Source organism: Ixodes scapularis, unplaced genomic scaffold (genome assembly GCF_016920785.2).
Source record: "Ixodes scapularis isolate PalLabHiFi unplaced genomic scaffold, ASM1692078v2 PGA_scaffold10__122_contigs__length_95168666, whole genome shotgun sequence".
NCBI classification, from domain to species: domain Eukaryota; kingdom Metazoa; phylum Arthropoda; class Arachnida; order Ixodida; family Ixodidae; genus Ixodes; species Ixodes scapularis.
This window is the reverse complement of record NW_024609836.1, coordinates 35,040,395-35,110,936: the sequence shown is the minus strand read 5'-3', so window position 1 is coordinate 35,110,936 and position 70,542 is coordinate 35,040,395. Positions and strand designations below refer to the sequence as shown.

At 46.7% G+C, this 70,542-nt stretch overlaps 1 protein-coding gene across 1 annotated transcript; it reads left to right on the top strand.

Moving 5' to 3' along the window:
- Window positions 1-16,353: 16,353 nt before the first annotated feature.
- LOC120843154 lies at window positions 16,354-66,854 on the top strand. Its single transcript, XM_042288528.1, has 6 exons — window positions 16,354-16,490; window positions 31,558-31,777; window positions 37,819-37,834; window positions 45,163-45,304; window positions 62,613-62,997; window positions 66,561-66,854. Exons 1-6 carry the CDS (start codon window positions 16,354-16,356, stop codon window positions 66,852-66,854), a joined length of 1,194 nt encoding a protein of 397 aa, XP_042144462.1.
- Window positions 66,855-70,542: the final 3,688 nt, after the last annotated feature.

The window sequence follows — 70,542 nt, the reverse complement described above, 5'->3', positions numbered from 1 at the left end:
TTGGGGGGCGATCCTTTGGCAGGGGGAGAAGGCCGCCGATGGTCGAGACTGGCTTGTGTGATACCGCTATGCCGTACTGTCGCAGTACTCGGGCGAGAACCTCGCTTGTGCCCTTGATGTAGGGTACACACACGCGGGTGGAGGGGGGGGGGGGATGGGGGGGGGGGGGGGGCGTCTTGGGTTGAAGGGGTGCGTCGAATTTTTTTGATCGTGCTTTTCACAAATCCAGCTTGGTAGCCTATCTTCCGCAGGTCTTGTTTGATCGTTTCGATCTCTTTTCGAAGGGTCTCCTCTGATGTGCAGACCGTGATCGCCCGTCTGACGAGTGCCGAAGCTACGGAAGACTTATGTGTCCTAGGGTGGCTTGAGGAAAAGTCCAGGTATCGGCCTGTGTGTGTCGGCTTCCTATACACACGGAAGTCCAGGCGGCCGGACTTTCTCACTGCACAGACGTCTAGGAAAGGGAGACAGCCATCTGATTCGTGCTCAATCGTGAATTGAATCGCTGGCTCGATGGAGTTTAGATGTGTGTGGAGACGGTCGATCTCACTGGTCTTTACAACACAAAAGCAGTCATCGACATACCGCAGGAAACACACGGGTCCTGGGGAGAAAGTGTCCAGGGCTTTTCTCTCGATCGCCTCCATTACGAGGTTTGCCACAGTGACGGAGACCGCAGCACCCATAGCCGTACCACTGGTTTGTCTGTAGAAGCGGCCAGCAAAAGAAAAGTAAGTGCTGGATAGGCAGAATTCCAGCAGACGGCAAATCTCGTCCACCTCAAGGCACGTTCTTTCGGAGAGTCTCGTGTCAGACGAGAGGGCCTCCCGCGTCACAGACACTGCGAGAGGCACAGGCACACTTGTGAAAAGCGACACGACGTCGAAGGAGACAAGGCTCTCGTCGTCCCGCAGTTCGAGGCCCGATGTGAGCTCGATGAAGTGTCCAGAATTTTGGACGTACGTGTCGGTCTTCCCGGTTAAAGGCGACAGCAGTCGGTGGAGATGGTTGGACAACGCACGTAACGGAGACGTGGTGAAATCCACTATGGGTCGGAGGGGGCCATCTGGCTTGTGCACCTTCGGCAGGCCATAAAAGGCCGGCGCTGAACCGTTCCGGCAAATGAGACCCAAGTAAAGGCCTCGGGACTCGGGATACCCATCAAAAATCGTAGAGAGCATTTTGTTTAGACTTGCCTGAATCTTGGCAGTCGGGTCCTTTGGCAGAATCATGTATGCGTCGGTGTTGAGAAGCTGAAGCGCCTTCTCATCGTAGTCCGCGCGGTCGAGTAGCACGGTTGCGTTCCCCTTGTCGGCAGGGAGGACGACGATGCTCTTGTCTTCTCTCAAGTTCTGAATGGCTGCTTTCTCTTCCGGCGTGTAATTTAACTGCTCCCGTCGGTGCGCCTTGGACAGCACGCCGATGGCCTTGAGGCGTGCTTTTGTAAAATCTAGGAACACTCCTAAAACTAATTGTTTACTTTCAAAATTTTCTAAAATAAATTATTTTTGATTAAGTAGAGCTGTCTCGGTTGAACAGTTTTTTCTGAAACCAAATTGCGAGGAAGTTATGAGGTCACATTTATTCGAGAAGTCTACTAAACGGTGATAGAGTAGCTTTTCCGAAACTTTCGAAAATACGGGCAATATAGATATAGGTCTATAGTTGCCTAAGTCATTTTTATCTCCTTTTTTATGCAATACAGACACCTTCGCTACTTGCATTCTTCTGGGAAACACACGAGACTCCAAAGAAAGATTAAAAATGCAAGTTAACACGGGAGCAATTAGGTCGGCAACATACTTAGTTGGGCGAATTTGCATTCCATCAGCGTCGCAGCTACAGCTATTTTTAAGTGCATAATCATATTAGTTATTTCTGAACTAGCAATTGGCTCTAAAAATATAGATCTGCAGTTTCTTTGACAAATATATTTACACGAGTCATTAGTGTCGGAAATACTAGATATATTTACAAAATATTCATTAAACACATTTGCCAAATCCTGGCCGGTTAAACTTACACCCTTGTACTGCAATGTTTCAATAAAGTTTGATACAGAAAACCCCTTAAAGGGGCCCTGCAAGGACTTTTTACTGTTTTTTAATTTGCACCGAACCTGAGCGCACTGACTGTAGTAACTTAGTGAAACTTTTCTTTTCGCGAAATTCGCTTTATTTCAAAAGTTATAGGCAACTTAGAATTACAAAAACAAGCAAAAAATAGCCTCCTTCATGACGTCGTAGGTCCTGGCTTGAGTGGCCGCGAACTAGAGGAGGAATAGTGAGCTCATCGAGCGCTCACGGCCGCCGCACTCCGTGTCGACGGCGCGGGAGGGCGCCACTAAAGCATGTTCTGGATAGGCTGTATGCAGCGGGCAGCCAAAGCGGCTTTAATTGCATTTGCTGCGTGATTAATCACTAATTCGGCATGACACTTCATGGGCCACGAACAACAGCAAACACGGGGTAAAGATCAGTTCAGAATGGGAGCCACTTCGCGCTGCCATACCGCGAAACGGCCAAACCGCAAGACAAAGCCTCTCGCCGAAGGCCTTCGGAACGCTCGGAGCCGGTCGGATCCTCCTGTCCATACGTCTGCAGCGCCACCGCGTACATCCGGGATTTTTCCGTGTCGGCGCCTTATCCCACTACTCCTTTCTAGTATCCGCCGCCTTTTCCACCGCTTGGCGGCGGGTATGTCGACGGGTCACTTCTTGTTTCCGTACTTTATAAACTGCATTTCTTTCTTTTATTCATCTATAATAGTGAACAAAAACTACTTTTATAAATAATTGAAACGGTTCGCGCCACTTATATTTTGTATTTCGACCAAAAAGAAGTTTTTAGAGGCTCTGACCAGTAGTAAGCCCAGGACCAGAGACGTCACAGTTTGCGCGCTTTCGGTACCGCGGGTCGCCCTCGTCGGTGGAGGAGGTTTCCATGTCGTCCGGTTAAAATATGGCACACTGATATTTAGCTACTCTTTCCGTGCCCGCTGGCTTGCCCGAACCCCAAGAGACGTGGAAACCGCATAAAAGGTAGACGCTTAAATATGATTGCAGGGCCCCTTTAAAGGGGTTATGACACGAAAATTAAACGGATAGATTATTCTTGAAATGGAATGCTCATAGGCTACTTAGTATATACACCAAGTTACGCAATTTTTAGAGCTCTGATAATTGCAATATTCAATTTACGAATTTTTATAATTTTCATCTGGCGACCAGGCAACACTGCTCAAGTTTGTCACACCATGGTGTCCATAAACCACGTGACCATGAACACTCTCTCATTCTAGGCGCCCCCATGATCGCCCAAGCTCTTCTCGTCGCGGTACGAACAAAACCGCTCAAACAGCTCGGTAAACTGTAAGCTATTCTCGCTCTCGCCCCCCGGCCGGTTGACCTTCCACCCTGCATGCGCCTGCGAGACATTCCCGGACGACGGTGACCACGGCGAACTCGTCGTCGCTGGAGCTCGTCGCCAGCGGGTCGCAGTCAAAATGAACAGCTTCCAACATCTCTTGATAGCAATCACTCTCATCGCTGCTGCGATCAATGTCGAACACTTCGACAAGGCGATCGATGCCACAGACGTAATCGTCACAGACCGGATGCTGGAAACGTGGAAGGTAAACGAGGAAGCTGAGGCTCGATACGCCAAGAGAGCCAAGTCTGTGAGTGCGTGCAAGTAGACACCACGCTGGAGGCTGGCTACGTCATCAGCCTCCAGGTCCGCCCGGATCTGCCCCTCCGAGGGGCCCGCATATAAATCGATTTATCCACGAAATTATCGCGCCTTTTTCAATACAAATTTAGCAGGATTATAGGAACATACAATGGATCCTAGCAGTATAGTTATGTAATATTTTATTTTTGGCGTGTTAAAGGAGTCATGAAACGCTTTTTCAACTTTTTTCTGTTTAGCTTTCCTCCTCAACTCATAAATCGCGCATTGTACCAAACAGTTCAAGCAGTCGGGAAGGGGGGCGTCCCCTCTTGCTCGGAATCTCGCTTGTGTAGCCGGACACAGCCATTGTCCCCCTAGAAGATTAGCCCGTCGCTCAAAATTCCGACTAGTTGCTTTCCCCACCCCGTTCACCCCGAAGCTGACAGTGCTGTAGAAGCTACGCGCTCGTTGGGCCAGCCACACATTTTCCACGTGATCAGGCTCTCTCGCGCATACCGACCCGCAGAGAACGAGGTCAGGTGATGAAAGGGAGGCGGCTGATTAGTCCGGCAAGCGCGTAGCTTCCACCGCAACGTCAGCTTAGGGGTAAAGGGATTAAGTGAGGTCCGGAGTCGTGTGACGTGCGCTTGGGCCCTGGTGACGCGCTGCGGGGGCCCGGTTATGGTGGCTAGTAGCCCGGTGACGCGCTGCGGGGTCCGCGGATGTATCACAGTGAAAAGGCGGAGAGTTTACGAAGGGAAGGAGGTACGAAATAGTCCGCTATGTTTTGTAGCGAATTTTTGTAGCGAAAGTCAGGCTTCTGACTTTCTACCTTTGTTCTTTTGGCCCACTGAACGTTGTGCTATTAGTAAAATCCCAATATAAATTGATTTACTCCAGCCGAAAATTCGTTTCATGGGTCCTTTAACCATTGAACCAAGATGCTTCCATATTACGTCAGTGCGACCATTTGCCGACGAGAAAAGGGAAGAATAATAACAATTTTTGGCATTCCTTAGCTCCTTAATTAAGCTGTTTCGATAAGACTTAAATTCCTTAAGAGCATCTGGGTTGCGTGTCTTAACGAACCGTTTGTATAGTATATCTTTCTTACGACTTTTTTTTATCAAAGTGGACGTTACCCACGGTTTACGAATCTTTTTTGATAGTTTTACGGATTTATATGGAAAGTGAAGTTTATACAGCTTTAGAAATTGTTCTAAAAATAAGTTATAGGCATAATCAACCGTTTCTTGCGTAAGCACCGTATTCCAATCTACAGCTGCGATGTCTCGTCTAAAAGCATCGAGGCTATTTTTATCAATATTTTGGAAAATTGCAGGTTCGCATTTCGTTAGCTTTAGAGATATATTAAGCTCAACTCACAGGAAAATGGGAAGATGGTCACTCAAGTCACAACTTATAACTCCACTGTTCAGTCGATCTGTATGAAAATTGGTTATAAACAAATCTAAAATGGTGTTGGGCTGTAAGGTAACTCTTGTATGGTCGACTATCGTGTTGACACATCCATACATGCTAACTACGTTCTCCATTTCTCTTTTAGAAATACTGTCAGAAGACATATCAATATTAAGATCACCCCCACAAATGACGTTATGTTGACTTTCATTTGTGAATATCAAAAAAGACTCAAGAAATGCAAAAAAAGATGACATGCGACCGTCCGGTGGGCGATAAAAAACCGCAAAAATATTTTGATTATTACGTAAGCACAATGCTTCCACATCTTTTGTGATAAGAGAATAATCACTTAGTAGTTCACATTCAATACCTTTTCTAATCAAGATGGCCAATCCTCCGCCTCGCTTTAAAGTGCGATTTAAAACATGCGTATCATGGGATGGTAAACTAAAAATATCTGAGTCATCTTTATACCAGGTCTCGGTAAGCATGGCGATATCAAAAAGAACACCGAACTGATCAAAAAGCAATTCAAGGTCTGCTTTTTTTGTTAACTGCGGACTGCGCGCTTAAATGAAAACACTTTAAATGTGAACTACATTTTTTCTCGAGGAGAGCCGTTACTTCATCAGGAAGTAGTGGCTGAAAAGAAGTACTCTCTGTCATTGGAAAAGCCATTTTGAGTTTATTTGGGAAAAACTAATCTAAGCATCATAAATATACAACTACGACGTAATGTTTTGCAAATCTTCATCACTCCTGACCACAAAGGCATCGTCACCATCTCTGCGCCTAACAAAGATTTTACCATTTTTGTGCCACACATACAAGAAACCTTTTCCTTTTGCCTAGTCCTTAGCCTTGACAAGCAGTTCTCAATTTTGTTTTGTCAGGTTCTCGTTGATGTACACTTCCTTTCCACTGGCTCTTAGCCTTTTTTTACGGTCCAACCACGCGTCCCTTGTTGTCTGAGAGGCAAACCTGACAATAATACCTGGGATCTTGTCGGGCTTTTACGGCAGTCGGTGGATTGCTGTGATGTCAGTTCCAGTCAGCTTAGGCATTTCTAGCGCTGGCGCGACCTCATTCACTTTGCTCATTAGATCTTCGTCTTCAGTTTTCGGAATACCGTGGAATTCCAAATTAAGCTTCCGACTTCTCCATTCAAGGTCATGGAGCTCTAACTTTAACTGGCTGAGTTCCCTCGTTTCGTCTCGCTTCTCGATTTCTTCAACTCTAGATTTGAGAATTTTAATTTCCTTCTCATGTTCCGTGACGGTTTTCAGTATCTCATCGTATTGTGCCGACATCACGTTGACCGACGCTTCAATGTTTCCAACCGTTTCCTTCAGATCTAGTAGGTTATCTAGTTTTGAGTTCATGGACGCCAACATTGTCCATATGCCATCATCTGCTGTTTGCTTATTGGACGCGCCGCCTTTCAGTTTTGAAGCTCGGCAGGTGGGGCACCTCCAAGCTTTGCGATATGACTCGCCTTTTGTTCTCAGTGTCGCTTCAGAGATTCCCGAACAACTTCCGGGTTGATACGAATATCCGCAATCACTACATGAAATCGATTGCTCATCGGAGATCTCTTCTTGACATTTAAAACATATCAGCTCAGCCATTTAAAAAAGTAACAATTGCCTAAAACCGGCACGACACCACAGGCAGCAGCAGCGACAGAGCGAAATAATGTCGTAAGCAAAGTAAGCAACGACAACCAACCAGTAAGGGCATACAGGAACATAATTAATCCGTGTACTGTCGCCCGCCGCCGCTGCTGCGAGAATGGCCCGGTCCGTGCTCGTGACGGCTTTATGACGGGATTGTTCGGCGTAGATGTTGCTTGGCTCCGGCGTCCTGGTGGGGCCGCAGGCTTCAACTCGACGATATCGGTCATAGAAATCACAGCCGTGAGTGGCAGCGACGCAGCGGTTCCTTCGTCGCAGACTGTGTGCAGACGGTACCGGGCACCTCGTTGATAACTGTAAGGGCATACAGGAACAGAATTAATCCGTGTACTGTCGCCCGCCGCCGCTGCTGCCAGAACCGTTCACCCTTTGCCAAGTTACAGCGAGACAGGCTATAACCGTGGGCTCTCACTCTGCCGGCCCCGCCTGGCCGTTGCCGGTTAGCTATACCGCGTAGCAAACCTAAACCTCCTCCTCGGCTCCGCCGTAACTTCAGCTCTCCGTACCATGTACCCGAGGCGTCGTTCTTTTATTCTCTACAGTTTTAATATACGAGACATGCGAAGTCCAAGCGCGACGACCGCTTAGAACTTTTTTACCAAGCAAATGGTGAAATATGTATACATGAAATGTCATCCTCTTTAGGATTACTCCGGTTACCATAAGGGTCTCCTCGCAATCAAAGTAGAGCCCTAATAGGGAGTTTTCGTAGACCGCGTTTCCCCCACGCCTAAGCCCTTCGAAACGAAGAAGCCGCTACTGCGCCTGCGCGCCGATGGCTTTGACTGTAGAGTTCCGGGTATCGTAGCGGGTTGCGGAGAGCGTTTCGTGACGGCGAAAACGGTCTACGAAAACTCCCTAATATCTCGAGACGCTACACGCACCCTAGCTGAGTAGCAGCAGAGCCCCGGGAACCTAACTTCTTAAGCCGCTATCAGACTGTTTAGACATCAGGACAGTCTGCATACAGATTCGAGCGCGAGTCATCGCGACATCCGTGCTTCGAATGCCACACGGCAATGAGATCAAAAAGAAAACTTGGCACGCGGCATTCGAGCCACGGATATTGAGGTGACTCGTTTTTGTATAAAGTCGTTTGTGTAAAGAACGAATGCAGTCCCCCGCGGCCTGCATTAGTTGCCGACTTTGCGGTCCTGTGGAAGGCAGGCAAAGATTAGCACGCCAAAAATGTTTCCTGTTTCATGTAACACACCAAAGTTTAAGTCAACTGCATGCAATTACTAAGTAATTTATGAATTAAAAATTATATACAAATTTTATAACTTTAGACTAGGTGAAACAAATACACTAACTTGCAAGCCCTCTACCTCAATATCTATGGCATTAACGAGTTCGAAAACTACTCATCATATAGGCCAAGGCATCAAAATCAATCCTGCAAAATATTAACTTCTGATAAAAATATCAACATAAAAGCATATTTTGAAAAACAAATTTTCAAAAAAATACCCATTTTGAAAAACAAAACAGTTTTGATTTTATTAAAACTTTGGGATAACTCACCCTTAGGCCATTCGAAAAGAACGTACAAAAACATGTTTCACCATTTGCTTGGTAAAAAAGTTCTAAGCGGTCAGCTCCTTTATCGCGATTGGACTTCGCATGTCTCGTATATTAAAACTGTATAGAATAAAATAACGACGCCTCGGGTACAAGGGTACGGAGAGCTGAAGTTACGGCGGAGCCAAGGAGAAGGTTTAGGTTTGCCACGCGGTATATCTAGCCGGCAACGGCCAGGCGGCGCCAGCAGAGTGAGAGCCGACGGTTATAGTCTGTCTCGCTGTAACTTGGCAAAGGGTGAACGATAAGCCCCACATTGCGTGCCGACGGCTTCGATATGCGGTACGCATACGAGCGCTACACACATACCAGGGCCGGTTTTCTCGAAGCTATGGTAAACCCATTTTGGTAAACCACGGCGCCTAGAAAGGAAAAAGTACCTAGGTACTGTAATAAATGACTGGATATAGAACAACAATAGTTATTTTTGATAGGGCAGTAAGATGCGCCATCTATCGGTGAAACAAGCCAATCATTTTGTTTATCCTCTTCTTCCGATGATTGTTATCGATCTAGTATGGTATTTTAAGTCAAAATATAATAATATTGTACTTGAAGACCAATTTATTTGCTTCAGATGGTACGAAGAAATTTTAGGTACTATGGTAGGGTTTGCCGACGAATATTCGAAAATGGAAGAAACATTTCCTTCAATATGTTTCGCCACAAACAACGCATAACTTTCCCGTGTACCTTCCAGTCTGGCAACGCCGGTGCTGTAGTCTCGTTTTTGTTCCTTGCGACGCACGTTTCTTCGATTCCTGGTGATCTCAACTCTTTGCCCCCTTTTTCTTTTGCCCAACCGATCCACCGGTGACGAGGAGCTAAGCTTCTCGTCACCGTTAAATTGCTGGCCACCGGGGATATGTAGAAACCTCAATGCTGTCGGCATACTGTCGGCGCACTGCGAACAAAAAAGCAGTACTATGTCCCAGCTGTTCACCCGGAACGAAGACTTTATCGAGGATAACCCCCTTTCTTCGCAAAGTAATCGCTGCTCACGAGTTGGCGTGCATAGTGTAACAAATTAAACGTGTTAGTATAAATATATACCAACACTCGTTTGCAAAACATTTTTTTAGTCACCATAAAAACACTTGCTAGGCTTATGTACCGTCATATGTCTTGGACCCGGACTGCTGAAGAGTGATGCGTTCGCGGAATGCTGCCGTCGGTTAGTTTAGTAGTCCCTCTGAACTACCGCTTTGCTTGACGTGCTAATGGGTTGATGGTGCGTCATTAATATAACAGCTGGATCGAAATGGATGTTCAGCAGAACTAAGAAGAACTATTAGCCCTCATTAAGCGACGTCGCGGCCATTTTGCTTGTAGGTACTGCTCCTCCCTCGGCGCCCCTGCTCTTCCAGTCACGTGACCTAGAATTCCCTCTTCTAGGGACAATATTTAACTTTAAACAACGGTTCGCGTTCGAGAAAACGGGCCCAGGTGTTTTTACGAAGACTTTCAAAAATTCTAAACATTAGGGCGTTTGAAAAAAGTGTTTAAAGCTGGGAAACTTGATCGAAGAAAAAAGACAGGGAGAAAAAACGGCAGCCTTATTTGCCTTTTTCTATGGATCCACAAGCTACCCGAACCGACTATGTTACTTCTTCAAGCCTTCACAGTGCTGGACAACCTGGGACGCCGTCTAGCTGCGCTGGAAGCAGAAGTCGCCTTGTTCGGCATTTGCGCCATCATTACTTGCAAAGGGAAATGAAAATAAAGCTTACAAACGCTACGTCGATCCGGTCCGGTTCAAGCATCTTTCAACATCGGGGTTTGGTTGGAGCGGGAAAAAGAAGATAATCAAGGTCTACAGAGAAGGTACAAGCACAAGAATAGAAGAGCTCCGCAGAACCTGTGATCGCATCTGGACACTCCTCAGAGGCAAGGAATACAAGCACCACCAGGACTATCTTCGCTGGAAATCGGGAAAAAAGGAACTCTTCGAGCGGCTTTGGTATGTGAAGTGACGAATTGTATTAAGGCAGTTTTAAGAGTACGGAGCCCAGAGAGAGGAGGAATGTAAGTACACCAAGTCCGGGGCACATGGCGAACGAATACGCAAGTAGCATTGTTAAATCCTTGCAATGTAGGCATCTCAAACAAAGCAGAACAGATGTTAAGCAAAGGACCAAAGTTTTGTTTGAATGTTAATCCTTCGAGGTTGGATGTTTTTTCCTCGATTCAGGACATTTCGAAGGTGATAAAGTTTGACGAGAGGGTAGCGTTTGTAGATCAGGCAGTTGATAGAATGGAATGTCTTATAGATACGTCTTATCCAGCAGAACGGAGGAATTTCCGAGACGTGGTTTCAGTTAAGAAAGAGTTGGAAAGAGATTCGCTTAAAGTGCTGCAGACAGACAAATCCGGCAAGTTCGCTATCCTTCCGTCGACGATATTCGAAAGAAAATCGTCTGACGCTTTGAATTCTCTTTTTGTTGAATGGAGGCAAAATATTGGCAAATCGAAAAAATGTGTTGTCAAGGTTTTAAAGGAAGACGGGCTAGACGCTATAGCAAAAAAGGTTATGAGTCAAGCAGGAATGACGTTAAGTTTAAAGTTTTTCCTAAAAGATCACAAAGTAGACTTGCCCTTTCGTGTAGTGGTGAACGAGAACGGAACGTGGTTGAGACGTTCTTTTCCTGAGTTTTTTTTCTTCGACCAAGTTACCCAGCTTTTACCACATTCTCGGCTATTCTACATCACGATATTTCTTCGCAGTAAAACCCACTCCGGCGATACTTAGTCACGCTCCAATTGGCCCGCGAGGGCCGTAGCTTCCGCCGCGCTGGCATGCTACGCGATCACGGCTTCCAGGGATACCCAGTATTTCTTGCTGCAGACACTACGCTAGGCAGCGCCACCAGAGTAAGAGCTCACGTTTGAACAACGCAGCCGACACTCCCAGGCATATTCAATGTTCCTTGCTTCAGTCGCTATAGATGGCGCTAAACCAAACAGCATTGCAGATTGCCTATACGCGGTTCGCGGTCGCGATCGCTGTCAGGAGCTGGTAAGATATTTGAGCTCACGCTTACCGCGGGGCAAACTTACACGCAAATCCCCCTTCGCTCCGCCGTAACATAAGCGTCCCGTACCCTTGTATCCGAGGCGTCGTGCCTTTGTTCTCTACAGTTCTAACAAACGAGACTCGAGAAGCCTTCAGCCTAACTCCGGCACGATCAGTTGCTCATGCGCTTGTTTCCTTTGAGTGATAACAAACGAGAGTCCAGCAGTCTTTAGCCTAACTCCGGCACGATCAGATGTCCATGCGCTTCTCTCTCTCCCCCCCCCCCCCCCCCCCCCCCCTTGGTTACATGCCTGCTTATGTGTATTCTCATTGCAGGAGGACCGGTGGCATTAACACTCTCAGCGGCGACGGGCATGGGCTATTGCAGAAGGGTTTGGATTTGGGCTAGTTGGTTGAACATGTTCAGGGGTTAAAAGCGCTAAAAACGACGGACGAGTAGGAGAGACACACACCACAGAGCGCTACTTGCAACTGGTTTATTATTGGAAAAACTACACGTACCGTGAAACCAACAAGGAGGAACAGGGTGGGAGGGTGCAACGGGGTGACACACGGTTGGATATTTGTCAGAAAAAGCACGCAACAAAATACGTAGGATGCAGAGTGGGGGTAGTGTACAGAATTCCTCTGTCTTGTGGGAGGGTATACGTGGGGCAGTCGGGGCGATGCGTGAACGAAAGACTGAGGGAACATGCCCTGTCATTGAGGTCAGCCCCCTCTGGCGATCTCGCAGTACATTGCAGTAGGTGTGAGTGTTTACCCTATTTCGACAACACCGTCATCTTGGCACGAAACAAAAATAGAAAGACAAGGGAGATAACGGAAGCGTTTTTTATTTCCGAGTGTGACGAGGGTACGTGTGTAAGTGCCCCATCGATAACCCTGTTTGAATCGGAGTTATCGTTTTTACGATCATGCATGGTGTAAGAGTAAGAAATGTGATTAGCGACGGTTGGAACTGAATCGGATGTGTGTCTTGTTGGTTTCACGGTACGTGTGGTTTTTCCAATAATAAACCAGTTGCAAGTAGCGCTCTGTGGTGTGTGTCTCTCCTACTCGTCCGTCGTTTTTAGCGCTTTTAACCCCTAAGCATGGGCTACCCTTCGCGTTGTCCTTAACCTTTCCCTCTCTGCGAAGCCCACTGACACGTGCCTTCACCTTAGGAAACAGCCGATTGTATGGTATTAGCTTTTTCCTGGTTAGATATACTTTTTAGTATCCCCTATACCCTTACTCACAAACGAACCAAGCCCACAACGTTTTTCTTGAACTTTAATGATTCTTCTGGCGTTTGCTAGACGCAAGGTTTAGGGTAGCAAGGCAAAGGGAACGTTTGCCCTGCCTGACGAGGCCCTGCTACCGTTTAGGGAGTCTCCATACCAAAGAAACGGAAGCCGGAAGCGTGCACTTTTAGCGGGAAGTTTTCCCGACTCGTTCCGCTTTTTCCCGCTTTTTGACGGGGGTGTGGGACTTTGGAATGCGTGCGTGACAAAACCGCTGAGCGCAACCAATTTCACAGGGACGAAGGAAGTGGAGAAGAGCAGACAAAGCAGGCGGGAAGCAACAAACAGGAACTTCGAACCGGAATAAAGGAAGAAAGAGGCCAAGGGAGGCGATGCACGCGAAAGAGCAGGTGGACAGAGACATTCTCATTGGTCGGTCACGAAGGAGATCTTTCTTACCACTGACTCGACGTCACGCGCACCCTCTCTCCCCGATGTCTCCGTCTTGCTCCAACAGCTCCTAGAAGTTAAGCCCGTAGTGCTCTTCTCATGACGTCACAAAGGCAGGCCATCGGGAGCGCGCGACGAAGCGCCCAACCGAAGGCAACACGTGTGGATCGACCGTCGTGACAACGCGCTTTTAGTCACATGAACGTGTCTTATTAGCTGAAATGAAACCTGCACATAGAAACTGGGCTTTAAAACATTTTATTACATGGGTTAACTATTACGCCGCTAAATAATTGGCGTAAAATGGCACAAGGTAAGCTATAAGACGTCTACAGGAAAATGAGATATTTTAAGTCGAAAGCATTGAGTCCCGCAATTATCATAATAGCTTTATTTTCAACAATGAGATACAGTGTTGGTGGGGGCTTGCAAAAAAAGCTGTTAAAACAGCTTGACTGGTCCCGAGCCCCCAGAAGTGTAACAGCAGCGAAAAGAAAAAGTGCAAAAAGATCATACATCAACAAGATGTTCAAAAAAATAAAAGTCACAGTAGCGATTGTATAGATATAACGAACAATGAACATATAAACATGCCACTTACATTTGATTGGTTTGGCTAAGAATTTTTATGTTCCTTAGGTTATCTGAGGGGGGGGGGGGGGCAAATATATTTTCAAGTTCGATGTGCTGCGCACAAGAACTGTTAAGGGTGGATGGGAGAGTAAACGCCGCGGTTTGAAGGTGGTAATTAGTTCTAAAAATGAGACTTCCCAAGGTTCTTTGACTCTCGTTGGATAGGCATATATACTTTTCGTTTTAAGTCAGCTAAGCTTACAAGATTTCGTACATTCATACTCATTTCAGCTTTATATTTAATGCACAGGCGATATCAATACAAGTTTAAAATGTTTACTACATCTAGCTGGCTAAATAAGTTTTCCGTTGAAAATTCCGGTGAAACATTGCAAATGATTTGTAGTATCTTTTTTGTAATAAAAATATATTTTCTACAGTTGTATGAGTGGTTGTTTCCGAATTAAATGGCCGTAATTAATTTGTGACCAAAATAGCGAGTTTATATTAGTAGCATTAGTCTAAAAGGCAAAACATGTTTTTGACGATAAACCAGGCCAACAATGCTAGACAGTTCTGATGTAACATTATTTACATGAGCATTCCGTGACATTTTCTCTGAAAAAAAGACACCTAAATTTTTAAATACTGCTACCACTTCAATTTTAGAAGAATTGAACATAATATCCTCGTCTATGTTAACAAGTTTACCCTTCCGTAAGAAACAAAACAGCCTTGGTCATATTTACGATTATTTTTAACCCATTATACCTACTCCATGTATTTACCTTTTCTAGCGTGACGTATGCGTTTTCAGTGAGTTCTTTGGGGCTATTTTCATTAAACAGCATGATCGGGTCGTCTGCGTAGATAATAAATAACTTTGAATTGCTTATATTTACGATACCATTTATATAAAGATTAAATAAAAAAAGACCCAGAATGCTTGCTTGAGAAACGCCTGATTTAATTGGTTTTACATCGGACAATTGACCAGTGACGTGGACATACTGCTGACGAAAAGACAAGTAGGATTGCATAAGACCTTATCCCGATAACCATATATTTTGAGTTCTTTAATCAGAAGGTTGTGATTGGAGGAAATCAAAAGCCTTCGTGAAGTCAATGAATAAGCCAAGAATTAGTTTCTTATTTTCAAAACCTTTAAGAACGTATTCTTTTTGAGTGAGAGGAGCGAGTTAAGTAGATCGTTGCTTGCGGAAACCGAACTGAGATGGGGTGATTAAGTTATGACTATCTGCAAATATTGACTTTCGAAGGAGAGGCATTTTTTAGACCTTTACAGAACACTGGCAAAATTGAAATCGGTCTATAATTACCAAGATCGTTTTTATCGACCTTTTTGTATATGACTGACACTCTTGGGAACTAGGTTCCTTTTGGGAATATGCCGTTTTGGAAGCAAAGTTTGAAGATATGCGCAAAACAAGTGGAGATAAGATCAATGCCGTGTTTGACGGGCTTTATCCGTATACCATTTGGGGTCATAGATTTTACTGTTATTTAAGGATTGAAATGTAGATATTACCTCTGTGTCAGTAACCGGGCTAAGAACGACAAACAATTTCAAAACAGTATATACTTGCAGGCATCACCCTCAAGGATTTTATTACTTAACTTGACAAAATATTTATTGAACTTGTTCGCCAGTTCCTTTCCGGCTAGCTGCTGACCACTGTAGGTTCTATTTTCGAAGTGCTTTGGACCATCCATACATTTCAACACAGAATTAAGCTTTTTCCATATCATATCGGTTCTATTTCCACATGCTAGGAAGAAATCACAAAAATATTTTGATCTAGCATTACAGAGGTCTTTGTTTAATTGGTTTCGATAACGTTTAAAGGTGTAGGAATCATATTTTATTCTCGGTGAGAAGTTTGGTGTATCGCCGTTTGCTGAAATCGTTTTCACAACCCTGAGTGTGGACACTAAAACTTCCTCAGCTGGTGCAAGCGCGTGCAATGCCAAGCTTCTATGCACTAGGAAAATTAAAACATTACCGCGTGGGCAGCATGTGCACTGCCGATATTGAGGAAAACAAAAGTGCTCCCGGGCTTCTCACAGCGAATACAGAATTACTTCGACCAAATGGCGAGACACGCAGTGATTACACACAACAAAAGGGATCACAGTAAAAATGAGTACACGTAGTCAACATGGACACGGCTAAACAAGTGCCACTTACAATCATGTAAGCGATGTTGACGCGTGCAGACACCGTTCTCTTGCATTATATCTTGGCTATACATGGAAAAATTAATGTAATTTCCAGCGAATGATATTATGGGGTCGGCCAATCCGCTCGTGATGCTCGTCACTCAGGATCGCGAGCTGATTCAAACCTGCAATATCATTTAATGAAAATGATATTGCAGGATATTGCAGTATAAACGCGGAAAAGGTGATAAAATAATATTGTTGTCTTGGAGTTTTCTTTGCGTGTAATCAGACATTTCTAAAGGTCTGATCATTCAGTAAACGAGTTAGATTGCTCATGTTTGAATTATTTGAAGTTCATTTAATGCATTTCTTCCATCCTGCGTCAACGTTTTAGGGCCGTGGGGTGACGAGCGTTTCATCTGTGAGATGAGTCGTGCGCGTCGTGTTCGTGTGGCCTACTCCAATGGCGCTTCAGTACGATTTCCTTGGGAACATAAACTTGAACGACGCAAGTGAGGATGAGGACACCCGACACCATATTAATTTCGAAACGGGGACTCGGCCTGCGACCCTACCAGTACGACCCCTTGGCTTCGTCTTCCTCCGAAGCCGAGGAAGAAATGCCGTACCTGCGGCGTGTCGGTACCGCGAATTGGTAAGCTTTCTATTTAGTTCTCAATCAACAAATCATACTTTTCTTCGTGTATAATGGTGCACGATTAGGGGGCGCGGCGTATCTTGCAACAGTAAGACGCTGCCGTTATACGAGGTTTTTCTTTGGCATGGTAGCCAAAGCTAGGGCGAGGTCAAATTGGCCGCCCTCACTTACTTTGAGTGCCGATCAGAGCTGTGCATGCGCATACAGGCACCCGTGCGCTCACACATTTTTTAGCTGCAATCGTCTTGGCACCGATCAAATCTGTGAAAGAAACTTCTATCACGGCGAGACATTCAGTGTTACTGAAGTAAGAGCTAATGCGCAGGCGAACGCAACATCGGTCCAAATTTGTGTCGTTATGTTTGTTTCCCTTTGGTTCCGCGTCTCCGAATTTTATTTAATATGACCGTCTAGTGTTTCGCGTGAATTCGGTGCTTCCTTATTTTCGATGTTCGCACATGCCACCAACGTTCTCTAAACAAGATTTATCCTAATAGGTGCTCCTGCAACGACGGCTGCAGGCCAATGCCGACGGATGGAGTCCGTTGGCTTTTTTGAGATTGAAGAAATGGGGCAGCTCTGCTGCGACCAGGGGGTACCCTGCGTCACAAAACATCCGTTGTTTGAGCTATACTGCTTAAACACGGATGTTCCCGACTTCACCTACACTCTAAGAAAAAAGGGAGCGCGACTTAGTCCCTCGGGGGACTAAATGCGCTGCCACCACCATTAGTCCCCTAGGGGAGCAACTGTAACGGGAGCAACTGTTGCGCCCCGTCAGTTAGTCCCTCGCACTAGCACCGTTGGGACTAACTGTTGCACCCTTTCAGTTACACCTCGAGGACCAACTGTTAGGCCCTTGCACTTGGTCCTTTGGGACCAACTGTTACACCGTTTCAATTGAACCTCGAAGACGAACTGTTAGACCCTTGCGCTTGGACCCCTGGGACTAACTGCTACACCGGTTCAAATGAACCCCGAGGACTAACTGTTAGGCCCTTGCACTTGGACCCCTGGGTCTAAACGTTGCGCCCTTGGATTTAGGCTTCTGGGACTAAAGGTTTATTTTTTTCATTTGGTCCCGTGCCACAAATCTCCCGAAACGAAATTGTGGAGTTCAGGTTAAAAGTAGCTTTATTGCCTCGTAGATACACATCGCATTCAAGGATGACTGAAGTCAAAGTTCCAGGGCGGTAGAATCCACGATAAGGCCAGATTCCGAAGAGCGCACTTGCGTCGACGATGGCTTGGACACTGGGACGTCTGCCCAAGGCGGTCGTGGTCCCAGCACCGCTTATTGGGGCTCCGGCAGCTTCTTTCCTGTTTGCGAGGAATTTGGATTATTAGTAACAGGGCAGCATTAATACCGAATCGCTTGACAAATATATGAGATATAAGTTATAACACACGCATAATAAATTAACAAATAGGCTGCATAAGTGATACAATGGTTCACATCCAACACGCAGTCTGTTGACAGCAGACCAGCGCAATATTAGATTTTAGTAGACCGTTCGCTGCGAATTACAGACCCAGCGCGTTCGTGCTCAAACTATGCTTCAAAGTGACGGCATGATCTCCCGCCATCAACGCGAAAGTCTAGTGTACAATCGAATAAATGTCTCCATTAATGCCGGTTCTCACACGCAGCGAAGCGCTGATGTAGCGCTGCTCACGTGTCATGAGCTACTTTTCGTCTGCCGTGAGCATGAGTTTTGTCGGTGCGATACAAAGCTTTTGACCGATCCCGTCAGCACGCGCTTAGCGCAAGGTCAGCGTTATGCCTGTAGCGCTCCGCTGCATGTGGACAGGCGTTTATGGTCAAGCGATCCTGCCAGGGTCTGCGAAACACACACACACACAAAAATAAGCCATCGGTAGAACTGGCGTTTCGCTCGATACGATAGAATATGAGGTCTCTGTGCCGCATAACAAAATCAGCAACCGGGGTGCCAAAAAGAATAGAGCATGGCGCGCGCTTTGCAAGCTAGAGAACGCGCTCAAAAGAAAACACTTTCTGAAGCCACAGTTAATAAATACACCATAAACAGAAGCACTTCGACATACCTTAATCGAGTTCCCTTGGCTTGCGACGTCAGAACAGATCAAGTGCAGTGCTTCAGTACCGCGAATCCAAACCCGATCCCGGCATGATCGGAGACGACACAAGCCGACCAGCCTCCGACGAAGGCTGTATTTCGACTTTCAACTTACTAAAAACAGGTTCTTTTCAAACAAAGACACTTCCCGTTTTCCCGACGGACCCCATCTGACCAACGCCCAACCCTCCGCGTGTACAAGGAGCAAAGAATGCGGGGTAGGGGATTGGGGGGAGGGGGCAGTGCGCGCAGAAGATAATCTCTTTTCCCACTCCCACTGCACACGACACAAGGACACCGAAGAGCTCCAAGGACGGGAGACGGTCGCCACTTTCAACACGCCGGTCGAGTGACCTCAAGCAGACACTTTTTTTTTTCTTTCTTTTCTCTTTCTCTCTTAAGCATTTTCAACTTTCTCAAGTGGCTTTTTTTTTTTTTTAGTTTGCATTTGTTTTGTATTAGTAGGGTGCTGCCAGGTGTGACGTTCCGGGCGTGGTTCGTTCTTCGTAGTTCATCTGGATTGTTTTGGAAACAGCGACGACGATGGCATGAAGGCGTCTGGATACTGCCCCTGAATGTGCTCTTTAAGTGGAACGTGCCGTGCATCAAGTGTGTCGTTGCGGATTTTAGTTCGACATTGGACTACCCAGAAAGGTTTGTCACACAGAGACGGAGGCGCGTTCCCACCGGCGATGCGATCTAGCCGCGCGATAACTTCCATCGCAAAAGCGACCATCGCGGGCAAAAAGCGACGCGATTGGAGAAGTCGCTTCTCGACTCAACTTTTTTGCGATGCGATCTAGTCGCGGAGCGGCTGAGCAAATCAACGGCGTTCGGAGCGAGAGTTTTCGACAAACGACTCGCCAACGAAGGCGTTGGACTCGCTTATCGCACACGCCGGTGTGACCATCTAATTTTTTTTGCGATGCGATCTAGTGGCATCGCGCGACTGCTTATATCGCCGGTGGGAATGCTCAGTTTTAGGGATTGAAATGACCATTTATTCTGACTGCGAGACTCCGGTGTTAAAAGCGTGGCTTCTACAAACTGTTAAGTTTCATTTTTAAAAGAAAAAAAGTGTTAGTATTTGGAGGTGTTGCGTTTGGATGAATGCACATTTTTTGCGCGAAGGCAAATTACGTAAATGGGACTTCTGGAATGTCAACAGATCGTTTTTGAGGAGATAGTTGGAAGAAGTCGAGTCAACACATTCGTTCACTCGCTTTCACACAACGCGTGAAGCTCTACCATGCAATGTCTTAACGTTCCTGGCACATTAAACAAATTCGCCAGTTTCGTCCGAGTTTCGTCAACACTTTCAGCCGTGCTGGGCTGAGTCTCGCCGATCCCCAAGACAAGCGAAATAGCATCCGTCCTCCTGGCGAACATTCCGTTTGCATTCGGGGACTAAATCATACAGATGCACCCTGTCTGAGGGGGACTAATGGATGCTTTTGCTCGCGCACGCCTATCGGTTGGTCCCAGTCGAGCGCAGTTAGTCCCCAGCTTTTGCGCACGGTACCTAGCTTGAGCCAGATGGTCCTTTCGAGGAGCAACTGGGAGTTCAGAGGACCAAATGCTGCCGTTAGTCCCTTGAGGTCAACTTTTTTCTTAGAGTGTACTTCAAGCTATCGTACTTCTGCCCTCGGGACGCAGGACGCAGAACTGCAGAAGAGATGTTTTTCACGTTTCCTTAATCGTTTTAGAACAAAAATGTTAGTACTTCATACGACAGTTTGCACAAACACAGAATATTGATTCTAGCGACACAGTTCGCACAATCACAGCATCCGTGCCGTACATTCTATAACATGAATAGCCGTATCCAAAATCAGATCTCAGTCACTTATAACCTTGATAGCAGCCACTCTGCTGAACAAAAAAAAGAAGAAAAAAAAAAAAAACAGCAGTGTGCATTCATACAAACTGTGCCTTACTTTTTTGTGTGTCAACTATTTTTTTTAGTTGTGAACTCGTTCCTCAGATTATTAAAGACAACACCCTTTATTTCACAGCTCCACCGAAAAAATGTATTTCTCAATTTCTTGTGATGACAATCACCTCTGTTAACATTCATAACATAACGCAATATCAATAGCATGATGAAATGACCGGAAAACAAATACATTGGTGAAGAAAAACAATCTATCAAACAAGCATCGAAGATAAGCTTGTTCAAGCAAACATTATTTAATACAATAGAATTTCTTTTTTTTTTTTTAACAAATTGTCAAGAGAAGTCAGGTTCCCCAAGCTACACAATAATGACGTAAACTTCGAGAGGTGAGATGCAATCTGCGAGAGGATTGCTCACAATGCACAAACAAGGTGTGCATGGTACGATATCTTACAAGCTCTGAAGCAAATACAGTGCAACCCACTTATAGTTGATAAGGAAAAAACCCCAAATTTCAATCGTTATAACCGATTATCGTTGAATCTGGACTAGAAACTGATTATTTCCAGTCTAGATTTTAACTGATCGTTATAAGCGGTACATCGTTAAATGTGGTATCTCTATCAGTGAACTGCACTAGTAGGTAAAGACCATGTTAGATAAACATCTTGGTTTTGGGAACATGTGTGTTTTTTTGTGTGTCCTTTCTTTCCATTCGCACTCGCAGAACCAAGAAAATAGTCTGGATTTTACCTTGAGGCTGTTCATTCAGCACAGCTGCATGCAATCTCAATTTATTAGAGAAAGTACCGGTACACCGCCTACCACCAGATCACGTGATGGGCGCACGGAGTACTGCGTCGTTGCAACAGTTTGGTGGTGCCCAGCTGCGCGGTAACAAGAATTTGTCAAGAATTCCCGTCCATTGATGGGAATCATGTAGGATTCCTGCCATAATGAAAAATATGGGCCCCTGAACTCTTGTACACACGCACATGAAGTTATCATGTGACTTAGAGAGGAGAGATTGTAACTACATCTACATGTGGCTGCAAATAAATAAATAAATAAATGACTACTGTAAACGGCTTAATTTTTGCGAATCCTCTTTAACTTAAAAAAAAAAATTGGTCCTGCGAACAATCTTGCAATTTCACCGCACCTTGGTAACAAGAACTTCAGTCGATATGTCCAATAAGCGATGTTACATCTAAAGAAAGCAGAATCCGGAGGGTAGCAATTGAAGGGAAGCTATAAGGTACCATTACTGATACACAATTTAATTTTTCTTTTGCTGCAGATAGAGAGATACGTTTTTATTCAATTTAAAGGATATGAGCAGGGGGCTTCAGTTTCGGCTCTCTCTGCACATATTGGGCGCAAGGACGACGCTTCGCGGTCATTGATATGCTGAAAGAAGGTACCCTGGCGCAGGTACGACAAATTTCCAGAAAGTGATTCGGGCAAGCATGAAAAAGATTTTGCTGTGCTGATGCAAGTGCAGTTGGCTAAAGAGGGAATTTGTCTAGAAGGTGGACATAGTCATTGACCTTTAGGTGGGCGGTATCTATACCAAAAAGAACATTTGTAAATCAATATGGTCTGCCCCTCGTTAAACTGGCACTACGGATAGGGCAATGACTGCTTCATGCAATACAACTAAGCAAGTGTGAGTGGTACTCGCGATACACTGCAATGCGAACGGAGCGCATGCACTTTGTTAGATGCTTAGCTACCTGTGTTAGATGGGGGATGCGAGAGTGCGGACCCTGGTTCGGAGTGTTAGACCCTCGTTCGGTACATACCAAACCTGGATGATGCTCTACAAGGTGAGCAGCACAGGTAAAAAACCACACACTCCACACTTCGCATTTCAATGTATCGCGATAGTAAGTACCATGATACCCAAGAATCTAGCTATTTTTGTTCAAACAACTGAAATGGTTGAATTCTGCTGAAAGGACAGGAAAGGTAGGAAAAGGCTGCAGTTATTTGCCAAGCCATGTTGAAATCCTACTATTTCTGTTCTTCAACAGTTGGATTGTAATCACTTTAGAGACTGTTCTCTTAACCAAAACCATGGCACATATGGCAAGCAACATTTTCATTTTCTCATTTAAAATGTAAAACATTTCAACTTGAAAACCTTCGGTGGAATTACGAGAGAACTGGCTACACGGTCCTTATAACAAAGCTGAAAGGATTATAGATACAATAGGGCCTAGCAGCATTGCAAAAGTAAGGGTCAATGGCTAATTAAGGTTGCCCTAAACAACTTAATTATACAAGGATCTCGCTGCTCAGTCGTGCAACCTTGCACAAGCACAGTGGTCTCACTTTACAGCGCAAGAAATAAAAGCGTAATGAAAGGTTGCAAGACTCGGGGGAATTTCAAACCAGCACTCCTAAAATAGACTCCGTTTCTGCCCTCATTCAGTGACATAGCAACATAGCGAATAGACGACGAAGGATTCCCTCAAGAAATCGCTGCAAGGATGTTATTTAATGTCTTTACAATAGCCATGCTAACGCTATAAACCATCTAGGCCTTTGACGAAGCGACTGGAGAACACATACCAAAAAAATGAACCAATCCTTTACCGCCAATGATATGAAGGAGTCGATATGGTTCTCAGTATTCGTGAGAATCATTGTCGGAAATACCTACGGACTACTCAAGGGCCACATAGTGCTGAAAACCCTATTCAGCGAGAGATAGTATCAGGCACTGTTGGAATTACTGCCACCGAACCCACTTGGAATTGCTCATTGCATTCACTTTCAGAAAAAAGGCCTGAAAGACTGAGGCCAACCCTCCAGTTTGTCGGTGCACTGTAAAATTTCGCCAATCTGCGAATTACGAATGACCCTGAATGACGCTTTGTGCTACCATTTCGTATGTGGGTTATGCAATGTCAGTAATACAAAAGTGATGCTTTCAAAAAAAAAATGTTCCAAAAACTACTGGAAAAAGCAGTAGCCATGCAAACTGCATTCTTAAGTGCCTAAGTTATCAATGGTTCAGACTTGTGAAGTGCTAAACTTCTCAAAGTAGGAAGTACAAACTCTGAGTAGCTGGTTGGCTCCAGTGTGACAAGGCGAACAAGCAAAAATCTTCAGCAAGTGCAACCAACAGAAAAAAACGAAGGTCTTGGCGAGGGTTGACTTCAACCAAAACATTGTCCACCTCTTTTGGGGGTAAATGTTGATTTATAAAAATATACCGCGAAATCACCGCCCCCCCCCCTCCCCAACCGTAGATATTATTATACAAGAACATGCACCCTCCCCCCTACGTCGCCACTGCGAACTGCAAGGCAAATTGAAAATTTAAAATTATGGAGCTCAACGAAAGCTTTTCTTCATTCAAACACCTTCCTTGAATTTTGTGACACTAAAATCAAGAGAGGTTTCAGAAGAAAAAATACCCAGAAAGATAACAAAATAAAACCCTTTTCTTAACAAAAAATATTAGGAGTGCCGCATGCATTGAAGGAACTGTCTGTTAAGAAACAAGGCATCTTGACTTTCCTAAAAGCAATTGAATTCGCTTCTCTAATTGTTTAGCAGTCAAAAAGAAGACCGAGCTCCATCTTTCTGAGGATTTCTGAGGACCTTGATTCCAGCGATTGTTTTCATTTGCCTTAGAACAGCTTTTTGTGACATTGGCAGGAGGTAGATGCTCACTAAACTTGACTTAGCTAAAGCAGTCGAAGTAGTTGAACTTGCTCATGTATATGGGATTTCTTCAAGCAAAAACGCTATCCTTTTGTCATACCTTCAGCTCTTGGACTCTTTCGTCCTACATAAACATAACATATGCTTAAACCAAGAAATCTCCAATCAATCTGATGTTGTGCAGAAAGTTACTGACCACACAGATTTTCTCAAGCCCGCTATATCCGACACAGTGCCGAGGCCAAAGGAGAGGCCTCCGCTGACATTGGAGGTTTCCTCGATTCCAAAGTCACGGAAAGCGGCTACAAAAAGAGGAGTATGGATACGTTCATGGCAAACGAAGCTCGACACCAGTTTGGCATTCGGCACACGCTCTCACACGTAGATTCTGGAGATATCTTGTCCATCGGGTTTTCAACTGATACTACCGCCGAGTTAAGGCCCGTTCACACTCTTGCGACCGTGTAAGACCGAGAGAGACCAGACCGGTTTTTAAGCCTCTTGCGATGCCTTAGGACCAGCTCCGCTGCAGCACATCCGGTCCTAAGACGTCACAAAAGGCTTAAAAACCGGTCTGGTCTCTTTCGGTCTTACTCGGTCGCATATATGTGAACGGTGCTTTAGCCTTCGGGCCAGCAAAGTCAAAGTTGCCCAACCTGGAGCAGTTCCAGCGGGCTTGAAAGAGCACACGAGAATGTTGATGGGATACAAAACCGAAATCTGAATTTTGGAAAAAAAAAAAGGCAGTGGGATCGTTCAACTGGAAGCTACAAACCCCAAGGCATCAACTCTATAAAAATACGTCAAACGAATTGCTGTATGTTTGGAGGGAAAAGGACGCAATTGAGCGAAGCTGACGTCACGTTGCCGCTCCCAGTAAACAAAACCGAGGCAGCCATCAAAATGTTCCCAACGGGCTTTCGCTTGATGAGAGGCTGGCTGCAACACTTCCCCACATGTCCATTCAGACAAATGGTGGCAACTTGTAGGCTCCAGCTTAAAACACCCTTGCCCCCATGCTTCATGGAAGCAGCACATTTCTGTCACTTTTCGAGTAGGACATCGAGGCATGACTCAAACACGATGAACTTCCGTTCCAGCACCAAAGATGGCTTTTCTGTCTCAGGCCTGTGACACAAAAACGAGCATCCTCTAAACAATTGACCTAGCCATGACGGTTTATCCAATAAATTCTTGAACAAGTGTATATACAGACCTAACAAAGCTGCTCTCCGGTGGATAGTAGCCGAGATCGGCTTCTTTCCTTGGCTGCTTGAGCGGGGACTTGAGGTCTTGTTGATCAACCCTGCAGGACGGGGAGTTAGTCCGCAGGATTCTCCCAGAAGACTCAGTCTCAACATTCACGGGTCTTTAACAGCAGCTTGAAACACAGCTGGGTACCTGGCAAACAGTGTGTGGCTTTCTTATCAAATGAACTCGTCTTGGAATGAGATGCCAAGTGTTGACTAAAACGAGTCAACACTTTAACAGATATCACGCGTCTGCAAGCTTCGAGTTTCGGATATTATCACACCACCTCATTTTCTGTACGGCTCCCCTAGTAGACTTTTGATAGCATTGCGCTCATACTGATGTCAGTATATTCAGTTTCAGTGTATGACTACACCTGCATTTCTTTTGATGCCTGTCGTCTATGTCGTAGCACAGCGTGTCTTCACACATGACGATGTTGAAAGCACCGGAGGCCTAACAGCAGTCGCCGTTTATTGGGTTGCTGTGGATAGTCAGGGAAAATCATAAAAGGTTTATGATCAAGTAACATGGAAGCTCTTGGAGAAACGAAAGCACAGCACAGATTCCAAACGTGACAACCGATCTCGCAATCTGGAGATGTGTCTGATGCTTGCCGTGCCTAGACGTAGAAAAGCACAGAAAGTTTATGATCGAAGCACATAGCACATAGCACATGATCGAAGCACATCGAAGCCGTGCTTTTGGAGCAAAAAAAGTACGGCGTGGATGACGAAGCTGGCGACAGGCAATCTGGGGATGCGTGCGAGGCATGAAGCTTGAGGGACCACTGCGGTGCATACCTGTGGGTGTTCGAGGGCTGGTTATCAACGTCAGAGGAGCGGAGATGCCGCGGCACAAAGAGTTGCGCTATCCAACACAGCTTTGATAAAGGTGGAAAAGCATAGAAGGTTTATGATCAAGGCACATGGGAGCTGCACGGCGCAGCACTGCACGACGCAGTACGAAGGATTCTGCCACCCAACTGAAAAATCTTATTTTACAGCTATGTCTCCCGACAAAAAACTTGTTAGGAACCAGATGGAACTAGTTAGATTTTAGGACTTCTAATGCACCAATTTCACCGCCAGTTTTGGTATGCCACGCCTGGCGAGATGCAATTGTCACGAGTTCCAGCGTATTTTAGAGCGCAGCTCTTAGGCGCGCGTTTCCGTTAAATTTTACGTTACGGCAAATCGAGTGAATTTGACGTCTCATGAATGAATGTGACGTCGTGTGAATGAACGTGACGTCACCTAACGTCACACGTAACGCCACTCAACCCGAAAAAAGTTTTCCGCTAAATTTAGCGAAACAATTTTACCCTCCTAACGTCACACTGGATGTCACGTGTGACGTCACATGAATGAATGTGACATCACGTAAAATTTAGCCGAAAATCTTTTTCCCTAAATTTAACGGAAACGTTTTCCCGCTAAATTTAGCGGGGAATTTGACCTAACGTGACCTCAACACCAATTCAGTTTCCCCGCTAAATTTAGCGGGAAAATGTTGTTAAATTTTCTGTTTATTTAGCTGGAAATTTAGCGGAAATTTCTCGCTAAATGGTAGGAAAGCATGAGAGGAGGACGGAAGGGTACGGAGGGGGAGCAGGGGCATACCCTCCCCTCCGTACCCTCCCCTCCCCCTCCTCCTCAAGAGCTGCGCTCAAATTTGGCATTACAGGAAGTTGTAAACGTCTTTCATTCTTTTGTTTCGTTTGTCTTTTCTTGTGTTGGTTATTGCTGGTCGCCGCAACCGCGCTTATCTGTTCGGAAGATCGCGAAGGGTCAATTGCTCACTCTTTTCGGATTATTTTTTTTTTCTGCTTATTCCGTCAATCCTTCTTGCGTTCGGAAGAGATGCGTATTGTGCATGTTTGTTTATACTTCCAGGAGCGAAGTGAGGTCTTTTTGTTAGAAATTATGTTTGGTAATTGTTCAGTGACCCTCGGAGTCTGTTGACTTATCGACTTTAGTTTGACTCGTACAGGCTTTTTGACGTGTTTCATATTTCTTGTAAAGGTTTGTATGCGAGGTGATCCCTCGTTGACCCCGGCCATGCGTCAAGGACCTCCGCTAACCGGTTCAATCCAAACGGCCAAGCTAAACTGAAGTTTTTTTTTTTTTTTTTTTTTTTTTTTTTTTTTTTTTTTTTTTGTAGCGAAAGGTTATATAGGGGTTCATCGAACAAAGGGAAGGCAGTGCGCGGCCAGTGGCCGTTACTCAGATCTGCTTCTTCTTGCTGCCTCCTGAGTCATTATTTTTGTCTGTTGGTGGGCTGCGGCTCCAGTTTACGCATTCATTGCGAGTATACCGTAGTGGCTTGTTTTTGCCTTTTTCTGGTATGTGTTTGCCGTGCGCGGCGTGTGCGTGGGAGCCTTCAAGATCATCTCACCGATCGACGTGGCCGGTCGTCATCTGGACGCCAACAACCCGACAAGCTTCGGTGGCTTCTCTGCGTCAGACAGATGAGACTAATTTTTTCTGGTTTTTCTTCGCGCCGCTGAACTCTGTTTCCCGGGTGCGGTTTTCTCGAGTTTTCGGACGTTGTACTAATTGCCATTTATAGTCGGTGACAGGTCCAGAACGAAGTGGAAGCTCCTCCCACTACTTTCCACTTCAGCAGAGCGAACGTTGAAGAGAGGAGGTCACCTCCTCTCCAGCGTTCGCTCTGCTAAAGGGGAATGAGGGGGGGGGGGGAGCTTCCGCTTCGTTCTTGACCTGTCACCGACTATAGTATTGCTTTTTTTTATTCTAGTTTGTTTCTTCACGGCGTTGACGCCTGAAGTTTGGTTTTTGAGAGTGTTGTGTCCGCACGCGTCTTGTAGCATCACGTTTCGGGTATGTTTCGAGGTGTGTTTCGTTCTTGGTGTGCGCGGCTACAATTTTCCGTTTCAATTAAACTTTTGCTTTTGTTAACCTTTACGTGTCACCCCTTCTCTGTTTCTCTCCGCCGGGCGTGGACCTGTCGCTTCCTAACGGTGCGAACCTAAATGTTCTATTCTTGTAACGTAATATTTAGTTAAGATCGGAGATGTGGGTCGTTCTATTTATTTATTTTTTCTACCCCCCCCCCCTTCTCCCCTTCTTCCTGACAGCACTGCTGGAGCTTTAGTCTTTCTGCACGAGGGTTAACGCCGTTGTGAGCTTGCGCGTGTCGATCACCAGCCGTCTCGTTCACTACGGCTACTTGTGAACTACACCTGTGGCGGCGTCACACATGTCCCAACCGATTGGTCAGATCAGTTTATCGGAACCTGATGGGTGTACAATTAGAATTCATTGATATTCATTAGGAACCGGTTGAGTTTCAAACTGGAAAAAATGCTACCACTTAGAACAAATTTGGACAAACCAAATTCCATTAGTTCCAGTTAATACCATTAAAATTCCAATTAGGTTTTCAATTAATTTTTTTTTTTTGACTCGGCGACCGACACAGCCTGTTGCCCAAAGGTGACAGAAGCGACGATGTCGCAAATGACGCGTATGATTGGTTAGAGTTGCGCCGTCTAACCAGTCAGGTCCGTCATCATCGTGATCGTCACTTCCGCTACCTTTAGGAAAAGGTAACAGCAAAGCTAAACATTGGGATTACAAAGCGATAAACTGGCGCAGTCAAAAGTGATTCCCCCCCTCCCCCCAAAAAAAACAACAAAAAAAAAAACGAGGAAACTGCAGCACAGCGCAGGGTCAGGACAGACGCTGAGCTCGCAAGGGATAATAATTGCACTGGTCCAGCCACTAATACACACGCACGCACACATGTCGATGCCAAACGCCAATTAACCTACCTGTACAAGCAGATGATACTGCTGCTTCGTATTCGGCCTCCCAACCCGCGTCGGCACCCTTGTCGAAAAAGGTTGGTGGCATCAAGCAGAGGTGTCTGACGCCCAAGAGAGAAGAACATACGATATCTCTACCGACAATCTAAAAATAGACGCGCTAAATATCTCATGCTTCAATTTAGTTCGCAAGATCTTAGGATATGAAACACGAGGTTCTTACTTACCGCTTTGCGACGCTTTTCGAGATGGGCGCTGAGCTGGTCCGTTTCTTTTTTTCTTGCAAAAAAAAACAAAACAAGGCAGAACTCCCCATTTTAGTCAAAGTTCTTTAAGCCGGCAAACCCAAGCTCTTCATTACCCTGGGCCTGCGCTCGTAGTCCTCATCACGAAAGTGACCGGCGCACAAGCGAGCAGCATGCGACGGGACCACGTTTGAAAAGACGGACGTGCGAGCCGGATCCACAGGGCACGAAGTCTTTCGTCGTTCGGAAACTTGTGGATCGGCATATTACTGCTGACCAAGTCATTACCACAGTTCTTAGTCATGCAGAAGCGCGGCAGCTTCTCGAAGTTAAAAAGCGCAGAATGGCTTTTAACTGTGCAGAAAATTCACAGAAACAACTCAGCGACATTCCTCAACGAGTCCATCCTGGCATCTCCTTGGCGTCCTTCGCAAAAAGGAAAAGGTGGCAAAGGCTTCGGAATCGCATTGAGGCCGTGGTAACTTAAACAGTTGAGCATACTTCCAAAGCGCGGCGCTGTTCCGATGTGTAGTGCGGCTACGTAACGGTTCCTGCGACTTCATAACTACGTAGCAAGATTCCCAACGTTGCCAGATTACCTCCCAACTAAGCTTCGCAGGGAACCACCAGATGCACATTGAAATATAGTTTAATTTGCTTTGAGCTTAGTTTTCTTGTGCTTTTCAACGAAAGACTGATACTTTCGAGTTTATGGAGCAACATGCAACACATTTAAGCTAGAAAATGAGCACTGGAATTTCCTTTCCGTACCCCTCTAAGGTGACGGGTATAAGTCAACGAGCTTGAATCTTACCTTAGAGCGGTAAACCGGAACCCACTGCCTGCAGCGGAAATGGCACCCCCCGGTTGCCGCCATCTTGCCTGTTTGCCACATTAGTGCTCACGTGACGTTAAGATGGCTGCGCCCAAACGTGGGCCAGATCAGATTTGCCAGATCGCGGTTAGCAGTTAGGCACTCTGGGGCTGCGTTCGAATCTTACTCAAATGGCGCCGAGTTATTCCGGCGAATCAAGTCATGTGACAAGACAGATGCAGCAACGCTGGGCGCGGGTCGGTTTCCGAACGCAACGGGTAGGGGAACTTCACCCAGGAGTGAGATAGAAGCTGCATTCGATTTACCTGCACCTCCTGCACCGGTGCAGAAAAGTGTGGGGCGGTGTACTTCCGGTCGCATCTCAATATATATACCGGAAGTAGACTGCCCTACACTTTTCTGCACCGGCGCAGGAGGTGCAAATAAATCGAACGCAGCTTCTATCAGACTCCTCGGTGAAGTTCTCGTACCCGTGGCGTTCGAAAACATACCCGCGTGCAGCGTTGCTGCATCTATCTTGTCACGTGACTTGATCGGCCGGAATAACTCGGCGCCATTCGATTAAGATTCGAACGCAGCCCCAGAGTGCCCATCTGCTGACCGCGATCTGGCCAATCTGATCTGGCCCACCTCTGGGCGCAACCATCTTAACGTCACGTGATCACTAATGTGGCAAACAGGCAAGATGGCGGCCACCGGAGGGGTGCCATTTTTGACCGCTGGTTTCCCGCTCTAAGTCCACTCAAGCTCGTTGGTATAAGTACGCATGCTTGAATAAGTATGACTCGCCCCCAACGGTCGCCCGCGGACTAAATACGCTAGACTAAGTATAAGCCTCCTCCAACTATCTCCCGCGGACTAAGCATGCTGGACTAAGTACGCCTTCTGCGGAGTGCCCTAGGTATGTTGGACAAAGTATAACATCATCTCCGACGGTTGCCTGCAGACTTACTATGCTGAACCAAGTATTCTGGACTAAAAATCACTCGCCGAGGGCAGTCGCGTGCTACCGCAGACGATTGTCGGCTCCAAGTGGTACGCCGGACGAGGAACGCCAGCGTCCGGCGTTTCGCTTTCGCGCTGGAACGCGTTCGACGAGGGCAGTGGAGAGAAAGGGAGCAAGTCTTAACGAGAGCTCGGCATTCTGACGCCTCCCGCGCTCTCTCGTTTCCTCCTCTCCCTCTCTTTCTCGGCGCATACCATCGCCTAAATATCACTCTAAATATCATGAAGAAAAGCGAGCCGAAAAAAAAATCTGATCTTTTGCAGTTTAACGCCATTCAGAGCTTCCAATACAATCTCACTCACTCAGCAAGTTGTGCAATTGAACCGCCGCAATAAATGGAGCCTCTTCGCATACGCGAGGAAATGTTCAGAGACGCAGCGAATGAAGTGTTCGACCGGTTGGAAGGCTGCAATTGGATTTGTTTCGTGGATCACCAAGATGGGAGCGTTCGTGTCACAGGCGATCCTCCTTGCTTCGTTCGTGGTGAGCATATATATGTATTTTTTGACCATCAAGTGAACATTTAATGCAGTCACTTGTAAGGTGCATCCAAACCCTCCCTTCCAACCCCCCCCCCCCCCCCCTTTTTCCAGGAAAAAAAGAACTATTGTTCTACCGTAACTTTTAGAGGGTGCTTCATCTAACTTGTGCCACGTCCTCAAAAGGCTAGTGCACGCAACGCATCTAGAATCAACGCAGTATTGTTCCAGTCCCGTTGAGAGAGTCATTTCGCCGAACAGGTTAATCAACAAAAAATATTTAGCCAACTTTCTAAATACTGACTTCTACAAAAACTCTCCAATTCAAAAGTTGTAGAGCGTGTTAAAGGCCGAAAAGCGGTCAAAAAGGAGGAAACTCTTCCTCAATTCTTCCTTTACATTCGAAAAAGATGGAGACCTTCTTCCTTTAAGAGGGAACTGAAGAACTAAAAAAAATAGAGGACACATTTTTTCGTCCGTCCCAAAAGTGGGTTTTATTCTTTCAACTTATTCCTTTTCTGCGGGGAGTGGCTAAAAAGCCCCGCTCCAGTGATGAGATGTGGAGAGAAGTCTGCGAGAGGGGAATGGAGTAAAGGAAACTGGGAACCAGTTTTCGTCCAGGCAGAACAGGATTCTGTAGGTGGGGCATTAAAGGAACCCTCCAACGATATTTAACCTTTGCGCTTTTCATCTAACAACTTCATTATTGATTCAAGCTACTCAGGAAACAACTTGTAACCACGAAATATTAGCGTATCATTTTTTTTTAATTTGATCACGCAAAAACTGCTCTATGTTCGGTGGCGCCACAGTGTGTTCAGAACGCGCAGCCGGGGATGACATCGGTTTATCTTCTTTTTTTTTTTTTTTTTATTGGCAGTGGTGGCAAGAACCGTCAGAATATTCTTGTGCAGGCGAAGTAACGCGTATCGCTGTGTAACTCATCGCCAATTCTTTCAAGAACGCGTTTTTATCGAGCTAAAAAATGAAGAATACAAAAAAAAAGTTTTAAATCTGCAAAAACAGGGTAAAAAAACAAAAACGAAACGACACGCCCGCCTCTTAGCGGCGGAACCTGCCATACCAACCGTTGCAAAGGCGCATTGAATGCGTCATTCCGAAATTTTAATTTCTTTGGTTCGGTACACGTAGCAGAGCGCGTTGAAAACTACATAATACACAGAAAGAATAAAACACATGAAAGACGAACAAAGAGCTTCTTTTTCCTTTTCCCCTTTATTCACGGGTTAATTTCCTGTTTTCTTCCATTTCCTCTTATACAGGAATTAATTTCCATAAATGTCCTATCGTTTTAATTTGGTATTGTACAATTTTTGAGCAATTTAGCTTTATTTTAAATTTGAGCATTTTCGTTTTCTTTATTTTCGTTTAATTTTTCGTTCTCTTTCTTTCAATTCTTTAAAGTTCACAGTCGTAGTGTCATGGGCATTTCATAAATGTTCGTTGCTCATTGAAAGAATTGTGTGTGTCTGTGTTCGTCCTTCATGTGTTTTATTTTTTCTGTGTATTCTTTTCTTTCGTTCGGGTTTGGAGATTTCGGTCCATTTCCATCTCAGCTCCCGTGAGTCAAAAGAACGGTTCAAACCGGTTCTAACCGCTAAAGTAATATTCTTTTTTCTTTTGCGTTGTTTCGACAATAGGCACTACTTCCTTTATGAAATAAGTGGCTATATAAATATTTATTGTTTGTGCAATAATCTTTTACTTTTAGGTAACAAACAACACTTCACCTAGATGCAGCAATCTTAGAGAAAAAAAACCAGGATAATAATAAAAACGTTGGCTTTATGTAACTCAACTTTCATTTGTTTACGTCTGTGAAACGTTTTATATGAAACGAAACGAAAAAAGCTCTGAAAAAGTGAGGTGACCACCTAAAGTGCCGGTAATGGCTACAAGTTATTTAGCAACACAGTCTTTAATGTTTCATAAGCGTTGCACTATTGACGCAAAGTATTTATTGTGCTGTACAGCATAAAAAAATGTTCACTCTGTCACCATATGCTGTGTTTAACTTTAACTCGAATAACTTTTTGTTTGTGTAGAAAGTGGGTGGGGGGATGGAGGGGGGGGGGGGGGTATGAGATTTATTCGGGTGCCGCCTCCACGATGTATTTGTGAGGCTCGGCGCATATTATATACAGGTATACGAAACAATGATGGTATTTTGGATACTTAGAAAAGATTTCTTAATTATATTTTTAATTTTTGTTTTTGTGGGTTGAGACAAAGCCTACGCTACGAGCTAATAGACCCAATCAGAGTCCAAAGCGCGAGTCACAAGGCCTTTTCTGCTTATGATTGGTTCAGCGACGATAGAACTCGTGCACAAATATAACGAACACCACGATGGCTCACTCTTGACGCCGTCTGATCGGGGCCATCAGCTGGTTGAGTCGGCTGCGACTGAACCTAAAGTGAAACGAAGTATAGCATTACAGGTTAGACGAATTTAAAGAACTTGCGTAAAGGCAATGTTTTTAGAGCGCAGCTCTTAGGCGCCAATTTCCGGCTTGAGCGGCGTCGGCGTAACCGTGAGGTCACCTGACCCCGCTCCCCCCAAAGTCACGTGACACCCCCCCCCCCCCCGAGAACACGTGACCCTCAGCACCCTTCCCTCCTCCTCCTCAAGAGCTGCGCTCTAATTTGGCGTTACAGGGAGTTGTAAACGGCTTTCATTTTTTATTCCATATTTATTGATTGATTTTTGCGTTGTTGTCTTGACGCGAAACCAAAAACGCGGGACAAAAAAAAAAGGCCATAAGCCCTGCCCCCCTTCCCTCCCCCCCCCCCCCCCCCCAAAAAAAAAAGACGTTAAAAGGAGTGACGCCGACATTTCCATCACGTCGCCATTATTGCGGCAGAGTGTTCCTCGTTGAATGCGCCAACGACGTATTGCCGGAATGGTGAAGGCGTGACTGAAAGGAATACGTCAGTCTTATTCTCGGCGTCTTAGTGGGCGAGGCTTGCGCCGCTCTTTTTGAAAACTGATCGATGAAATTCTAAAAGACCGTTGCCTTTTCACAACGTTCTCTAAATTGGTCTGCCTCTAATAATAACTGCTGTCAGTAATGAAATTCCTGTATGACCAATAAAACCAATAACTAAAATGTTAATTAGCATATTCTTGTTGGTTAACCATCTCACCATTACAGTCATTCGCTCAACTAATGTCCCTTGAGTCTGATAAATACACTGGGAAAAAGACACCCGCGTAACTGCCACCCTTTCATTTTAAGTTGTGAAAATTAAAATTTCTTACACAGCCAGTGCTGCGAAGAGTTCTGTTTCACCAAGAAAGTGAGCATTTTATACATGGGGGAAATAAAGTTTTCTTGCGTGATGAAGCATCGTGAGAAACGGGGCGGGTGCGTGGCACCCCGACAACTCGCTTTCTGGCCATGTGCGCTGCGAGACTTCGATTTTAGAGAGTAAAAAAAATTGTCTCTTAAGAAAAAAAAAAAAAACGAGTCTCGGTATGTTTTGCTTTAGTGAATGACTTAAACCTTGGCTTGCGATATAGCTTTGCGGTGAGTACTTCTAGTATACGCAATCGTACAACATCGCATATATTTGTTTCTTCACAAGTGCTACTAATTTTCATCGCAGGATGTCACAAGACGGATTTGAATACAAGAAACAAAAATTGCAACAGTTTCTTTAAAAAACAAACTAAGCAAATTAGAAATATGTAAAGTACTGAAGTGCATTTGAAAAACAAAAAAAACAACCTCATGTACACATCGGAAGCTATACACACTATGAGAAAACACCATGTCAGAAAGCAAAATAAAATAATGGAAAACAGATAATCTGAAAAACAATATATCTATGGTTGAAATAACCACGAGAATCAAATGATCATATTCATACTTCATACGCTAGAAAAGCAAATCAGAGTAGTAACTGAATGGCGCAAAACCACATAGTGTATGCACGACACCAAATATTCTTGCAAGATATTCACTTGAAACAAAACAATATCAATAAAATGAAAGTATAGCAGAGCACGCGCAGCCAGACACAAAGAAAATATGCTGCAACAGTGATTATTGATTACAAGGAACGTCAAGGCAATCTGAACAATAAACAAAACGCTGATTTAATGCTTATGCAAATGCAGAGCTTGGAATGTCAAACGGCCATCTGTTTCAAACTTTCCCAGTTTAAAAAAAGACAGCGGAATTCTAGAGCAGATTGGGGATCACCGATATTCTGAGAGTGATAAACTATGATAGCTTCTATTTCTCGCGAATTGTAATTAATGCAAAGGTACAAGCGAGCTGAACAAGAATAACTTTCAAAATCCCTGGAGGAGCGGAACAAAGGGGACAAACACAAATCTCCAAACACAGCTAGGTGACTGGTGCGCGACCGAAAAAATTCGCCTGGTCCTGGTATCGAGTCCGGGATTTCTCAATTTCCATTGGAGTGATCATACCAACTGAGCTAACCAGAAGTTAGACGCCAGTAGAGCAGAGGAGTTTTTAGAGCTGCCAGCAGTCCAAGACGAATGAGGGTGAATGCCTGCATTTTAAGGCTACAATGATAATGCGATTAATGCAAAGGTGCAAGCGAGTTGGACAAGAATAGCGAAAATAATCCCTACAGAAGGGGAACAAGAGGGACTAAAGACAAACACATATCTCCTAACAAAGCTAGGTGACTCGTGGGCATCTGTAAAGATCCGCACGGTCCTGGTATCGAACCAGTGACGTGTCCATTTCCAGTGGAGCGCTCTACCAATTGAGCTAACCAAGAGTTTGACGAGAGTGAAGCAGAGTCCAACACCCATGAGGGTGGATGCCTGCGTTTTAAGATTAACATGATAATGCAATTAATGAAAAGGTGCAAGCGAGCTGGACAATAATAACGATAATAATCTCTGGAGAAGGGGAACAAGAGGGACAGAAGACAAACATATATCTCCAAACACAGCTAGGTGACTTGTACACGAGTGGAAAAATCTGCCTGGTTCAGGTATTGAACCAGGGACCGACGATCGCTACCACCGTTAATTCCGAAAAACAAACACTTCCCGTCCGTCTGTTCCGACTGTTCGTCCGTCTGCGTGGAACTCCTCTCTTCCTTTGTCATGGTTTCAGTGACTATTCGGAATGCAAGTCGTCTGTTTCCTGCGCAGGAGTTGGAATTTCGTCAGGGTGAAACCGAGCTCTGATTGGCTTTGATTGAAGGGATAGTGGGTAGACCTCTATGCTAGGTGCCTTAAGGTCTAGCGACTATTTTTTTTTCCAATCAGCCAATAAGAGCTCGGCATTCTTATATCATAGAAATCCCTGTGCAAGAGGCAGACGAACTTGTGCTTCGAATAGCCTTTGCGACTACCAACTATCCTTTATATCGGAGCTCGGCACATTGACGTCTGCATGCGCTCTTATCTCCTACTGTTAGCTAACAGTAGGAGATAAGAGTACGTTGATCAGCATATTTAGAAAGTGATTGACATTTCACCACCAGATAAACACTTCTAGATTTTCCCAGACACCTTAATATTTTCTTATTCCGGGATTTTTTTTTTTTCATATAGATTTGATAAGAACATAATTTTGTAATCATTATTTTTACCTCATCACAAAAAAAATTATAAAGTTTAATAAATTAGGTTTCCTTTGTGAAAGTTTAGAGTGATCAAACTCGAGTAATTGCAGACGAAATTGTTGGTTGACGCTAAGTTCGTTCGAAAAACTGTTAATAATTATTCTGGGATGGTTCGAGAAATACCTGGCAGCACATTTGAACTGGTGGGTACTTACTTTTCTTGCTTTGCAAGGTTGGTATGGCCACGAGATTCATTCCCGTCATATCCAGTAACTACATAATACACTGATACACCGGAAGCGCAGCAAACCAGTATTGAGTTTCTTTCCTGTTCCTCAAAGTAAAGGTGTTCCACCAATATTTTAAGAAAATGCGCGTTCACTCGCTTGTTCAGGTTTGTTGTATTTCTTTACGTATACCTGCGACGTAGCTAACCTGTGTCTTTTTTATTTTCTTTTTTTTCAGTGGGTGGTTGGAGCAGGTGCGTTTGGCGTTTTCTTTATTTAGAGATATTTTGTTTAATACATAATAATACGTATCTTAAGCTGTCTATATTGTTACTGTGTGTGTGGGTATAAACATATTCCCGAAGCGCTAAAATAAGACGATCGTTCATATAGTTTTTGCGACAATGCAAAGCAACTTATTTAATGAGAGGTTTCGACTCGCAAAAACGGTCGGTGGCGGCAGGCTGACGATATGTCGAGAGTCAATCCAACTAAGCCTACGCAAAAGCATAGCCTAGACATTCACATAATGTGTTTTCTTATGAAGTGTGTCGCATGACACGAGACATTCTGCCTCGGACAGGACGAGGTACTTAATCGCGCATACAAGGGACACACAAGCTGCCTCAAACCTCACACCTGTAGCTTGGAGTGCAGTCCCAGCTTAAAGGCCGACGACCAGTTCGCGCTTTCCACTTTTCTTCTCGCTTCCTCCTCTCCCCCTTCTACCCTGTCCACCGTTGCCTGTTTCCTCCTCCTCCATGGTGAGGCGGATCTTCTGCCTTGCAGAATCTCGAGTCTGGTCGTCGGCCTTAAAGGGTGAAGAGTATATCTCAAGCACCTGCAGTGTGCACTATTAAGAGCCTAGCTGCTTGCACTTTCGCACACCTCCTCTCTTTCTGCACCGAGCAAAGACGTGAGGCTGCAAATCGTACTACCCGGGTTCCGTATTGGAGTTTCCTCGCGGAGTAAATCCACGGGACAAATTCGGGGCTTCTGATTAGCCTCTCTTTGAGCACGTCACAAACGAGCGCCTTTTGGCGACAAGACACATGCGGCGGGATTCTTTTCTGATTCGACACGTTATCCTGGTGTACCCGGTAGAGAGACAGTTTTTGGGAGACGGAGGCTTGGGTAGACGTCTGCCAGTGTTCCATTCATATACGGACGCCACCGCTGAGATTTTCTTACAGCCGTACCAGAACCGGCCTCTTCACGTGTGCTTCAACGCGAGATTTTTGTCGCGGGCCGACTATTTTTACGCGCACGTGGTGTTGTTCTTGCCGCCGAGATTGTTGTTTAATGCCAATACTGCCAGCCGTCGTGTCGCAGCTGTCCTGGGTAGTTGTCATGGTAAGTCATGTCCACGTCACATTTGTGAATTTGACTATACTTTGTTTCACCTTGAAAGCCGACAAACAGCCAGAAAGGAAAAAAACTCTCCCTTAATTCCTCCATTCCATTCAAGAAAGATGGTGATCCTCCATTTTTTTGCGGGGAGTAGCTCAAACACTCTCTCCCATGGGGTGAGTAGGAGAGAAGAACGCGAGAGAAAATGGAGAAAAGGAAACTGGGAACGTGTTTTCTTCCCAGAAGAATGCGATTCTGTAGGTCGGCCCTTTAAAGCCTACAAAAACATTTTCCGGAAGGTGGGGAAATCCCCCTCACCACCTTTCCCATTCCCTCCTCTCTCACTGCTCTCTTGCTAGAGGGGGACTTCTTTTGATTGGGCTGGATGAGCTGGAATCTGATCCTGGCTTATCAAGCCCCAGGATGGAGCAACGAAAGGTTTCTCTGACCGTCAAGATAGCAGATAGAGAGACGGAAAGGAGGAAAGTTGAAAGGATTGCCCTATCCTGCGGAAAGTCATTTTGTAGGTCACGCTTTAGTTGACGCTACGAGCTGATGGGACCAATCAGACAGCGTCAAAGCGCACCGTCATGGTGTTCGTCACGTAATCTATCAGCGCTGAACCAATCATAAACAAAAAGGCTTAATGGCTTGCGCCTTAGACGTTTATTACCTCGTCACGTCATCACCCCCACGCCCCTGGCTCAGGTTTGATCCCCTCCAGTGCCTGTCCTTTTTATCTTTCTTTTGTTAGCATGACTGGAATGTTCCAGGTGACTCGAGAATCTTGTTTGTTCGAGCTCGGAAACTTCTAGATACCAATGCGCTTACAAAAGGAGCTTCGTAGGGCTACTTGAGGCTGTCGTCTTTCCGTCGCCGTCAAAGTATGTACGGTTTTTGTTACTTTATGTTTCTCTGCAGAAGTTCGCCGCATTAAACGGTCATTTTAAGTTTCGTTAATCAAGTTTATGTTTTTATTCGTAACAATATTCGTGGTTCAAATTCCGCTTGCCCACGTTTCTCCTGGAACTCTTTGCCATGCGGCGTTCGAAGCGCGGATCTCGCGGTAACTCGAGTTCGAATCTGTTTAAAGACTGTCTTTTGTTTGATGTGCGAACAATGTGACCCCGGCTTTAGGCACTAGTTGCATTGGAGTCGGGGGTGCTTTTGCAGTCTTGTCATGTTGCTGACTAACCCTGCAGCTAGTGATCTAGTCATTGACCTCAGTGTCCATTTATGGCCACCATAGCGATCTCGCAGTCTTTGTTTTGTTCGTACAATCCCAGGATGATATTAATGAGCGATTTCCTTCATCCGACGACGAAGTGTAATCGGAGGTACGATCTTCTGGACGCATAGAGCAAGTCCTTGAACAACTGAAAGTTTTTCGCGAAGTTTGAAGACGGTTAACAAGGTGGGTTCTGATTGCAACTCATGATGATCTAAAGAACTGATGCTATCAGCAACCTTTGCCGCTGTTGCATCTTTCGACGTCTCCTTCTGGGGCTCATTCAAGTTGACGCTTCGCAGGTGGGCTCGAAATGCACATAGTATTTCGTCGTCCTTGGCATCACTGGACTCGTCATGTTTGGTGTCAACAGAAAGTCTAAAAAGTGCGTCTGCAATCACATTCCCCTCGCGACGCCGGTACTGCACTCTAGTACTCTTGCAAACCAGCAGGCGATGCAGATAGGTAGCCTGCCAGATACTTATGTGAAAAGTAAAGCCACAAGGGCCTGGTGATTCGTACGTAGTATAAGGCGTCTTCCGAGCAGGAACATTGTCCACGTTTGGCAAGCCCGAAGGCAAGCCCGTGCTTTTCGCTCTCCGACTGAGTACCTTCGCTCCGTCTCAGACAATCTCCTTGACGTAAACACCACTATTCGGACACCATTTGAAAGGAGTCGTTGTAGGACAGCTCGCAGTTCGTAGCTGTAGGCATCTTTTGTCACGATCGTTTCAAGTTTAGGATCGAATATGGCCACAGTGGCATAGTTTTTGAGCTCTTCGAATGCATGTGCTTGCTCAGCAACCCACAAAAAAACATTATCTTTTTGTAGCAAGGCGCGAAGCGGATTGAACACTGTTGCATAGTGTGGAACGGACTTCAATTCGTAAAACGTCAGTCGGAGGAAGGGTTGTAGGTACTTGGCATCTACAGGGTATGGCGACTTGCTAATAGAGTCTAGTGTTCCTTCCGCTGGTTTGATACCTTCCTTGGATAATTGATATCTAAGGTATCCCAACTATGCATTTCTGTCTGTTGAGTTTCAAACCACTTCTTTCTAAACCTGATAGGACTCGCTTAAAGTTATCATGGTATTTTCGCGGTACCCCTGTGACCAGAATATCGTCAAGGTAGTGAATTGTGCCTCGGCATCCCTTCAGCGTTGTTGAAATCATCATCTGAAAGACTGCTTCCACCGACGTTTGGCAAAAGCAAATCTTGTTTTAGCAGTAGAGTCCGTCGTGTGTTATAAACGCTGTAATGTTTCTGCTCTCCTCCACTAGCTCCATCTGTGGGTAGGCCGATGAGAGGTCCATCTTGGAGTACTCATTCATTCCTGTTAGGTGGTGAAACTTTTATTGAGGGCGTGAAAGTGGATGACCGTAAATGACGATAGTTTGGTTTGGTTTCCATAAATTGACGCCGAGTCTAAATTCGTCCGTCTTTTTCTAAGCCACGACGATTGGAGAAAACCCCTCTGATGCATCGATCATCTCGATGCATCAGAGGGATGAATGCATCGATCATTTCGATGCATCCAGTTAGATGGATGCATCGATCATCTCGATGCATCCATCTAACTTTTGTAACACTTTGGAGACTTTGTCTTGTACTGTCAGTGGAAGACGACGAAGTCTCTGTTGAATGGGTGTAACTAAGCTACGTGTCTTGACTTTGTGAATGAAAATTTTCAAGTTTCCCATCCCCTCTTCGAAGAGTTGTGGAAACCTCTCTTAATATTGATAAGGATTTTGCAGACCTCTCGAAGGCAGCTGGTGACACGCATGCTTTTCAATGGGAAGCATCATTTGCAATCCCCTAAGGACATTTAGTATAGCTAAATGGTTGCCTGATGTGACATAAACGGTTACTGAGCTATGTCTTGCCCCAAATGATACTTCAGCTGTAAACATCCTGTATACCTTGATCAGACCATTGGAGGAATTACTGAGCTCCAGGTTGGAAGGTTCCAGCTTGATGTGCCACAAATGCACATCGCACAGTGCAGCAGGCATAGTGGACACTGATGAACCTGTGTTCATCTGTTACTTAACTGCAACGCCGTAGAGGAGTATCTCGCAGTACAGGATATCTGGAGTTCCTTGAATGCTCATCAATTCTTTGACGTTTATGCAAGCCGTGGACTTCGTTGTAGTAGACATCCTGCATACAGATGCCAAAATGTACACATCTGCCGCATTTTTTACAGGTCTTCGTGCGAGCAGGACATGATGTAGCGTCAGCCAAGTGCGCAGAAAATCCACATCAGTAGCATTTCTGACCTTGCTTCGAAGATTTTCTTGTAGATCCTGCGGGAACCGCAACCTGAAAATTGCTTGCGTCCTACTTGTCTTGTGTAAGCAGCTTAGACCTCACTTTCATGATGATGACTAATGCAGCGTCCAGTGTTATTTATGGCTCGAGCAAAGCCGCTCCCTCACTTCATTGGTGCAGGCTTTCACTGCAAACTGGTCGGGAAATAACTTTTCTGTTAGTCCTTCAAATTTGCACGTCTTGGAGAGGCTTTGCAGAGAGGCGACATACTCTTCTATTGTTTCGTCTTGCAGCGGAGCCCTTTGCCGGAAGCAATAACGCTGCACGATCTTGTTCACAACCCGCGTGAAGAATTCGATCAGCATAGGAACGGTGTCGTCGAAGGCATGAGTGGTCAGAGTTCTGGCCGTGGAAGTAGTTGGTAACGCCTCCTGTCGTGTTATAGCAGCAAGACATTTGGCCGCAGAATTAGATGGTTGGGAGTTCTCTTGGGTTGTGTGTAGGGAACGGAATATTCGCTGTCCCTGAACTCCAAGGCAGTTTAGTAGGATGTCCTGTTTTCCGTCGTCCGAGTAGGAGGTAGGTCCGCTGGCTATTAGGAATGTCTCGAAAAGCATTTGCCACTCTACCCATGAAATTGTAGACTTGCTGGGAGTCAGCAGGAAAGGCGGAAGTGTTTCCAGCTTCATTGTCGGCTGCGTCAATATGTTGTATTGTATGTAATTGAACCGACAGTGGATTAGCCTAGTCATGGTGCGAGATGTACATCTACATTCTATCCCTTCTTCGCTTTTTCTTCTTCCCGCTTGTAGCAACTCCTGTCCTCGTTCCTTCTTTCATAACGAACACGACAGTCGTCCTAGAGGTCTTCCTTAAGATTGCCCTAGAGGTCGTTCTAGAAGTTGTCTTTAACGTCCTCCTCTAAAACTTCGTCCTCAACGTCGTCCTAGACGCCGTCCTTGAGGTCGGCTTAGAGGCCGTTCTAGAGGTGGCCCTTAAAATCGCCCTAGAGGTCGTTTTAGACGTCGTCTTAAACTTCGTCCTCTAGGGCGTCGTCCTCGACGTCGTCCTAGCAAGCAAATAAATACGCACTGCACATACAGGGAGCGACAGTACGCACAGATTCAAATTGGCTCAAGCTACTGAGCAATCCCTCATGGCTGCGGCGCAAGCAGGTAAACTCACGCCGCGCATACACGGATCGGCAGTAATCACGTTCATATTTTCGTCCAAGCAACGAAGCAATTATTGGTTTGAGTTGAGCTAGTTGGTACATTGTCATTGATGGTGGTGAAGCAGCTTACACATTAAACGATCACACAAAGACAGGACAAGACACACAGAAGAGGTTGCAATGACGGCGGGGAAAGCAACGTGAACATTAAACAATTACACACACAAAGTACTAAACGGCTACACAGAGACGAAGCTATCGATAAATTTTGTAGTGGCGCGCTACAGTCGCGCTGACGTCACTGAGTGCTTCGTGAACCATTAATACTCGAAACAAAGAGTTGACTTAAAATTCGCGTCTTCGTGTTCACAGTGAGCTGCGTCGTCGGTTCACTCGGAACAGGGATGGCACACGAGTGCTGCGTCAGCGTTCGGCGAGGACTCGGATCCAATCACACGCTGTGTGCCCAAGTAACGGCCACCGCCAGTGTTGCTTGATTGGGTTGTGAAAAGGGCCTCTTGTAATTTTTTCCTAAGCTTAAAAAAACTCATAACTTAACAGGAAAAACAGCCAAGCTGTGGTATTACCTGCAACGATTGCCCAATGCACTTTAGACCCTTTCTATGGCAAACGCCACCAGGGGGTGCTCCACCCTTTGACGTCCCAGAGAGCTTCCGGTTTATAAAAAAATCAACAAAGGCAACCTTAATACCGCTGCTCGCAATGTAGATAAGACGTTTAACCACCAATTTTCCAGGTGAACGCCAAAATAACGAAGGAGTGCGAGATCTGTTAAAATGTTTCGAGTATGTTTGTAAAACAACTTGCCTCCTCCAAGATGTAGTATTGTACAGTGAATACCCTGGTTAAACCTCCAAGTTTGTTGTCCGCATAGTGTTTATGCTTTCTATCACTGGTGGCATAAGCAAGCTCAAGAGGCTTGCAAGGATGATAAGACCGGAAGCCGCTTGAAACGGAAGTGGCAGTTCATGTTTATAAACAGCAAAAGACTTAATACCAAACGATTCACCAAAGAAAAGTAAACTCACTGTAACAAACTTTTTTAAATATGAAAGACTTTCTACACTGCCGTCACCACGGCAACTAATGCAACCGCAATCTTTACCGTTAAACGCATGCGGGGATCGAGCTCTGCGTGCTTTGCATTGTTAGCCGGGCTAGTGACGTCACTTCCCACTTCGGACCCTTCCGTTGCCGCGGCAACCTATGCAACCGCTATCTTTACCGAGAAACGCTTACGGGGAGCGCTACGTGCTTCGCATTGTTAGCGCGCGCATTATCTATCATGTGGTTCTGACACTTGTTTTGTGTTTTTCTTATTGAAACAAGTGGCAAAACCACATGAGAAATGAGAAGGCGTGCTCGAACGCTAATAAGGCGCGCGCGATGGTTTTGTGTCTACTACTCTGTCGACTACTATTTTGTCGATGGACACAAAAAAAAACCGCCCCACACCTCATATACAACTTCGCTCTAAAAAAAAAAAAAAAAAAAAAAAAAAAAAGATTTTAATAACTTCTTTTTTTCTGTTACAGATGATCCGCAGTTTATATTTAACCTGACGGAGACCGTAAGAAGATACGCAGAGTACTACGCAAGGTTACACAAGACCACGTTTTGGTTCTATGACTTGTGGGCGGAGCGGGAGGAGATGAAGGAGCGCGGCGTGTACAAAAAGTACGAAATTCCCTGCTACGGTGCATGTCACGCAAACATGGTTTAAGATGCCAAACGTTCCATGCAGTGTGCAGGACTGAAGCATATGCTCAGGCAGACACAGTTCATTATAGTAAAGCTAACCAAAATCTTTTTCACGTAATGCTTTACCTTGTGCACTGCTAATCACGCGGATAGAAATACTTCAGTTGGCATAAGTGTAACGTTGCGCCTTCGCCGAAGAGCCGTCGTGTCGAAGGTCGGCGTACGGTCCTCCCACCTTGCAGCCCGTACACCGGATTGCAAGGCGGCACAATTGTTCCCGGTCATTGTCTAGTTTCTGGCTAGTTCCGGCTTCTGTATGTTGCCGGCAACAGAGAAGATATCCTTTGTGCTACAGCGCAACGCCGGATACAAGACGTGCACGGGGAAGCCGTTCCCTTTTACTGCTCGTCTTTGGAGCCATCGCTATGGCTCCAAAGACGACACCGTGATCGTGCTTTTGGATTTCTTCACTGGCGGTCAATATCGCTTTCGCTGAACGTATCGCTGACAGTGTGTGTGTGTGTGTGTGTGTGTGTGTGTGTGTGTGTGTGTGTGTGCGTGCACGTGCGTGTACGTGACTACGTGCGTATGTGTGTGTGTGTGTTTGGTGCACTTGCAAGGTTTTAGAAGTTGTACTACCGCACATATCAGGATTTTATTCGGAGGGTATAAAGAAAATTTATATTTGACGGCAAAGAACTCGGTTGCAGCTATTGATTTTGATTACACCTGTCTTCACCTGCTTGCTCTCGTGTTTGAATACACGTTGGTTCTCATTGTCTTCCTGCATTTCAAAATGCATGGACAAGCTCCATTAAAGTAAGCTTCCAACCACATTTCAAACTGCCTCTTTGTTCTTTGGTTCACAGTCATCTGGGCATCTAAAGGGTTGAAAAGCTGAGGGGGTCTGAAATGCTGAAGAGTCTGAAGGGCTAAAGGGGTTTGAAGGGCTGAAGTGGTTTTAAAAGGTGAAGGGGTAGGAATGGCTGATTGGTGTTATGCGCTGATTTAGTTTCAAGGGCTCAGAATCTATCATAACATCCCAGGTTGAAGTGTTATTTTCAATAGGGTATTTTTATAATCAAATGCCACTCAATTGATAGAGTGGTGTTGAACCAACTTGATAAAAATTAACGCTTAAAAAGAAAACTCAGCAACCCGTTAAAATGTAAGCGCATTGACCTTTCTTTCTACACTTGATTACCTCGTCAAATCTTTTTCGTGAAAGTCCCCTTTTACTTTTATTGCTGAAAACTGTGTAGCGTCATGTCTATAGTCCGTTGCAACTCAAGAAGGTAGGGCGAGGGAAAGGAATGCCAGGGAGGAGGAAGCAGGCGGAACGCTGGAGAAGAGAGGAGGAAACCTCCTCCTCTCTTTAGAATAAACGGGAGGGAGCCAAAATGGGACCTTGTCTAGTCATTTTCGCCCTAGCTCATTCCCGAACATTCTAGGAAAAAGATTCGAGATAAGGAGCATAGTAGATAAGAAGCCGTGCGGATTCTTACCGAGTCATACACTGATTTTCTCTTGCGATAGCAAGCTGTTGCGCCGACGCATCGCCACTCGATGCTGCCGCCGTCGGCGCTTATTGCTGCTCTCTCGAAGTTCGTTCTTCCTTTTGGTTCTGGCACAAGTTATCCAATTAAACCCTTATTTCTAGTTCATTATTTAACGTCTCTTGGCTTTGATCCGTTACATATCTCGTGAAGGTGAGGGGTACTTCATTCCACGTGCAAGAAAAACAAAGCGATGCCGACGCCGGCTTCCACCGCACCCTCCGTCGTCATTATGCCCGTCGCACCCCGGACGCCTGCACCCTTCCATGGCGACGTCTACGAGGACATCGACGACGGGACGCTGCAGTACGAGCGAGCTGCCTGTCACAATGGGTGGACGCCGAGCAATGCCTACAGCATGTCTACTTCTCTCTCGAGGAAACGGCACGTAGCTGGTATGAAAACAAAGAGGCGACGATCGCCACTTCGGAAGCATGCAAGGATCAGCTCCGCAATGTATTTTCGAACCAGCAACGACGTGAACGCGCTGAGGAGTTGCTCCAGGCAATGGTAGAAGGCCTCAACGAGAACATCGCCAGCTTCGTAGAGTACGTGCTGCCACTAAGCAGCCAGGTTGATCTCGAAACTCTTGAAGTGAAAAAACCGAAAATCCTCATGCAAAAAGTCAGAAAAAAACGTTTTTGGGTGTTTTGTGCCCAGTTCACCCGCGACTGTTGCACAATTCATGACGAATGCTACTGATATCGAACGCGCTCTTCAGGCAAACGCCTCGCACTACTAGCGACTACCTGGCATCGATGTATCGTCGTCGTCAAGCTTTTACTTCGGCCCGAGTGCGTCGGACGTCCGCGAGATCACCCGAGACGTTGTCCCAGAGGAGCTCCGGAAGATGCTCCGTACTGCCAAACGCCCGGCCTCGCTCTCGATCGCCGAGGCAGTTAAAAAAAAAAATGGCCATCGCGTATTCCAACCGCCGGCTCCTGTCGACGTGCCAGCCGTCGAAAACCCGACGCTGACCTGAGCCACAATGACCGGCCGACCATCGCCACCTGCTCGCTCGTATGTGGCGCCTCCACGCCTTGAGCCTCGTAGCAATTACTTTTCTGCTACCCGTCTCAAAGAATGACACAACGCTTTGGTTTAACAACACATCGTCCTTTATTGACTGCCATCGCCCGCGCCGCAAACCGAAAAGCCCCGAGCACAGTTATGCGTCGGCTTTTTATCAGCGGCGGAGCGCCACTCGCGTGGCCGATTGCGCTTTGCCACCTTCTGGTGAAAAGCACGAGAGACGATTTTACATGCGGGCAACCTCGTTGAACTCTGTGGATCAACAGGCTACCCCACACATCTCTCTCCCTCCCCCCCCCCCCCCTTCCAAAAACCAAATAGGAGAATGCTCAGGACGTCCTGAGGTGGCCTTCCTTCTGGGTCACTGAGGATCGTGCCTTCGCAGATGAGCCAGCACGGCTTGGACTGGGCCTTGCTTGATTTTGGGACCGACGTCAGCAGTTACGGACGGGACCGATGAGGCCGCAGTAGGTCCAGTGAGGGGGCTGCGTCGCTAATGCTGCGGTAGGGGGGTATGCACGAGCCACTAGAAATTTAAGAGCAAATGAGGACATGGTATGGCAAAATAAGGAGCCGCGCACCGGCGCGACGCACGCTCTAGTGCAATATGGGAGCACGGTTACTTTCTCTTCCCCCCCCCCCCCCCGAATCAAGAAGACAGTCCCAGATTTTCCTAGTGTCAAGCTTGCGCAAGGGCAACATTTCGACTTACTTCGTAAAGGGGTACGTCGCTACTAGCAAATACTGATTGCCGCGTGAACTACGGAGAAAAGCACCGACAGCGCCACAGGCAACACACTCCCAGAGGTACTTGCTTTCGACCGAATGCATTAAACCTGGTGCTTGGCCAACTCCTGGTTTTGACTTCTGACATGCCGTACTGGTACGTGTGCACCTCATTAATTCCTGCGTCATACCAGGTCACGTTGCAATTCGGGATAACTTTTCGAAAGTTTTGCTCCCACTGCTGGGGCCCCCTAGGGCGGAATCATACCTATCTCGTATGAAGACCTTACGCAGCTTGCGAGGTATTTGAGTTTTCGCTCTTGCGCTCGATCGTGCTTCTTCGCCGACCTTTAACATTACCTCTTTGTATTTTAGACACAAGTTTGCCCTTAATAAATGTTTTATTTTCCTACTGCACTAACCGCCTCTTTGCCAGTCATTCGTGACATATTGGCGGAGGTGCGGGGTGCAACTCAAGCAGCGGTCCCCTCCGATGCCTCGCAGCGCAAGCCCAATCCCCAGCTCAAGACGACCATCCGCAGAGATTACCGAGACCCGAAGAAGCCGTCAGAGCCAAGGCCTAGCCCGGAATCAGCTCCCGGCAGCAGCTCCCAGATGCTGCTGCTTCTGGGAGCTGCTGCCGGGACACTTTTCCACATCTTTTTTGACACTGACTGAGAGCAGAGGGACCTGCCCCGTAAAGTTCGACGAAATCGCATCCCAAGAATGCAGTACTCTCGTCTCGTAAATGGCGTTAGTTCAGTTTCTATTCCCAGTCGGCACGTATTTTGAAGAAAATCTGATGTAAGTTGTTCCGTTACAATGAATTCTCGACCAAAGATTATAGGTACTGGTAGCCAAGCCAGATACACAAAGCGCTGTCTTCGCTCCATGTTGTGGAAAGAGATTCGTAATATCACTGCACCGCCAGCGGGTAGTGGATATCCCGACGCTGCCCCTAAGTTTACACCCGCTACCCGAGGATTTATTTGTCTTTTCTTACAGAGTTCGGATACAGCATCCCCAAAGAGCGATATGTTTGCGCCTGTATCCAGAAGAGCGGCTATTGGGGCCCCCCACACGTTTACAGCCATGCGAGGGTCAATACATCCTGATCTAGGCTTAATTATTTGTAACGCTAGAATGAATACCGCTTTCTCCGTCTTGGATGCTGTTGCGGCCTCTGACGACCGGCTCCTGAGACTGGGAATACTGCCATCCAGGCATACGTCCTAGGCACCGAGAAATTTAAACGACCTTCGTCTTTCTGGATAATGCGTGGGTCAGGGTTCCGGGCGTGCAACGTGAAAAGGATTGCATTTGGGCTCATTGCAAAAGCACTCCTGCGCAGTTCCTTCCTTGCATGAATCCCCCGGTGCTCAACGCCGAAGCGGACATTCCGGATATCGCATTACCGAGATTGATTTGATCAGGCCCGCCGTCGTTCAACGCCAAAGCGGTCCACCAGGCTATCTCTCGTACGGGTTTCCTAGGGCCCAACTCCGAAGCGGCCATACCGAATATCTCACGACCAAGGTTGGTTTGATCAGGCCCACCGTCGTTCTACGCCGAAGCGATCCAACAGATTATCTCTCATTCGGGCTTCCCGGGGCTCAACGCCGAAGTGGCCATCTCGAATGTCTGATGACCAAGACTGATTTGATCAGCTCCACGGGGGTTCAGCTTCTAAGAGGAAGAATCATCTGTCTCGTGACCAAGATTGATTTGAACAGGCCACCCGTGGCTCAAGGAAGAGGCAGGCTCGCCGGGGTTTTCATAAGCGGCAGAATGCAAAAAAAAAGTGCTTGCCTCAACGGGCCTTCCACCATCCGCCTCAATGGCGGACGCACCGAGTACTTCTTGACCTAGACCGTACTCAGCATGCCTCCCGAGATCCACCGCAGCAGGTACGCATCAGGGTTCTCATAACCGTGAGAATGCGGAAAAATGACTGCTTTAACCGGTTTTCCGCCGTTTGCTTCAACGGCGGATGCGCTGAGTGCCTCATGGCCAAGACCGTACTCAGCGGGCCTCCCACAGTCTTGTGGTGCTAGCCGTGCCCTTCTCCTGATTGGCCGAAGGCGGCTGTGACGACTGGACCTTGAGGACCACGTTTTCCACGTTGCCGGTGAATAGCAAACGTCTACCACCGCCGGCTCCCGCCGTTTCCCTGCATCCACGTTTGGGCGTGTCCTGTTTGTCCTCACCGAGAACAGCGCGATGCCAGGTTTGGTTCCCATCGTCCTCTCTGTTCGTGCGAGAAGATTAATGGGATTTTCTAGCCTCTGGGAGTCCCATCTGGCCCACGTAATTCCTGCGGGTTGTGAGATCACTTCCCGCTAGAACACTCTGCATTTGAGCGCGAGGATCAAGGGCTCCGGGAGCGGCATCGTCGACAGATTCGTAAAACTCACTGTGACTTTCGTATTCCTCTGGGTGTCGAGATCACGCAAAAGATGGTTTAAGGGCTCTACTTATTGGTGGAACAGGCCGGTACCGAGGTTCAGCAAGGATGTCTGCTTGACTCGTCGTTGCAACCAGTGCCATTTCGTTGAGATCTCTAATACTACGCCCCTAAGGTATGAGTCGAAGCGTGAGTGGCTCAGACGGATAGCCCGTGCTACTTCTTCTGCATCTGAGGCCGCTGCGTCAGCAAGGTCATAAAGGTCCTGGAAAGCCCTAACAACTCCATAATCGACTCCTGCGGTTGTTGTGTGCGGACACGGAGCTCGTCCTGCATCCGGATTTCGTAGTCCGGTGGCAGGAACTTCGTTCTGAATCGCGAAACAAAATCCGCCATACTCAAGAAAGTTCTTTATCTCTTTCTCCAGAGCGCTGCGCTATCAGTCAGTGCGCAAGCAAAACATAAGTGAGCACGGTTTATCATCAATTTTCGACGCAGCTTGATAGTCCCGGGGTTCCGAGGTGAACATTGCCACTGACTTCCTTTCTGCGTACCCCGAAAAAACCGGAACGCTAAGCGAGAGCCGTAGGTAGCCTTTGGGGGGAGGGGTTCCAGCAGGAGCAGGACTTGAGCGCGTCATCTGTTCCCGTTGTAACTGAAGAAGTATGGCCTTGGCCATTCTTAGTTCTGATAGACCCCTCTGATGACGCGCCTGCCGGTATTGAGACCGCAGACTTAGTGCCTGGTTTCTTGTCGCTGGCGGCGTTATTTGCGAGTGCGTCGAGTGTCAAATCGTTGTCATCACTTAAGTTTTTGTTGGCGTCCTCCGTAGACGACACCGTGTAGTAGTGATGTCCTCCGAAGGTCGAGGAAGCTCAGGCTTGGGTGACAAAGCTTCGTCTCTGCCCGTCGCTCCAAGATGCGCGAGTTGTCGATGAGGGTCGTCGGATTCGTCCTCGCTGCCTCTTTTTCATCGGAATAACTTTGAACGAACCCACCAAACGAAGATCGAGCGGAAGCGCGGAAACAAGGGCAGTTCAGCTCGCTCGGGAGAATTAAAACAAAAAAAAAATTCCGTAAATGCGGGCAAACTCAGAAACGCAAAATGTCTATGTAAAAGGCAAAGACCCAGTTCGCGGCATCCTCCATGACGAGAAGCATATCACGGTTGGGCGCCAGTGTAGGAGTTCTCTCGCTGCTATCCATCTCGAAGAATGACACAACGTACTGGTTCAATAACATGTCGTTTAGTGACTGTCATGGCCCGCGCCGCGATCCCGAAAGCATACATCTGAGCTGTTTTTTTTATTAGCGGCGGAGCGCCGCTCGCGTGGCCGATTACGCTTCGGTACCTCGTGGTAGAAATCACGACAGACGATTGCCGAGAACGAACGATACTAATATCTTTCACAAACGTCGAATGGCTTCCACATTAGCGACAAGGAGCATCGGAACGACGCTTCTGCCGCGGTGTCGAACAACCTCGACGTTAACATAGACGGCGACGACACGACGGCACTCGTCGACACCAGGGAAGACTATTCTGTTTTGATTGGAAAGCTCTCTCGCCACCTTCGACAAGTGATGACACGGTTGAAGAGCTCCACAAGGTTATTCGACGCCTTGGGGACTTGAACTACGAGGTGCTTCCCGACGGAGCCCGACCATCAGGACGCCACCAGCCGCGATTCGAAGAGACGCATGTTCGTCTCAAGTCCTACTATGCTGGATACGACTGAGGACTATTTATTATTCAGATGACGCCGCAGTGTACTTTTCGCTGTTATTGGGTTTATCTCCATGTTCATTTATTTAAGGTTTTATTGGGGCGATGCACTTTTAACGAAACGAGTAATGCTGCGTGCATGATCGACAAGGAACGCTTCTCCGTTGATCTAGAAGATTCACGTTTACTCTTTCCCCGAGAGTAAAATATAAGGAGGCCAGAATGACCTTGCCTAGACAGTCTCGCCCTAGTTCACTCACGCGTATTCAAGGTCGAATGTTCGAGATGCCGAGTGTAGTAGATAAGGTACTGACCGTGGTCTTGCCGACTCATTCCCTCCGACTCTAGCGACGACGAGCCACATTCTCTCACGCGCTAGCCAGCTGTCAAGCCGACGCAAGGTCACTCGCTGCTGTCGCCGTTTACGCTCGCTGCTACTTTCTCGAACATACTTGTAAATATATCAGCTTGAACTTTAGAATTATACTTGAACAGGAAGAAAGAAAGGACAGAAGAGGACAAACAGCTGACTACCAACGGTGTTTTAGAGTAAACTTCTTCCTTGCGCGTTTGCTTCTTCATTCACAGTACAGAGAACAATAACCGATTACATAAACCTATTGCATAAATGAAGATCACTACCGATATTTACACCTATATAATTTATACAAAACAATCATAAAAATTGCCTAAAACTTATTGTTCTTGAACTTACCCACCACAAGCTCGTGCTCTTGTTTTCGGGGCGTGACATTTCGTAGGTATCGTCTTTATTTTTTTGTGAACGGTGATTGAGGGGGTGCTGATACAATCTTCGGCGTGTTCCTCGATAGCGGAAAGAAGACGAAGACAAAGCTACGCATCGGACGTGTGTTCTAGTCTCCTCTATTTTCATTGAATATTTTGCTTACGTCGACTTTATATCAGCAAGTAGCTTCACAACGTCATCGGGAGGTCCCTATAGTCCCCTCCAGGGCCTTCTGACCCTTCGATCCGGTTTTTAAACCGGCGAGGTATGGACACCACGACCGCCCCTGCAACTGCCATGGATGAAACACCCGACCCGACCGCGCAGGATGACGCCGCAAGCCTGTCCGACTCGCTGATTGAAGACACTGAAGGTCCCTTCCAGGAAGTGACATGCAGAAAGAAGAGACGCTGCAGCAGTCACAACTCTGGCTCTAGCGACGCGACCATCGTCACCCTCCCAGAGCCGACAGTTGGTCTGGTGGTTCTGTTCACGCCACTGGATCCAGACGTGAGCATCGACTCCATTGATTTGGTCCGCGTCTCTAATACCCTAGAGACGCTGGTGCCCTCATGCGTCATTGAGGCTCGATTCAACAGGCGAAAAAATCTTCTCGCGGTTGACACCCGGAATGGCCAGACAACGCGGGTGCTTCTAGGCTTGACCACGCTTTGCGGCATGAAAGTTCGAGCCTTTGAGCCCCGTGGAAAAGTTTCCAGTGTAGGCATCGTGCGCAACGTTGACATCGCTCTCTCAGACACCGAGATCGTCGGAGCGCTACGGTCAAGTGTAAGCATCCGTTGTGTTCGTCGGCTTGGAAAATCAAGCACAGTTCGCATTGAGTTTGCATCTGCCACACTTCCCCAACACATCTACGTTGGCTTGGTCCGGCATGAAGTCGACCTGTACGTTAACAACCCTCTGCAATGCCACCGATGCGGGCTCTTTGGTCACGTTGCGGCTGGCTGCAAGAGGAAGTTGGCTTGCCTCCGCTGTGCGCGGCCCCACGCAACTGCGCAGTGTGACGCCTCTGACCTCCGCTGCGTAAACTGCAACACGTCGCATGAAGCAACGTCTCACATATGCCCGTTCTGGCAGGCCGAGCGCACCGTGTGCCGCTATCGCTGCGAGAACAACGTGCCGTTTGCGCAAGCACGAGCAGCAATTGACAAGCCTACTGATTCACAGCTGTGCCGGAAGCACAAGCTGCACCAGAAGTCGTCGGCTCTTCCCCGGAACATCCACAAAGGCGAAGGCATTGGCGACGACGCCAGGTGCAACGAAATTGCGCTGATAAATCGACCTCTTCACCTCTCCCCGAGACATCAAGTGCAGTAAACATCGATCCAGGTACCACGTCGGTCCCCGTGTCCACCGTCAACGAAAACGAGAAACGAAGCTTCAAAGACGTACTGTGCAGCAGCTCTAGAACGTCGGCTCCTCAATTGTAAATGCGGCCTACACCAAAGCCTGCACAGGAACTCCCAGACACCGCACCGAGAATCGCAGATTCACGTCCGCCTCAAATTTTCTCCGGCTCCTCTTCGTTCTCTAGCATCCTTCGCCAGATATTCATTGCAGTATACGAGAATTTTTACCATTCATAAAGTACTCATGGGCAGACAAGTTACTGCATTGCATTGGACTGATAGAACCTTTAATCGAAAGCTTCCTGCGATGAAGGTCCTTATCATGCTTAGCATTATCATAATGGCGGTCTGTCCCTCAATTTTACAATGGAACGCCCGCAGCATCGCCTCTAAACTACCTGAGTTGCAATATTATCTTGCCTCTACGCCAGTGCCTATACTTGCAATCTCGGAAGGCCGGCTCCCACCTGCATCTTGAATTCAGCCATATGTTCATTATGGAAGTGCCGTATCTGACCCAAACAGCCTGTCGCGAGCTTTGGTTTTTGTTCACTCCACCATTCAACAAGCTGCAGAAGATGTGTCACATCTGTGTACCGAAACAGCAGAGTTCGCGGCTTGCACTGTCATATTTGGTTCTTTTAGGATGACTATTGTATCCGTGTATATATCTCCTGCGGGTCGCTTCGATGCGAAGAGCATTCAAATTTTACGTCGACAGTTCCCCGGTTCTCTGCTTCTATGTGGAGACTTTAACGCGCATCACCCTTTGTGGGGTAGTGAACGCACGACGCCGCGGGGCACATCCCTTGCAGACGCCATTGAATCTACAGACTTGGTGCTCTTAAATGATGGCTCTCCAACATTTTTCGGCCATCGCGGGAAGCCTAGCGTCCTCGACCTTAGTTTCGCCTCGCCCGATCTTGACGTATATTGGTCGCTGGACATGGACACGCGCGGAAGCGATCATCTCCCAGTCTTGATGAGTATACCCAGGGTAGGCCGCTTGCCGCGTCGTCTGTACCATGTAACCAATTGGGACCTGTTTCGGAAAAGTCTTCTGTCTCTCGATCCGTCAGAGGATATACTAAAAGCCATTCCAAGCTGCCTCGTCCAGTCTACAACAAAAATCACACTCAGAGTATCGCAACCTAGCCCGGACTTGAAATTTCTTCGTCTTCGGGCAGCTCGCCGTCGTGCCCAGCGCCGTGCGCTCCGCTCTGGCAAGATCGCCGATTGGGTGGAGTGTCGCCGTATAACTTCAGCCTTACGCCGGCACACCCGAGTACTTCGTCGCAGACAATTTCGCCAGTTCTGCTCGTCGCTGACCCCATGTACACCGAAGCCGAAGATCTATAAAGTGCTCAGAGGTATGAGTGGATCTCCGACACCTCGAGACGTGTTCGTTGCTCTTAGTTTAAAAACTGGCTTGGCATTATGTCAACTTGCCGACGAATTTGCGATACGCTTTGTCGTTGCTCCACGCTCTGTAAGGTCATCGCGGCCCCTATCGCTGACTGGCCCATCGCGAAGTCCGCAGAATCTAGACCACCCCCTCACCATGTCAGAACTGGAAGCTGCTCTTCGAAGATGCAAGCGTCACAGCGCTCCCGGGCCTGATCACATAACATATCAAGCATTACAAAATCTCAGCTATCAGTCACGCAGCTCCTTACTCGAACGTCTAAATTCAGTTTGGTCGTCGGGTGTGATCCCTCAAGAATGGAAACACGCATTAGTTACACCCCTTTTAAAGCGCGGCAAGCCCTCCTCGGAGTTGTCATCCTATCGCCCGATATCTTTGACATCATGCGTTGGCAAGCTTTTAGAGCGCCTGGTCCTTACACGCCTTCAGTGGTTCCTCGACGATACTGAAGCTCTTGCCCCTGAGCTCGCAGGATTCAGAAGCGAACGTTGCACCGCTGACTGCATTGCGACTCTCACGTCAGCATTGGAAGAGGCCCGTTCCCAGGGACATACAGGCTTGGCAGTATTTTTAGACGTGGAACGCGCATTTGACTCTGTTCCCCATGATGTTGTTCTTGCGTGCTTGAGACATCTTGGCGTAACGGGAAGGATGTTAAGATATTTCGAAGACTTCCTGAACGGCAGGACTATCAGTGTCCGCCTGGGAACGTTTCAAGGTGCTGTTCGCCCACTGCTGCGGGGACTACCTCAAGGTAGCTGTCTAAGCCCGACACTCTTCAACGTCGTAATGGCAACGCTACCACTGTGCATGGACTCATCACCTCATCCTAGTGGTATGATAATTTATGCTGACGAGATTTGTTTGTGGGCTTCCCATTCCGATCGCCGTATACTTCGCCCTTTTATGCAAACCTGCCTTAAGCGAGTTGCAAACATGCTGGAAGACCTCGGCCTCTCCATCTCGGCAGAAAAGACGGCTGTGCTCGCATGTTCCCGCCGTCCTCTTCGCCACGGGTTTCCACGTTTAACTTTATCTGGGATCCGATTGCCACGTGTGCGAAACTACCGTTATCTGGGCGTTGATCTCGACTCGCGGCTCTGCTTTCGTCGCCACGTAACTACTCTTGTACGGCAGAGCACGATGACAACCTCTCTTATTCGTAGGCTTCGTGGCCTTGATTGGGGACCAACTCCTCGAGCCCTAACTAACGTGCATCGAGCGCTGAACCTGTCTCGGATTCTTTATGTCGCGCCGTACTTGCACCCTACTCGCTCTCTGTGGGATCAGCTGGAACGACGTCATCGCGCTGGACTAAGGATGGCCCTAGGACTCCCCTTTTACTCTCGAATAGAGGCAACGTGGATTGAGGCCCAGGAAATGCCAGTATCTTTGCACGCTAAGGAACGGGCTCTTCGCCATCTGGTTCGACTCGCCCAGTCGAGCAGCGGTGGTTCTCTTTACGAGGATATCCAACGGCGGCATTGTTCTCATTATGGAAGACACTGCAACACTTTGATAGAGGCGCTCGGATCCACACCAGCTGTTCAGCGTTCTCCAGCTGATTCACCGTGGAGTGAGCATCCATTCACCGTATATGATGACATCCCTGGCTTTCATGGAAAATCACAGCATTCCTCGCTGGTCAGCCGCGCCTTGACGGAAGACGTCCTGGCGTCCCGCCACGCTTCATTTAAGATCATATTCACTGATGGCTCTGTTAATCTCATTAACGATTCCGCGTCTGCGGCATACCATGTCCCATCAGAACACCATTCTTGGTCAGGACGGCTTGATCACGCTGTTTCATCGTCTACGGCCGAGCTTTGTGGAATTCACGCAGCTCTTCTTTATATCTTGAAAAGGCCACCAGAAAACTGGCTGCTCGCAACGGACTCCCAGTGTGCAGTGCGAAGCATTCGAAGTGGCAGAGGCGTTAATGCCAACATGACTCGTGAGATATTTAACTTGGGACGTCTACTTGTTTTCCGAGGCTGTAACATTCGAGTGCAATGGATACCTTCACATGTTGGCATTCTTGGCAATGAAAAGGCAGATCAACTGGCTTCCAACGCTCTGCTGCTACCTACTGCTACTTTACAGCTTCCGACCCAGACTGACTCAAAAATAGCAATCCAAACCTGGATACAGCAGAGACATCCGGTTTCAAGAATTGCAGCGCATGACCCGCCTCCCCCGGCATGTACGCGGGGCTTAACACGCAAGTTTGCTTCCCTTCTTCACCGTCTTAGATCAGATTCCGCTTATACAAACGTTAACTTGTACCGGATTGGAAAAGCGGCCAGCCCTATTGCCAACACTGTGACCAACAAGAGACAATTGAACACATATTTTTTAAGTGCGAACACTACGCATCCGAACGAATTGAATTCTTGAACTGCCTGAGAGGGCTGGACATTCCTTTCACGCTCGAAGCTACATTATTTCCGAAGGGACCAACTTCCACGTGCATACGGCTGAGAAAATTTGTGTTTTGTTTTTTGAAAGCGTGCGAACTACTCTCAAGACTGTGACTGTGACGTGTAAGAAACTTTAGAACGGTAGCCTATACTTCGTTTCGCCTTATCTGCGGGCGAGGCCGGGGCTGAGAGCGCGGGACCAGCGCTTTTAGCGCTTCTCCCCAGCTCGCGTGCTCGAGCAGAGCCTGAGCGCGCGGAGCTTTCGTGCTCGCGCTTCCAGCTTTGCCTTGGCTCGCACGTGGGGTGAAACGAAGCATAGTTAGGTCGATATAAGTACTCTGATTATTTATTTTGTGCTTGCTGGTGCGCGCTATGGGGTTCTGTCGTGCACAGCATTGTTTGAACATATGTCACAGTTCGTCTTAACGGCCCTAATCATTTTTTTTTCGCCCGCGAAACGTGTTTAGTCATTATTTTGCTAACGCTTCCCTCATCATCCCCGGACCCCTTCATCACCATATTTTCCCTTCCCTTTCCCCGCATTCACCCTCATCAACCTACAATAACCCAAGCCCGTGAAACGTGCCCACCGTGAGTGAGGCAAATGTCACGTCTGGCAAACAATACAACCAACCAACCAACCAACCAACCAACCAACCAACCTCGATAGCGAGCGCCTCGCGCATCCAACGTGCATGAGGATTGTTGTTACTCGCAAGGATGGCTGTTAAAAGCTGCACTGCCCTGACATGTCCCGCAATGAGCTGCCAGATGTCCTGCCGCTGTCCCCTTATCCCCGTGTTCCACTAGAGCGACAGACAGAAACAAACGACAAAGACAAGCCTAAATCCAGAGTCTTTCGCGATTGAGAAGCTTTGTAGAATAAAGGCGGCTATGCTCAAACACGAGCATCATGCACTCGAGGGTATCATTGACAGGCTTGCAATCGCTCGTGCTTACTTCACGTGCACTGAACGCCTACACGCCTGCCTAACATACTATCGCCAGCATGCCACATGTTTTTTAGGCTTTTCCCTGTATTTTGTTTCTGTCTGTCGCTCTAGTGGGACACGGGCATTAAGAGACGCTGCATGCTCGCGGCCTCTGTGGTTGATACATCGCCCCGTTTGGCCGATGTTGCATTTCCCGCATGAAAGGGGAAAGTGGTACACCACTCTAGTTGTGCATGGGGCATACTGCATTCTGTTGTCCGTGTCGCACGTTTTTTTCCTTTGTTCTTCGGTTAACTCGTCCGCACATTAAGTAGGATAAATTAGGATAAATATCCTTTGTTCTTCGGTTAACTTGTCTGCACATGAAATAGGCTAGGTATGCTCCGCGCCCAACAAAGCCTACTCCATTGTCGCGACCCGTCTCGCCAAACCTGTCCGTTCTAACCACTACTCACGATCTGCACACATACGCGCCTAAAAATGGTGCGAGCACTTATTTATTTTACTTTACCTAACTGACAGCAGGTACGCGTACATTGTATTCTAGAAGTGCGTGGAGCAAACTGTCATGTTCTGTGCTACGGCCTTTCAACGCATAAAATGCGAACCCATTTGCGATGTCTATCGCTCGATGCACCTTGGAGCGAACAGTCCTCCCATATATTTTCTGGGAAGCATAGACTTTTCTTATATCGTATGCAAGAACTTTGCACTACTACAGGAAGCTTTTGCCTTCACGTTGAGCGAAGATAATGATAGCGACCGCAGGACCCGAAATTCGCAGCTTATGCGATCTACTAAAATACCCAAATGAAATAAAACATTCCGCTCTTTCGTGCAATGCAGTCGCAAAAAGGACCCCAAGGAACCCTATTTCACCGCACTCGCATCGGCCAGACTGGGAGATGCCTAAATCTTCGCCTTAGGAAGCACCCTTTAGAAGTCACCAAGGCATCATCGGAATCTTTCCACACCAAATTTGTGCATGCCCTTACCTGCCACGATTGCACCCTAAACTTTGAAAACACTTTTCTGCTTGATTCCCACAGAGATAAGTTTGGGCGCGAAATAATTGAGGCGTTTAAGATCAGATACGCCGCAAACAATGTTTCTGAGCCTTCTCTGGCGTTATCGTCAAAAGAGCTGGAGTTCCTCGCGCCAGAATTATCGAAAAGCTTGTCTTGATCAATTATTAATTTCGCCTTTCCCTTTCTTTTCTTTATCCTTTTCCCCCTTTTTCAGGGGTTAATTTCCCTTCTTTTTTTCTTCTTCCTTTTCCCCCTTTTTTCAGGGGTTAATTTGCATAATTGTCCGCTCATTTTAATTTGGTATTTTAAAATTTGTGCACAATTTGGTTTTATTTGAAATTTGAGCATTTTCGTTTTTGTTCGTATTCATTTAATTTTTGTTTTATTTTCGTTTTCTTTCTTTCAATTTTTTGAAGTTCACGGTCGTAGTGTCATGGGCATCTCAAAAATGTTCGTTTCTCATTGAAAGAACTGTGTGTGTCTGTGTTCGTCCTTCACGAGTTTTCTTCTTTCTGTGTATTCCGCTTTTTCAAACCGCATTATGCACGAGCATGCCGACCAGAACAGCAGCAGAAAGGCTGACAGTCCCTGCCACCGTCTCCGCCACCGTCCCCGCTCCTCTGGTACTTCGTTTGTCCGCGAGAGGGCGAGCGACCAGCTGGAGTTGCGAATAGGGAGTGGCTCCCTGACGTAACACCCAGCAACCCAAGACCGCCGGCGACGTTTCCCCTTGCCAATTTCGGCGCCGGGCAGTGGAAAACGGCGGGTATATCACAGGGGCGCATATTTTCTAAATCGCAGTTCGGCATGAAGACCTAAAATAACAATATTGACATTACTCTACCATTCGCCTTTTATATAATTCATCCATCCATTTTTTTTTGTATTGCACTTACACAAGAATCAATTGAAAAAACAGCCCCTGGACTTGTCTTTCAGAGAAGCAGGTGGTCCCTCTAACGCTACAATCTTCGTACCACACTAAATTGATGGTTCATAAATACGAGTGATGTATTTAAAAACCCAACAGCCGATTCGCATCTACTTTGTAACTAATGCGCTCAATGCTTCCTTGTTACTTTGTTCTTTGTTATACTACCGTTATAAACCCGCTTGACGCGTGAAACGCCTTTCTCTGAGCTACTGCTTTTGTAACGGTGTCCAGTCTCAGTCAAGTATAGATCTCGGCGGCTTTTTTTTTTTCATGAGTGTCTCTTCTGTATATCTGCCTAGCAAATAACGCTTTGAACTGAATATACATATGGGTGAACAAGGACACAATCCTGTCTCTATAGCCACCTACAGAACGAGGTCGGCAGGGAGGAGCGTCGGTTGTCCCTTTGGGTTATCCTAGAGTTCCTGTTTAGGCTCCCGTAGGGAGCATATACAGGAACTCTAGGTTATTTTAAAGCCCATCTATCCTGGGAAAACTGGCGCTATTCATTGTTGTGGAAACGCTCGGGACACGTGCCGCGCGCCACTTCCGGGAAGAGCATTGCGTCTGGAATGTAGCTCAGTGCTGCGCTGTGCCGCCATAATCTTCCCAATTGCTGCACGTTGCACGTGCCTTATGCATCGACGCACCTTGAGCTATTTTCAAAACATGAAGGGGCTCTAGGTTGTCCCGCCTCAAGCGTGCACGTGCAGCCAACCCCCCCCCCCCCCCCCCCTCCCTTCCCCGACACCCTCAAGCTGTCCTTGACAGCTTTTTTTTCTGGGGACCCCTAACAACACGTTGGAAAAATAAAGGAATTGAACTGAATTGGAGCACGGCGAAAAGCAAAAAGTGCATGTGGAGGACGGGCGTTCGAAAGAGACTCCCTGACATTACGCATTGTCAGTTACCATAAAGGACATGGGGCCGCAACTACATCACTTGTGCGCGTTTGTTCCAGCTACAAGCTCTCCGTGACGGCGACTAACTTTAAATTTGGAGAAGCCATCGGGAAACATATCCAACCCACGGAGGTCTTCACCACCACGATTGCAAACGATCAAGAAAAAACTGATTTAATTCAAACTGTGTCGCAGACCCACGGAAACACGGAAACCGCCATCGTCAAATTGGTGAAGGGATTTGAGGCGAACTACAAGACCAGTGTTACTGTCGGAGTACCTCTCGTTATTAGTGCAAGCGTCGAATACAGCTTCGATTACAGCCTTTCCAAGACGAAGTTGGAAACCAAAACCAAGACCGAAACTCTGGGCATTAATGTCCAAGTTCGCGTGCCACCAAAAAAGACAGTGCAAGTGACGTGGTACGTGAGCAATACTGTTATGGTAAGTGAAACGTTAAGTGATGAAACACGCAGAGATCAGCGTATTGCATAATGGTCCTTTCACGACTTTTAGTTTTGACATATGCAGCAGGTGATAATATAGACGCTTTACACACGCGCCAAATTACAGCCGCCATTGCTGACCTTCTTTTGTCTTACCGAGATGCCGAGCAACTGAAACGGTAGTTGACGATCCTCTACAAAGGCCGATGCTTTAGAAAAGGACACAGTTGAATCTAATGTGGCAATAACCTGGCCTGCTATGGTAAAGATGAAGTGAAATAAACCAAAATAAGAGAAGACAAAAACTGAAGGTCAGTTATGGCGGCGTCCATGCACAGCTGCTGCAAAGCGTCTATATCGCTGATTTTGAATACACAACAATATCGTGAACCGTTCTTATTATATCCTGCTATGCGTTTTTACTTTAAAAATACTGTACGGGTAAGAAATCAGTTCAACAAAATTTATTATCATAGATTTTAGATCATAGATTGTGAGCATAGAGGAGGCTTTGGTCTTGACCACCGAAAGGAAGGACCGCTGTCGCAAAGATTAGGCAACCGAAACCTAGACGTGTTCCAATTTGGTGTGTTCTTGGAACGCCATACGATTCTGCCACTGCCTTATATCTTTCCAAAATGAGTTGATCTTGAGGTTTTTGATGACGCGTGGAAAGTTTGTAACTAAAACTATAGGTTTATTTTCACTTCTTACAATTTTAATGAGTAAATTATAGTCAGTAGCTGAGCTAAATATTATGTGTTTGCAATTCTTGACGTCGGCCGTGACTAACACTTTGATGCCGGACTTTTTTTTCTTCTGAAGAACTTTTTGTTTACTATTTTTCTAAAGCCTCACTGAAATACTCGGTGTACTATGGGATTTGCTATCTGCACAGCATTAACTGGGGGGTCACGTGACAATCCGGTGACGTCACGGATCTCTGCTGGTGGGGGCCACGCGGCCTTCCCTTTCTTCGCGTTTTGTCGCTTGGCGTTACTTGGGTTCGTCGATCGTCAAGCTGATTGCTCCACGAGAGGGTGCTCTGCCACCGCGAAGCGGCGTTTACGGGTGGGCCAAGTGCGTTTACATTTTTGTAAAGAGCCGCCGCAGACTGCCGCCGCGAAGTGGCGTGAACGCTGTGAAGGAGGGGGGGGGGGGTTAACAGGCGTCCCCGTTATAACCAAACGATATGCGTGACGTCGAGAAACGACGTCAATGGAGCATCACGGGACACCCCGGTTGATGCTCTGAAGATAGCAACTGCGTTATAATATGTTCAGCTAGTGCTACCGTAGGTTGTGGTACCCGAAAAATATAAACAGTGTGCTCAACTATTAAATCTAATGCGCGAAAAGTGGCTGAAGAGACTGCGTGCGTAATCTGCCGGCGCAGTCTAGAAGGTCCCACCGCAGTTATTTTATTGGGGTTACAATCCCAGTTTGAAAGCGATTATTAAGAAACGGGCAGTATTTCGAATACAAGTGGTACTACCCTAAATATGTGTTTAAATTATTTTAAGCATTTTGTATTTCGTATTTATTTATATATTGGAGAATACATTTGTTAACTGTATTTAAATACTGAAACTTGTGTTTTTCATGTGCTTATGTTTTAAATTATGCAACAAATACAATTTTGGGCACTGCTTTTCACAATCAAATGCGAGATTGGGCTCTCTTCGTGAAGCGAGTCATGTGCAAAGAGTATGAAACTAGCTGCGTCTCGCACAAAATAAACATCGAAGGCAAGACGAAGAGCAGAGCAAGGAATCAATTGGATTAGTACAATTACTGCCTTTTTGGATGGGTGATTTAATTTTATAAACAAGTCGCATTAACGATGTGTTCTTTGAAAAGGCATTCATGCGTCAACTCCATGTCTTGAAATTAATCTTACATTGAATGCATTCTTGTTTGTTGTTGCATCCGCCTATAAAGCTTCGCCAATTTTAATCTTCAGAGCGAAAGCATCTTTAAGCACCTGATTCCTAGTATTATTAAACTCCACACTTCATTGCGTTAGCCTTTTCAACATTTTTAAATTAAAGTTTAACACGCCAATCCTTGAAAACAGAACGTATTTGAAGAATTATTTGAAGATGATTAAATACTCTCGCTGGTATTTGTATCTTCATTTAAATAGCCTTCTCAAACGTGTCATTGATGTGTTATTAAATACAATTTTGTCGAGGCATTTAGCATTTGTACTTAAATACATCTCTGGAACTATTTTGGCCATCCGTGGCGCTGACCATTGAGTGTTCCGGCGATTAAAATAAACGATATTGACCATTGACTAATTTTGTTGTTCGTTTTTTTATTAAAAAAAAGTTGCACGTTAGTCGTACTAAGGCACCGCCTCATGATAAGCATGCCCCGCCGACTTATTAAGGATGATAGCTGCAATGCAGTCCTTGTGAAATTATAAACCGAGTATCAATAATACAACAGAATAAAAACTGAATGGGGAAGATAAACGGAAGACAGTGGGCTCCCACAATAATTGTATCGGGGAGTGGCGACATTTACAAGGAGAGCCGCTTAAATGCTTGCAGTATTATCGGTTTCCTCGTTAGGCAACTCTATTATCAACTTTGACCACTGCTCTCGCATTATTTTTAGCCTTTCAGAGCACTGTACATGTGTGTATGACAAGGACGCCCGAAGCACAATGGATGTGCGAGAAGCAATGTTACTTTTGTGGCCCATGAAACGGGCGGTGCATAGCGCCACCTAGTTTAGCTACTTCAAGTTACTCTGCTTGACCCTGTCATCTGATGGAGAACGATTTAACCTTCTTTCACAAATCACGCCTCGCGATATTTTATGGTCAGCGTACAACAATGAGACAACTAGGCTGCTTTAAATTAGCTATTTTGAGATCGGCGTTTGGTTTTGCGAGTGGTCTACCACTCCTCTGTGATGAGCGGTGCTGACAAAGAAATTCTGGCTCGAAGAATAGTAGCAATTGTAACACGTGAAGTTGCGCGAAGTGGCAGGGCTTCGGTTGTCTCCGTTTGACATCGCAGCGTTGACAACGAGAAGACCGAGTGTCCGTGTTCAAAACGCATTCCGTTACCTGTACGGGAAGCTGGTTTCGGGAATAATTACATTCCGGGAAAAGTTCGTGGTATGATTTCATTTCCTGCTCTTCTCTCTTGAGATCAGTGACTTGTTTGTATGAGTGCGAACCAGCTGACTGCTCTTGTAGCAATAGCTGACTGCAGAAACTGGAAGCCGCCAGTAGCCGGATGTGTTTGCCTGACCGAATACTATGCCAAGTATTTTCGGTTGAACCGCGGGAATATTCTCTGTAGAGATCGACAATATACTTAGCGTTTTATTTAGGCCACATAGAGCTCGATTGGTTTCATTCTTGGCTGCCATATTGAGATGCAGAAAGGAAGGAACTTTACTCCCTTGCTCTCTGGAGGAAAAGTTCCTCCCTTTTAGAAGGAACATAGCTAGGTTACGATATCACTCCTCCTTTTATGGAAGTAGTCATGTACACCTTTGTTCCTAACAGAGTAACCTGACCTCCACATCGACTCTCTTGCAGGACTTTCCTTGGACTGCCACAGTAATTGTCAGAGGATGGTTTGCCGTCTGGGTCAATACGAAGGTCAACAATCACTATCTTCATTTCTTCCCTGTCTCCGTGCTGACCAGTATAGATAGCAACTTGACCCGCATCGATCGTTTGACCGTCAGCTTTGAGGCTGAAGGTGTGTTCAGGAAGGTCGCCACCCACGACTCCAGGGTCTTTACGTACGAGTTGAAGAGGTCCGATCGAGCGACGCCCACAACTACGAGACGACCAAAGGCCTTCATAACCCCTCCACCCCTCGAGTAGGAACTGAGAGCCTGAAAAACCGGAAAAAAAGATACTTAAAGAAATAAAGTAAAAAATAGACTAATTTGATTACCCTGACAAAAATTCGGAAAGCACAAAAGGTGTTGAGCACAAACAACCAGCTTGCAGAAATTGACTTGACCTTGATTTGAGACAACGTAACGTAGTCACGAGACCGCACTTTTCGCTACACTACTAGCAGTACAACAGGCTCATTAAGCTAGAAAAACGAGTGAAGAAAGGGGAAGCGAAGCCCGTCGATGGCGACCAGGCCTGGACGTCCGGGCACATCACACACTCGCACTGAACACACAGAGTGAAAGTCAAATGTGCACCTCCAGGTCTCACCCAAGTACAAAGTCTAAGAGCGAGCGCAAGGTGTCGGCCTGGATACATTGTGGGCCGGGCGGGAAGACCGAGTCCTCCGGGCAGGCAATTTGATCTCTAAGCGAGCGCCACGTCAGCCAGAGCCCCTTACAAGACCACAGCGGGCGCTCGATAGTCCCCGATAATTTCTCTGATTACTTAATTATTACTTTTATCTGCCATCTTAGAATATATGTTTTTTTTTTATTTACACGTTTTTATGCTAGTTAATGTTGATTAAAAACCTAACAAAATAGTTTTATCAAAGGTTTACAAAAGTGCAATTTATAATTAATTTAAAGTTAATAAACAACTGAAATGTAAGGAGTTTTGGAGGGGCAACGACGACCGGAGTCATTCAGGAACACATTGCATCTAAAGAAACTATTAAAAAAGAAAACACCCAGAGAGTGCGCAACTGCTCCCCCTCGGAGTTCTCGGAGGAGACGCAGGAGGGCGGCACCTCTCGGAGGGGATGAGGGGGAAGAGTGGGGAACGCGGCTCGTGGCGGCGATACTGAGGTATGAAATAAAGAAGTGCTGTTACGACGTCGGTTCTCGTGTGTCGGTGGTGTCGGCGCTCCATCGACGCCAAGCCTCACAAGTCACGTGCACTCGATTACAGTGATAAACGAACTCGACTTCCAGCAACTCGTAAGACAGACGGCCAGTTCCGTTATGCAGCGGGAGCACGCAGCGGCTCACGTGCGGCAGCTCGTGCTGGCGGCCGCGCCGTCCGGCCCCGAAGAAGGATCCGTGGCCACTGTTGCTGTCATACACCCCTCCGGCGGACTCGCTCCGAAAATCGGGGCTCAGTGGCCCAAGTCCAACGGGTTCAGCGATGTTCATTCGTTCGAAGAGTTCTGAGGGTGATGGGAGAATTGCCTGAGCAGCGGAGTCTTCACTGTTATGCAACTGGGCCAGGCTGTGCAAGGCAGCGCGAAGCTCTTGTGGTGTTTCGTGGCGGACTTAGCCTCTTGGAACGACTTTATGTCCGCGTTCTGCGCAGAGTTTTTCCTTCATCGGCGCGAAGCGCCGCCTTAAAGGATGTGTTAAGCCGATTCACACAACATTCAGAAAAAAACTTGAAGAAGTTTAGCTACAGAATCGGCGGCGTCCTACGACCGGATCCGTGAAGAAGTGCTTGACACCGAGAAAGTGGACCGCGTGCTCCGACAAATGCACCCGCATCTGCAGGACATCACGGAAGGAGCAAAGTTCCCGAACCTGGGGCAGCCGGCAGAGACGGCGGACGGCCTCAGGGAGCGTGCTTGGCGGCGCCTCCAGCACAGGCCTCCCCCTCGCCAGAGTAACCAAGGGGACAGGGACATTGCCTTCATGCCGCCAGCGCTAGGCACTCTCGCCTTCCCCGTAGGCGAGACTGCCCAGCATGCATCGTCACAAAAGCGTGCCCAACGTCACAAGTCGTCACAAAAGTGGTCAACGCAGATGCATCGTCACAAAAGAAAAGGAGCCGGCGCTGCACCCGCCAGCTCCGCGGCCTTTGCGACGTTGCATCTGCGTCGCTGCGCTTTTCTTTGCGCATTATTTCTAAGGCGCGTCCGCTTTGACCTAGAGCGCACAAGCCGACTTCCGTGACGAGGCATCTGCGTTGCTGTGCTTTTCTGTTTTATTTTTTTCTGAGACGTGTCCGCTCTGCAGCCAATGGGAATTTACGTACAGTTTTGCTCAGCCAATGGGGATTTAGGCGCCGTTTCGCTCAGTCAATAGCACCCGTATTCACCAGGCGCGACTGACTAGCGTCGTTTTAAGGCTAGTAGCACGACTAAGTAGTCGGGAGCTAAACGAGAAATCCGCGACTAACGAGCGATTATGTTCTGCGGTATTCACGAGCGCGAAGTGAGCGGGTGACTATCTAGTCAGTGTACCGTATGTAAGTCTGGACACCATGGGCACCGGCTATATATATTGTGACGTGGACCAATAAAAGTCAGTCCTGCTGCTGGAGCCACACTGAGCGGTCATGTCTTGTCTCGTCTGATACATGGCGCAGCCGACATCGAACGCCGAGGGTTCGCGCAGACCAGACACCAGCGAAACCGGCTCTTGCTCTGCGTGGAAGATGAACAGCCTCAAGCCGCCAGCGGAGCTGCGTCTCACTGGGAATTCCGAAGAGAATTGGCGTATATTCAAGCAAAGGCTGGACATTTACTTGAAGGCCACGGGATACGCATTGAAGCCCGATGACGAAAAGGCAGCTCTGTTTCTCCCAGTGTTGCGGAATGTGCACCCCCATTCCATTCCAATTCCATCCCGGGGATTAGAGTTTTCGATAATTCAATTCCTTTCAATTCCTAGGAATGGAGACACTGAGCCCATTCCCACTGCTGGAATGGCTAAATCGCTCCATTCCATTCCTTTAATTTCTAAACGTAAAAATTAGCACTTGACAGCTACATTTTGTTGCCGGCATAAGCAGCATAAAGCTGGCATTCTCAAATGCAGAGACAATTGCAAAAAAAAGCTAATTTCCTCAAAAAAAGCACTGATTTTTACTAAGCGGTCCGCTGGTGGCAGAAAGTGTTTATTTACAATGCACCGCAAACATCGAGAAAGCCATGATATGTCGAAGCTTGTTTAAGACATCAATCTTGTTTAAGACATCAATCTCGTAACAAACAGCAAAACTTAAATACACTAATTTTTTTGGCAAACTTTTTGGCATTTGTCTTCTAGGACATACACGGCCAGCGTGTTTGTTTGATAAGAGCATAAAAATATCCAGTTCGTTCTTGGCGTAGAAATAAGCTATGTTACTGTATTCTTTAAATACCTGCACAGCAACACGGCTAGTACACTGCTGAAAGCGACTCCATGCACAGCGACAAGAACACATCCTCTGACAAAATGCAACCTTTGCGGCGCAGCACGAGGGACCGTAAAGACCATGTCTAGAAACCTGTTTTAAAGGGGTACGGAAACGAAATTTTAGCGCCGATCTTTCTGCATAAATATGGGCTAGGGACAGGCACCACCTCGGAAATATCAATATCGCGCTGTAAAACACAGGAGAAATAATTTTAAACCTAATTAAACGATTTCAAATTCACATCTGGTGGATGGTGGGAAGTTCTCGTGACACCACTTGTGGCATAGGAGCAGCGCCGTTCTGCGGCAATACGGCGTGCCGGCAAAATTAGCCTAGGCCTGAACGCATTTGCAAAGCCTTGGCGGAGAAAGCCAAAGCGTAGTTGGCCACAGTGAGCTCGTTCTCGTTGCGGTTCTTTGCACGACACGACCCGAGCATGCTTCTGGCACGGCCGGTATCAGTTAAAGGAGCGATGCAACAATATTTGTACTTT

Bases quoted from the DNA above. Each gene is read 5' to 3' on its own strand.
- LOC120843154 (XM_042288528.1), top strand. From the start codon at position 16,354: ATGAGGACACCCGACACCATATTAATTTCGAAACGGGGACTCGGCCTG. The intron at 45,305-62,612 runs GTACGAAATTCC...CGTTTGTTCCAG, and splicing joins GAGCGCGGCGTGTACAAAAA to CTACAAGCTCTCCGTGACGG. The intron at 62,998-66,560 runs GTAAGTGAAACG...ACTCTCTTGCAG, and splicing joins ACGTGAGCAATACTGTTATG to GACTTTCCTTGGACTGCCAC.